Genomic DNA, 72089 nt, shown 5'->3' on the forward strand with positions numbered 1-72089 from the left:
TTTGTAAAAAAAAGGGTGTATTAGACTTTTCACCCGGAAATTTCTTTAAAAAGGGGGTGTTTTTCTTTTTCTCTCTCATCTCTTTGGACTCCTGAGAAATTATTCCGAAATTTAGGGGGGGGGGGTCATATTGAGCATTTTTCCTGATTTAGGGGGGTCTCCAAGGCAGGAAAAGCCCGCGAAAAGCCCGCGAAAAGCCCGCGAAAGGGGGGTTCGGAAATGTTGGCAGTCCTCAGATAGGGGGTGCTTTCAAAAAGAGGGTACGAGCATATGCGTACCCTAAATAACACTGAGTGGGGGAGGGGGCCGGGGGGTTTCTTTAAACAAAATGAAAGTCTAATCGCTAAACCGGTCATTTTAAAAGCTTCCTGTCCATAATTATAATGCATTTAGTCATTTCCGAGAATTCATAGGTATACCCAGTAACCCGGACTGTTGAGATTGACAGACATGAACAAAAGAAATCGTTTTGGAACACGTTTACTTTTCTTGGTATATGTATCAGCTAATTAGGAATGGACACTAAATTGCTTCGGGTTGATTTTGCGAAGGTATAGTTGTGGCCGTGTTAGCGTTGTATACATCCAGAATGCCGTTATGATATCAGTAAAATTAAATCTGAATATAGGACTAAGCAAAGTTATCGAAAATAAGGGACCTCTCTGTAAACCAGCATTGTTATGCTAACAACGCTGGGTAGGGCCATCCCTCCGTCTTCCTTTTAATTTTTTTTGTATAAGTGTGTCTTTATGATTGTAAATATATATTTGTTGATGTTTTTAAATGACGGAAAATAAATACAATACAATACAATACAATACAATACAATATGCACTAAGAGGGTCCCAAAAATTAACAATTTGCTTTTCTTAGTTCTTACACTCCCCCTCGAACCAGTTTGTCATTAGTAATGTTGCGACGGAAAATTGAAAAATCGTCTCTTCGCCTAATCCCCATCGGCATAATCTATCAATGTCTCATGGTTGAGTTCTTTGTAAGCATGTATGACATCAGAGATCAGTTTCTCTTGTCAGTCACGCTTCTCAGTTATAGTCAGGTCAATATACGGTAAAAACACCCCAACCCCCAAAAAATTGCAACAAAAGGTTTTTCAACGGTTTTTAGTAGTATTCGACCTCAGGAATAACATACTAAAAGTCGACCAAAATCGAATTTTCAGAAAGCCGTTATTTTCAAGATGGCGTCCAAGATGGCCGCCGATACCTAGAAATGACAACAAATCACTTATTATCCATCCTAGAGACATAATTTTGGTGTCTATCCCATGGTTTCGGGGGTCAGATAATCCATTGAGACAAGTAAGAATGGTTTGTGATGGTCTAGGAAACCCCCAAATCCAAGATGGCGTCCAAAATGGCCGCCATAACATAAAAATGGCCATAAGTCACTTATTATCCATCCTAGAGACATAATTGGGGTGTCTATGCTATGGTTTCCGGGGTCATAGAATCCATAAGGATAAGTTAGAACGTTAAGCAGTGGTTCAGGAAACCACAAAATCCAATATGGCGTCCAAAGGGCCACAAAACCACTAAGATTTCTCAATAGAGGGCGCCCTTAATAAAGAGGAAATGAACTTATAATGTTTCTCTCTCACCCTTATGGTGTCACCGACCCCCCAGAAAAGGGGTCAATTCAACTATTGACAGGTCATTTTCAACACTGAGGGAGTGGCCATGGCCGAGGGGGGGGGGGGGGGGTGGGGGGAGGGGAGTGACAAAGACAAAGTTACAACATAATAATAATATCTAGACACACATTCATAATACCTACCATACAATTAAAAATGTTTAAAACCTCGTGTTGTTCATGTCATCTTATAGCGAATACACATGCAGATCTAGCTGCATGTTCCTTCATTTTGATGAGGAATGTACTTTAGTAAGGAAAAATCATCTTCTGCTTCACTATCAGGTGACTCGTTGTATGGATTGTTGTGGCATACATCAAGTTGGCAAGGTCCACAAACACACTGTTACATGGTAGTCCGTAACATGCAGGTATAGCGAGGTGTGCTACAAGCAATACAGAAGTCGCAATGAATCAACTTAGGAAGATTACTATAGGTGCAGCCTCCGTATTTGACATTAGTGGAACCAGATGATTGTCCTCTAATTTCCAGCCCCAGTCTGTGACGTCCATGTCCTCTCACTCTTCATCCATGCCATGACTTGGTAGCCCGAGAAAGGGGGGGGGGTACTCACATATTAAGACATACATGCGTGTGCCGCTCTAATGAATCCCTAAACATGGGTCCCATTTTTATCAAAAATATCCCTAAACATGGGTCCGTGTTTACAAAATTTTCGGGTGTTTGCATTGTGAAAATTGTGAACAGTGGGCTTATCTTCGAGAAAAATGACCCCTGTAAATAGGTAGGGGTTTATAATCTAATCCCCCCCCCCAATCCGGGCTTGGTAGTATGTTTGGAGGGAGTGCATTTGGTGGAGGCTGACGTAGGAGGGAGTTGCATTAGCAATTTTTTTGACGAACAAGTTGTATCGTAATGATGCAACTGAGTCATTAGATTTCAGATTTCAGATTTCAGATTTTATTTCCGTTTCAAAACAAACAAAATATAAACAGACATAATATAATACAGTCAAATATAATATTACATTACATTACAGCGGCCACCAAACATGACAGACATTGCTTTGATACCAAGTTCCTCTAAGTAGTTACTTTGGCTGACTTGGTAGAAGGAAAGTACTAGCACAGGATTCCAAAGTGAGGTTGCATTTCACAAGCTTCAGAATCTGGAAGACTGCTTTCTTTCCTTTAAGAATATCCGGGAAGTTGAATCGCAATTGGTGTAGGCATCCAGAAAAGTAGTTGTGAGCACAGATCCCGTACCCAGGTCCAATTTCAACTGCTAACAGTTCTACACCTTCGGAGCCTTGGCTGTCGATTGTAAGAGTGGAATTATAGTTCCCTGCTATCTGTTCCAAGGATTATGCGAAGTCCAGTTCCTTTCGTCAGGGTACCGATTAATTTCAGCAAAATCATGAAGGTCTGGAAGCAACCTAATTGCAAGTCAATCCCTTTCAGTGGGCTATTCAGCTCAGCAGCCTTCCAATATGCTGTTTTAATAATCTCGTTCAAAAGGAAAGCCAAAACTACGACTCTGGGAGAGATTTTGAAAGTACAAATTGTACCTGCAAACCATAATTGCTGCTTTGCTTTGCTGTTTCAACAGTTCCTGGTAGTTAAAAAAAGGGGGAACTTGAGGTAGCAGAGGTGATGAGCTTTGAGCTCGGTCCGTTCCTACCTGCACTTTTCGAGGCTAGGAATGTCATTCGGAAGGCTAAGAAGCCTCAGCTAGCTCATGTTACAACCGATCATGCAAGTAAAGTGTCGGGTGAAGCCGTGAAAGAAAACAGACCAGTATGTCCTTGATGGTGGTTTCTTGGTGCATCGGATACCGTGGAAGACAGGAGACAGCTTTGGCAGAATAGCACGATCATATCCTGATTTCCCAACCCCCCCCCCCCACTATATGGTCCTGCAAATGTAGTTTTTGACGACTATGGTGGAGGGCCGTCAATTAATGATAATACACACCAGCGAGGTAGGCAGAATGCCCATCCAGTTGTCAGATTCAATGTAGACACAGTATTCTCAGGCAAGAAGGATGAGTTTTTATCAAAAGTCTGCAATAAGCAGGGACTCATGAATCTCATTAGTGAGGAACTGAGGAAGGGTAATTGCACCGTCAGCAATGTATCCGGGAATGCAGATGTCTTATTCTTCAGTCAGGTGGCGCTAGCTGCGCTGCTGTGGCCATCACAAGTTTACGCCATCCTTCTCTGTCAGCTGTTGCTCTCGTTGCCTCTGACAGCTTTTTCCCTGCAGATGCAGATGTACATATTGCTAAAGCTGCAGTGAATTCTTTTCGTCGTCAGTCTACTACTCTGATTTGAGAAGGCACTGACCTAACATTACGCGGATGAAGATAGCAGAGAACTATACTTCCACTCTTATAATGGAGCAATGCAAGGCTCCGAAGGTGTATAACATTAATCAGTTCGTTGAAAGTGGACCTGGGTAAAGATCTATGCTCACAACTACTTTTCGACATGCCTACACTGGTTGCGATTCGACTTCCAGGATATTCGGAATCGGAAAGAGAGCAGTCTTCCAGAAGCTTGTGAAATACAGTCCCACATAAGAATCCAGTGCTAGTACATTCCTTCTTCCAATTAAGTCAGCCACAGGAACTAATTGAGGAACTTGGTATCAAAGCAATGTCTTTCATGTTTGGTTGCTGCTGTAGCTGAAATGACTCAGTTGCAACATTACGATACAACTTGCTTGTCAAGAAAATTGCCAGTGCGACTCCCTCCTACGTCAACCTCCGCCAAATTCCACTCCCTCAGAACATACTACCAAGTCATGGCGTGGATGGAGAGTGAATTATAAGACATGGACGTCACATACTGGGGCTGGAAATTAGAGGACAATAATGTTGAATACGGAGGCTGTACCGAGTAATCTTCTTGATAAGTTGATTCATTGCAACTCCTGTACTCCTTGTGGCACACCTTGCTGTACCCGCATATGTTACGGACTACCATTTAACAGTGTGTGTGTAGACCTTGCCAACTTGATGAATGCCGCAATCTATATAACGAGTCACTTGATAGTGAAGCAGAAGATGATTTTTCCTTACTAAAGTACATTCCTCATCAAAATGAAGGAACATGAAGATCTGCATGTGTATTCGCTATAGTATAAGATGACATGAACAACACGAGGTTTTAAACATTTTTAATTGTATGGTAGGTATTATAAATGTGTGTCTAGATAATAGTATTAAAGGGAAGGTTGAGTTCTGGGAAGAGGTGAAAAATAATTTGTGAGCATTACTCATTCTTATTATGCAAGTGAGGAAGAACATCAGTTAAGACATGTTCCCTGAAAAGCATGGCTCTTCAAATGCCTTCATATTCTAAATATGCATGTAACATCGTAAAAATCGGGGGCCGGTTTTTTACGCCACGTGTTCGTGTAGTCCCATAAACATCTTTCTGTGCAAGTGTTTGTAACTTTACCAAGACTTGGCCAAATTTCTTATCATTTTGATGATTCCAGAACCTTGCAATACACACAAATTCTTATATGCTAGACGATCAACCTTTTCTGGTCGGTTCCACACCGTTTCTTTCACAATGCAATCGCATGACCAGAACTCAACTTCATCTTTAAGTTGTTACTTTGTCTTTGTCACTCCCCCCTCCCTCGGTCACTCTCTCAGTGTTGACAATGACCTGTCAAAAATTGAATTGACCCTTTTGCTGGGGGGGGGGGGGGGGGGGTAGTGGGGTCGATGACACCATAAGGGTGAGAGAAACATTATAAGTTCATTTCTTGTTTATAAAGTGCGCCCTCTATTGAGAAATATTAGTGGTTTTGTGGCCCTTTGGACGCCATATTGGATTTTGTGGTTCCCTGAACCACTGCTTAACGTTCTAACTTATCCTAATGGATTCTATGACCCCGAAAACCATAGCATAGACACCCCAATTATGTCTCTCGGATGGATAATAAGTGACTTAAGGCCATTTTTATGTTATGGCGGCCATTTTGGACGCCATCTTGGATTTGGGGGTTTCCTAGACCATTACAAACTATTCTTACTTGTCTCAATGGATTCTCTGACCCCCAAAACCATGGGATAGACACCAAAATTATGTCTCTAGGATGGATAATAAGTGATTTATGGCCATTTCTAGGTATCGGCGGCCATCTTGGACGCCATCTTGAAAATAACAGCTTCTGAACCTTCGATTTTGGTCGACTTTTAGTATGTTATTCCTGAGGTCGAATACTACTAGAAACCATTGAAAAACATTTTGTTGCAATTTGGGGGGGGGGGGGGGGTCAAACCATATCTTGACCTGACTATTACAGCAAAAATGCTTTGAGAGACTTTTGGTTTTCATGAGGAACAGTTGATAATGCTACATAATTCATACCGTTTTTCACATTGTGTTAACAAAAACATGTGTACGCGATCGATTTATTTTCTGTCTGATTTACTTTATAGAACGTATTGGATTGTTCATTTTTCTATTTTGGGGGGTGTTTGTTTGTTTGTTCATTTGTTAGTTTGTTCGTGTTTTTTTTTCTGCATTGGCGTTAATAAAATATGAATTAGAATGATTTTGATATAATACTGTTTCCTCTCTCATGACCCTTCACTAATGTTATTCCTTTCACTCTTTTTCGAGTCAAACGCGTGGACATAGGCAAATTATACCCATTGCACATGATGCGTCATTTGCTGACGTAGTACTGCGTCGATCAGTCAATGCGTCAATGACTGGCGCAGTCTTTGACGCATCATAACAGAGGAATGTCAGAGAGAAAAAATGTTGAATGCAAAATGAGCAGTAACAATATTGCGTCGACTCATTGACGCATGCATGATTGCCTTCATAGGCCTTTGATCAGCGTAGGTAATAACGCAATGGGAATAACGGCACCATTCGCGACAGGTATGGTATGATAGCCAGTGTCGTAGGTACAGGGGGCACGGGGCACGTCCCCCTTCCCCACCCCATCAAGTGGTTTGGAAAATTTAAAGAAAAAGAATAGCGAGAAAAGAGTTACAGAGAAAATAAGATGAAAACAGGACAAGAACAGAAAACACCAGTGGGGCCCGTTTCACAAAGCCTTTTGTCAATAAACAAATTAATGAAAAAAAAAATCAGTGACAAATCTGCTGATAACCAATCAGAACCAAGGATTTCAGTAGCTTATAACAAAAACTGTCATTTGTCACTGATGACAAGTTTTGTGAAACGCCCCCTGGACCACCTCCTGCACCCCCAATCAACACGATCAATATAGTACGCTTGAAAAAGAATCGTGACGCGCGGTGCCCCCTAATAATGGATGGACTCGCACTATGCCAATGGTGTTAGCTTTTCAATATTCTTTAATTATTCTAGTAATTGGAAGATATTTTAAAAGAAAATACTTGAAGATCCATGATAACGGTTTAAAAAAAAAATCTAATGGTTGTCTGTTTCTTTCACCTTCATGTAGGTGTACGTGTCATCATGGTCATCTCGTCGAATAATAACAATCCAAAGTCTAATCGATTTGTTATTATTCACTCTACAATACACCCCTAAACCCGATTCGTGGACTATGAACTTTATTCTGGGCGTGATCAACCGCGAGTAAAGATTTTAAGTTTTCATAGTAAAAAGAAGTACGTGATGTTCTTTTCTGGAATTGCTGTATGGTTACAATACTTCATATAGGCCACTATTCACACACTGCATCCTGTAATGCTAATACAATGAGCTCCACAAAAAAATAGCACATGATCAATGATAGCCAGGAATAGAATATATTCATCACCAGATTATCCATGACTATTTAGGGTTTGAGTGTCAGTCTAGAAACTCAGCGTTTCTGTCAAAAGCATTCAAAAGGCGTTTGAAATTTTGCATTTACAATCCAATATAATGTTTGTATTAATAACTTAGTTGTGATGATATATTGACTTAGTTGTTACGAGATATTTGCCTGGTAACGTCTTACGACTGCGTAAAAGAGAAGAAACGCTCACCCCATATCATAATGGCCATTCTGATTTATGGAATAATTTAATATGATTACCAGACATTGACATTGCGGTGCCGCTCATGTTTTGTTCTATCCAGAGTTTTACGAGTGAAAAAAAAAACTTCAAAAGTAGGCATGCCATTAAATGTGTTGGTCTCTGTATTCGAATTATGCCATTATGGTCACGGTACTATACCGTAAATGTCCAGAACAGTTCAGCGTTATAGATTAACCATGGTAGTTAGCGTGAACTTTGATCTTCTTGCTGACTGCTGAGGCACTGTGTAGTCTCGTCAACACCAATATACCTGCATATAATCTAGAGAGATCAAGGGGTTTCTTGTTGACTATGAAAACACTGCTCTAATATCACAGAGTTGGGCAAGAATCAATACTTTTTCTACCGGTTCTCAACTTGGCGTAGCATATGGTACAACGAAGCAGCACTTATATTAAAGACGTTGTATAGGATCGAAGCCAGTCGGATCATTGTCTCGTTGAGGTTTATTCCAGGGACTCAAAGAAGTATGGACACCCTTAGTATTCTATCGTGGATATGTATTGTAACAACGATCGGATTCTTTGCCTCGGGCATGTAAGTAAAGTTACTCGTATACTCTTATCATTGAAGAGGTTGATACAAACTTTTTATTAGTCTTAATAGGCCAACTTCGGCAAGGAGCTCATTTACGGTATATAACTATACGACCTTTGTTGAATAATCTTAGATGTAAGCTTTGATATGCCACATTCTCAAAAACTTAAATCAGGACAAAACAATTTTCACATAGGTCTACTTAAAACAAAGGACATAACTTGGTAAAAGTATGATTAATGTATAGTTGTTAATTGTATATGTTCATAATTATATGCAGCAATAAAGCGAGGTGCCCCTTGATAAAAATGCCCGGTTGGCATCGGTATATTCATAATATAATTCATCTTGTTATGACTTTGAAAAAAACGGTGAGCATATAAACATTAACACCATCCTAGTTTAGTCTGCTTCGTCCTGGCAAGATTTTAAATCATGATCGCAAAGGAATTACTCGATCGTACATGACTGTACGGACTAGAATATAATACATGTAGGCTACTTGGCTTTAGTTATCAGGTTATAGCAGGGAGATTCCCCTGGCTATATTATGGTTGGTATGAATACTATTGAAATGTCATGCCTGTAGATCGTATCATGACGGATGTTTTAACGGTTACCTTTTTCGATTGGGAAAACTGGCGTAGCCTGGGTTAATTCTTTAGGTTTAAGGGGGGAGGGGGCGGCACACTAGTATCAATTGAATAATAATTGCGATAATCAAAAATGCCAATCAACAAGACACACAATGGGGAGTGGAAGGGGCGGTGGTATAGGAATTGGATTGGTCCTACCATTATACCACGTTGTCTTTCCCATCACGTTTCATTAAATCACATACCCCCCTTTTTTATTTCTCTCTCTCTGTTTCTCTCCCTCTCGCTCTCTCTCTTTCTCTCTCTCTCTATTATCGCCACTCAATTGGGGCACATGTCCTTCATGCCAACCCCATCCCCGTATCTACATGTACGCCACCAATGGGCAATATAGACATGACCTTAACTGACCTCGATCCAGGGCACTTATGATATATCCGAGCTCCATGCTTTTCCGACGTGACTCATGACGGGAATCCCAACTCCCTGCGTGACTTTCCTATATTCAAAGGTGATCGAACACGGGGTTAAGTCTGTGGGCCTATATAGGGATGGTTCAAAGTTCCTATTTGGTGGAAGTTTCATTGTATTCATAGCAGGTTCATCGGTGATTGTTTACATGATCCAAAACAAACTTTCCATCAGACCTCAGTCACACTGCCACTGCTGGGGGGGGGGGGGGCACCGACATTAGAGGGGAAGTGCCCTCCCCAGTTGTTATCGGCCCTTTTCGGAGATTGAAATAACGAGTTAACAAGGCCATCGATTTGGTGGATGTTACATATGGGGTTCCTATCATCTTGTATTCACAATTTGTTCACCTTCTGTCTCCCGGCCACTTGATATATTTACCCTTACTTTCTTCCTGTCCAATGGAGAAAAAAGAATTGTTACCTGAAATCGTTATTTAGAAACTAGATTTAGATATCATTTTCATTTCTTATACATTGATGATTATTGATTTTTCACGTGACAAGACTTAGAGCTTGTAAAAATCCATCCAATTCAATCCAAAAGATATTTGATATAGCGCCTTTTCCTTGCAGTTACGAAGCGCTTCACACACGCTCCACAAAAATCGCCATTAAAAGTATCTATAATCTCTCTTTCAAATCTTTAGACCAGTCTTCATACCAATCGTTAAATCGGGATCGACTGGTAACGTTCCTTTTCTGCCTTTCCTTCTTGGATTAATGAAGTAAGTACATTGGCTTATATTCATAAAGTGGGCTAATCTAATCCATTCCTGGTTTGACTTGATCCACTGATCTATGGAGCGCCAAGTGTCAAGCTCTTTATTCAAGACAAAAACTGTGATTCCCCGTTGCAAAATGAATAAACAATTTAATCAAGGCAAGGAATGTAACAACAAAAAATACACAGTAACATGATTTTTTTTTTCTTTGAATGCTATACATAATATGGGTAGTTTTGTTTATGAAAAAAGGAGGTTGAGAATTAATGCTCCATAATCAGTGCATTAATTCCACCTACATAGTTAGGTTTGGTATTAAACCTGGAATAAAGGTAGTTTGCTTTTATGAATACCGGCCATTTTGTTCACATACATGTAGTAGGATTTTTCTTTTCTTCAGTGGTGGACCTAAATGGAGCTAGACGAGGAGCGCCGCCGCACCCCTTCTGTTTGAAATTAAAGACGGAAATTCATACATTTTCCATTCTGTTATAGGCATCTACACACTTTAAAATAGCATGGGTTTAAATGGAAATAGAGATGAATAGTAATACAGTCTTACAGAGAGAAATATTCCTTCAATGCGTCGTTTACTTAATATCTAAATACAAATAGATTCGAGTGTTTAAAATAGGGCCAAGTCGGTACACATCTCTTTATTTCAGACTTTGGCAGTTTGAAGCTGAGAGGGAGATAGAAAGGAATTAGGAGGAACGTAGAGAAGAGAGAGAGAGGGAGAGAGAGAAAGAGAAAGAGAGAGAGAATTTGGGAGAATTAGGGAGATGGAGGGAGAGGGAGAGAGAGAGAGAGAGAATGAGTGAGAGAGAGAGAGAGAGAGCGAAAGAGAGGGGGGGGGGGGCGACGGGGGAGAGCCGGTGGGAGTATTTTGTTTGCATTCTACCCATTCGTACAAATAAATTGTGCAATTTGATTTTTCTCTTTCTTTTTATTTTGTTCTCTCTGTCACCTTCTCAACCGAAAATTGTCTTAGATTTTCGCAGCTGTATAGATGGAGTATATTTAAGGTGTTGTGTGCATGATTAGAATTGTTAATTGGAATTCGATAATGAATTAATTGTTTGTTGTTCGTTTTTATATCCGTAATCAAACAAAGACATTTACGTTTACATAAAGGCATTTAGGTTTTTGTTAATACAGCGGATACCCCATTTCAGCTGTAATACCTCAGTCGCACCAACGAGACCGACATTAGACCGACATTAGACCGACACCAGACCGACGCCAGACTGATGCCACACCGACACCAGACCGACACCAGACGGACAACAGACCGACACCAGACCGACACCAGACTGACAACAGACCGACAGCAGACCGACTCCAGAGCGACGCCAGACCGACACCAGACCGACAACAGACCGACACCAGACCGACACCAGACCGACACCAGACCGACACCAGACCGACACCAGACCGACAACAGACCGACACCAGACCGACTCCGGACACCAGACCGACTCCAGACCCACACCAGACCCACACCAGACCCACACCAGACCCACACCAGATCGACTCCAGACTGACACCAAACTGACTCCAGACCGACACCAGACCAACGCCAGACCCACACCAGACCGACACCAGACCGCCACCAGACTGACACCAGACAGACTCCAGACCGACGCTAGACCGACAACAGACCAACACCACACCGACACCAGACCGACACCAGACGGACAACAGACCGACACCAGACCGACACCAGACTGACACCAGACCGACTCCAGACCAACACCAGACCAACACCAGACCGACACCAGTCCAACGCCAGACTGACACCAGACCGACAACAGACCGACAGCAGACCGACTCCAGAGCGATGCCAGACCGACACCAGACCGACAACAGACCGACACCAGACCGACACCAGACCGACACCAGACCGACAACAGACCGACACCAGACCGACTCCGGACACCAGACCGACTCCAGACCCACACCAGACCCACACCAGACCCACACCAGACCCACACCAGATCGACTCCAGACTGACACCAGACTGACTCCAGACCGACACCAGACCAACGCCAGACCCACACCAGACCGACACCAGACCGCCACCAGACTGACACCAGACAGACTCCAGACCGACGCTAGACCGACAACAGACCAACACCAGACCGACACCAGACCGACACCAGACCGACACCAGACCGCCACCAGACTGACACCAGACCGACTCCAGACCGACGCCAGACCGACACCAGACCGACACCAGACAGCCACACCAGACCGAATGCAAACCGAACAGAAAAAATGCATGACCGCTCGTGGCCAAACATCGGTCGGTCTGACGTCTGTTCGTCAGTCGATGTGACTGAGGTATATGAGAACAGCTGCTCTTGATCTGAATATGATTCTGAAATCTTATCAACAATGTCGAAATTTATGTCAAGTTTTGAACTCGTTTCTCTTCCTCTCTTCCTGTGATAAAACTCAATTTTATTACCTTTCTTTCAGTGGTATAGCATGTCTATGGTACGGTGTATTGAAGGATGACTTCACGATGATCGTGGTGAACACTACAGGAGTCGTTTTTCATATCTTTTACGTCACAACATATTTGTTCTGCGCCAAGGATAGGGTAAGTAAACATGGTGAAGGCGGACAGTCATAATTCAGAATGTATTATCAAGTTTCATTTTAACTCTTAGTCTCATATAGGGGCACGTACACTATGCGATCTGATTTTGGAAGAACCTTATATGAACATTCGAACATGGAACATCTTAATGATCGATAAACTGAACATAGTCATGAGTGTGTTTACAAAAATCTTAATTTAGAGGATTTAAAGCATCATTGAAGGAAGAAACGTAGAATAGGCTATAAATCGTAGTTTACCGTCAAATCAGTAGTAAGATGGTTTACGATTTGAAGCCGATTCCGAATTTATTCTGCCTAAAAAGCTAAAAGGCAATTACATTCTGGTTATTAGTATCCTTATCATTATTAAAATTAGCACAACATCACCACAAAGATAATCTTGCTTTCCCTTTAAAAATAATATCATTAGCGGATCAGGGGGCGGGGGGGGGGGGGGGGGGGCAAGTAGCGGTTAAATACACATTGAAAATTAACAAACACGTCATGTGCCCTCTATTTATGACCCCATAGTAACTTCAGACCCCGGCAAGAAAAAATAGAGGATCCGTCATTCTAAATATATACGTTTAACGTGATATGAAATTGCCTCGATGCCATTTGACTTTCACCATTTCAGGATAGTGCAAATCAGAAGACTCTTCTCGGCGGGATCTTCCTAGCCGGTATCTACGTCTACTTCAACCACGTCATCGAAGAAAGATCCGTGGTCGAGAATCAGCTTGGGTTAACCACTTGCCTCATGGTCCTTGCAACCAATATTTCACCGTTAGCTGAACTTGTAAGTACATTTAGATTCTATCAATTAATAAACTGGGGTTGGGGTGGACTACTTGAACGGGATATGAACGTTCCTGAACAGTCTCATAGTTTCATTGTTTCCTTTTTTCTTCTAAAAAGGTAAGGGGTTGGCGCGAGCCCTTCAGCCGTCTGAACCTGGCTCTATTGATGTTGCCCTTAAGATTACAGAGAAGTTGTCAATACCGCTTTAGTTCAGAGCATATAAAACGTGGTCATGTTTGATCTTGCGTGGTTTGTAATAAGATTACACAAAACACACAACTTCGTTAAACGTTAATATTAAGTTAATATTAACCTTATTATTTAATGCTTTGTTTGTATCGATACGCTTCAGATTCTTAAATTGTAGGAGACCGCCACAACAAAGTTGATCTAAAATGGTCTTTCGAATTTGAGCTTTCATGGTTCTCAAATGAAATTTTATGGTTTCGAAATGTGATTCCATAATTATGAACGGAAAAGGTCTTTGGAATTTGACCCTGCATGTTCTTTTAATGATGGGCCTTGATGGGTTCAAAATGAGAATACATCTGAACACAAAACACAATATCGTTTAATCTTATGAAGTTAATATTAATCTCGTTATTAATGATTTGTGTCATCCCACTTCACATTCCTAAATTGCAGGGTAACGCCATTAGAACACGAAACAGTGAATCTTTTTCTGCGTTTATGGCGAGCGCTATGTTTCTGACATCACTAGCTTGGACATTTTATGGCTTGCTTATAGACGACATCTATGTACAGGTAAACCTACCTTTATTACAATCCAGTGAAATAATGTATTCTATCTTCATTTCTTGATATAATATTGATAATAATAATAGTTATAATAATAATAATAACAATAATAATAATAACAATAATAATAATGATAATAACAATAATAATAATAATAATAATAATAATATTAATGATAATAATAAAAATAATAATAATAATAGTTACGTCGATTTAAGAGAGCTGAAATACAAAAAGAGGGCCATAGCTCTAACAAAATTACAGGCTGTGAAGAAGAAACATGAAAGACATAGACTTATAAAAATAGGTAACTCATTCCTACTATACTTTCGATAGCACTAAAAGCAAACAATGTTGGGTGGTGTTATGTTTACTACTTAAGTTAAGTAAATAATAGGCACACAGTGTGAAAATATGAATAAAAGACAAATATAACATAAATCTCAGACTTGATATATTGAATATATTACTTTCAGAATAATAAAATAAAAATTACAACGTCATGTATTATTCGTTGTATGAATTTAAAATGAATCATTTTGTTGAATCTATGCGATTGCAGTATGGTCACACTTGTTTACTCTTAATTACACAACATCTTTCGTAGAAGAGTATTAACTAAATGACTATTTTCTTCTTTCACCAGATACCCAGCGTCCCGGGGATGGTATCCGGTATTACCCAGCTTGCACTGCTCGGCATTTTTCCGTCACGTGGTCTTGAAAAGCGCGCCAAAGCGGATTGATGAGTCGTCTGACAATCGTCTACACAATATCGAAAGAATTCCAACGACAGCTTTGCCAAAAAGAAAACCCATCCACTAATATCATAGTGATATGTGTATATATTTTGCTATGTATCGTCTCGTGTAAAAGGAGATAAACTCAAGTTGATGCTTACAAAATGTTACTAATTATCTGAATCTTATATGATAAATTAATGTTACTAGAAGATTAAAATGATGTGTTATTTATTCAAAGAATGTGACCCACGGTTAATTATAGCGAATGAAGTGTTCGATAACAGAAGTGCGATATTCAAAACCGTAATACCTCCTAAAAATGATTTTTCAAAAGGAAAATATGTCGTCCTTACAATAACAGAAGATCTAGAATTTTTTTCTCGAAATGGCTACCTACTCGTTTAGGGACCGTAGCCCGAAAGAAATGTGGGAATGTTCAATCTTCGAGAAACCGTCATTTTCCTTTCGGGAATCGAGATTTTTTTATGTTGCAACTTTTTGATAATTATCTCAAATGACGGAATTCCAAATAAAAATATGTCAAATTCTCAGTTGACTGTCTATTTTGCTCGCTCGTGAAAAAAAGAGAGAAAAAAAGATGCAAATGTGATAGGCCTATTAGGGCAATTAAGAAATGTCCACTCTCCAGCTGAAATTGTGCCCGTACACCTTTATCCTAAGTAATTAGTAGCCCCTTGTTATTATCATAAGCATACATGTACATACAACTACCCATTATCCAATGATGCCATCGAAATAAAACTTCGTTTTATGAAGAACTCCTCGGTTTTAGCCCTCTTTCTACCTCTGCCTCTCTGTCTCTGTGTCTCCATCTATGTGTGTGTGTCTCCCTCTCTAGCTGCGTCTGTCTATCCCTCTCTCTCATTTTCTCATCTCTCTCTCTCTCTCTCTCTCATTTTTATACATGAAATTACCGTCAGTTAAGCATTATTTTGATACCTTATTTGTGACACTGACAGGTCACGAATTGGCGTGGCGTCCAGGAGACGGAGTCCCCGGAAGCTCGGGGGTTTTGGGCAATAAATTACGATCAGATGAGCATATTTTGATACCATATTTGTGACACTGGCAGGACACAAATTTGTGTGGGGTTCAAAGGGGGGGGGGGGGCCACCAGAAGCTCAGTGGTTTTGGGAATAATTACGGTCAGATGAGCATATTTTTATACCATATTTGTGACACTGGCAGGCATAGGCGCCGGAAGTGGGGGGGCAGGGGGGGCAGTTGCCCCCCCAGTCAAAAAAGTGGGGGGGCAAAACGCATTTTTGCCCCCCCAAAACGCCCCCCCCCCCCTCCAAAAAAAAAAAAAAAAAAAACAGTAAAGGCTTGTATTTTTAATCCAAAAGAACGTAACAATAATAAAAACCTGAATTAAATCACATATACAATTCCATTCGAAGAAACGGAAAGTTCACAGGAATTAAATTTCATAAACATTGCGCATGCCACCTATACGGTATTTATCAATGGAGGTCTCTATAATAGCGATACGCGCATATCGTGGACATATTGTGCGAGAATGGGAAAGCGTGCCCGTTTTTTTGTTATAGGGGTGAGAAGACATGAGCCCCTGAACGCTGGCGTACTGATGGGGGGGGGGGGGGGGGGGGATGGTGTATTTCTTATTCGAAACAATTGATTTACAAATGTTGATGTTGTGACATGATTTTCCGGCATTTTTTCTCCATTTCTTTTGTAAGTCATACCTTTTTATGCGTTTGTTGGAAAATAAGAAATTCCCAAATTACAGTCAGGCGAAATACGCTAATTTAGAAGCCTTTATGTCATGGTCTGCAAAGTGGCTGGGCTCGAGCCCCCCCCCCCCCTCCTTTTTGAAAAAGTATGTTAAAGAAAAAAAGAAAGAAAGACGGAGAAAAAAATAAGTGACCTGCCAATGTCACAAATAAGGTATAAAAAATGCTCATCTGACCGTAATTAAATGCTTAAAACCCCAGAGCTTACGGGGGCTCCGCCCCCGGACGCCACCAAGGGACCTAAGGCGGGCCCCTGGATGCTCATCTGACCGTAATTAAATACCTAAAACCCCCTGGACCCCACCAAGGGCCCTAAGGCGGCCCCCTGGATGCTCATCTGACCTTAATTAAATACCTAAAACCTCTGAGCTTCCGGGGGCTCTGCCCCCTGGACCTCACCAAGGGCCCTAAGGCGTGCCCCTGGATGCTCATCTGACCGTAATTAAATACCTAAAACCCCTGAGCTTCCGGGGGCTCTGCCCCCTGGACCCCACCAAGGGCCCTAAGGCGGCCCCCTGGATGCTCATCTGACCTTAATTAAATACCTAAAACCTCTGAGCTTCCGGGGGCTCTGCCCCCTGGACCCCACCATGGGCCCTAAGGCGGGCCCCTGGATGCTCATCTGACCGTAATTAAATACCTAAAACCCCTGAGCTTCCGGGGCTCTGCCCCCTGGACCCCACCAAGGGCCCTAAGGCGGCCCCCTGGATGCTCATCTGACCTTAATTAAATACCTAAAACCTCTGAGCTTCCGGGGGCTCTGCCCCCTGGACCCCACCATGGGCCCTAAGGCGGGCCCCTGGATGCTCATCTGACCGTAATTAAATACCTAAAACCCCTGAGCTTCCGGGGGCTCTGCCCCCTGGACCCCACCAAGGGCCCTAAGGCGGCCCCCTGGATGCTCATCTGACCTTAATTAAATACCTAAAACCTCTGAGCTTCCGGGGGCTCTGCCCCCTGGACCCCACCAAGGGCCCTAAGGCGGGCCCCTGGATGCTCATCTGACTGTAATTAAATACCTAAAACCCCTGAGATTCCGGGGGCTCTGCCCCCTGAACCACACCAAGGGCCCTAAGACGGCCCCTGGATGCTCATCTGACCGTAGTTAAATATCAAAACCTCTGAATTTCTGGGGGCTCTCCCCCCCCCCCCCTCCCTTGGAACACGTCAATTGCCTTACAGAGGGCCCCTGGATGCTCATCTAACCGTAAATAAATACCTAAAACCCCTGAGCTTCCGGGGGCTCAGCCCCTTGACCCCCTGCCGAGGCTCATTCCCTGGACCCCACGCCAATTTACGCTCTACCTGATCGATAATACTCCACTTTGAAAAACGTTCCGCGGGACCTGCATGTAACGTGTAAGACTGGTGGTGATGCAGATTTTTCGTGTGCCCCCCCCTTCCGAACTTTTTTTCTCATTACGTCACTGCCCCTGGAATGTGAGCCCCCTGGAATGTTTGCCCCCCCAGTCCCAAACTGCTTCCGGCGCGCCTGCTGGCAGGTCACGAATTGGCATGGGATCCAGGGGGCGGAGCCCCCGGAAGCTTAGGGGTTTTGGGCAATACATTACGTTCAGATGAGCATATTTTGATACCTGATTTGTGACACTTGCAGGACACAAATTGGTGTGGGGTCGAAGAGGCGGAGCCCCCCTAAGCTCATGGGTTTTATACATTAAATTACGGTCAGATGAGCATATTTTGATACCTTATTTGCGACACTGACAGGTCACGAATTGGCGAGGGGTCCAGGGGACGGAGCCCTTGGAAGCTCAAAGGTTTCGGACAATAAATAATGGTCAGATAAGCAAATTTTGATACCTTATTTGTGACACTGACGCGTCACGAAATGGCGTGGGGTCCAGGGGGCGGGGCCCCCGGAAGGTCAGGGGTTTTGGGCAATACATTACGGTCAGATGAGCATGTTTTGATACCTTATTTGTGACACTGGAATGACACAAATTGGTGTGGGGTCGAAGGGGCGGAGCCCCCAAAAGCTCAGTGTCGTCCCCCTGATCTACACCTTGTTGGCGGGAAAAATCGTAACTGATCTCCCCTACCAAATTCCTTTTTTCTCTTTTTTCTTTCCCTTTCTCTCCTCTTTTCCTTTACTTTCCCTTCCTTCTCTCTATTTATGTTTGTTGGGGAGGCAAGGGCCTTTCGGCCCCCAGATCCACGCGTTATTGGCGGGATTATTCGCAACTGTTCTCCCTTCTTTTCTTCTTCCTCTTTTTTGTTCCCTTTTAGCTCTCCTCTTTCCTTTTCCTTGCTCCCCCCATTTTTTTTGGGGGGGGGGGGGGCGGAGGAGGCAAGGGCCTTTTGGCCCCCGGGGCTTCAATTTGTTGGCGGGAAAATTGCAACTGATATCCCCCTTCTTTTATTTTCTTCTTCTTCTTTTTTTCTTACCTTTATCTCCTTATTTTCTTCTTCCTTTTTTCCTTACCTTTATCTCCTTTTTTCCTTTTTTCTATCCATTTCCTTCCTTCTCTCTTATCTTTTGATGGGGGGGGGGGGATGGTAACAGCTGGGAGGAAAGGCCCTTTCGGCCCCCCGATCTCCTTCTTTTTTCCCTTTTCTTTTCTTCTTCCTCCTCTTTCTTTTCTTTCCCTTTCTCTCCTCCTTCCCTTCTTTTCCTTCTCTCTCTCTATTTTTTTTTGTGGGGGGGGGGGGGGCAAGGTCTAAAGTAGATGTAATTATCGACATGCATATGACGATATGGCCATGTAGTTCCAAACAGAGTCTGGGCTTTTCCGCAGCATTACTGAAAACCATAGACTTATTTTTCTTAACATTCAAAATGTAGGCCAAACTCTACACTGTTGACTCTTACAACATCAAGTAATTGTTGCAGACGTTCTTCATTTTCTGCACACAATACTGTGTCATCAGCATAGCACAAATTATTAATCTATACCTCCAACACTGACACCTTTCATATCTGTAATTTCCCTGAATATCGACTCCGGGCACAGGTTGAACAAAGTTGAGGACATTACACAACCCTACCATACTGTTCTTTTTCTTTCTGTAAAGCCCATAATTCAATTGTTGATTCAATTGTTCAGCTTTAGTAGCTCAAAGTGAATGTAGAACATACCTGATATGCAAATGTGATGCTCTTAATAATTACACTTTTGGTATCATAAACAAATTGATGTTGAAAAAACATTCTAAAAATACCCGGGAGTATACGTTTACCGATTTTCTCTAAAGTCTTTACAGCGTTGACGTCAGGCGCGGATCCAGGTTTTCTTAGGGGGGGGGGGGGGCAAATTTGAAATCAATTTGAAATTTAGTTTGCTGAAATTTGAAAATCGTGCCGCCACTGCCGCTGTTAGCTGGTAAACTAGGAGCGAAAACGGCCTTCATATCTTTGGTATATCTTTAGTCTCGTACCTAACCACCCCCACAAAAATAAAAACGGTTTCCCAGAAGTAGTAGGGACATAAACATCAATACAAATACTGCAGACGTACTATTTACACTTTCTAGAGATGTCATTTCATTTGCATTTCGGGAAATTACTACCATATACCCGATTAATCATTAAGCCCATTGAAATATCCATGACCAATTGTTCCACTGAGATCTTTATCAATTGACTGATTGAATAAACGATGAACAATAATCTTTAATGTGTTTGTGGAATTTCTAATAAAATGAAAAGCTGGTAAAAATAATGGGGACCACCTTGCGACGGTATATTGCTTGTGTTTGCGAGAAAATTAGTTCTCAGAAAGGTTTAAATATTTCTCGTTGTTCAAACAAGACGTGTATTACATGTTTAAAAGCCCAATCTCACAGAAGTGATAGCGAAATCTTCAAACATTTCGACTCTTTATGAAAACACGGAAATTTGGATCGAGCCAAATATATGAAAATATAATTTGTGGGTAATTTTGGCATTTCTCCCCAGTGCATTCGCAAATAACGGTTAAAACAAAAGATAAATGCGTACGATTTTAAAATAGTAAAATGTGATTCTTTGGATGAAAACTTTGGCTGATAACTTTTCGATAAGTTTGAAATCATTCTTTTTTCATATACCTTTTCAGCCACTTGTGTTACCACGAAATCATTAATTGGAAACGTTGAACTGGAGCTTTGCTCGAAAAGCGAACCATATCTTTGGCAAAATTTATGGAGGGATGGCGAACACGTGTGCATCGAAGCGAAACGAGCCGCATAGTCATTACAATTATTGCCGTATTTCACTTCAATCAAAATCTAATATGTGGCAAAACTTCTAATGATATGGTCGAAAGCATACGCCTTTTACAGCAGTAGCGGGTAAAGAGGGGGCTTGGGGTCTCGAGCCCCCCTCACCATTTTCAATCCCCAACCAATTTTCCTTGATTATAAATTAATTGAAGCGATGATCAAGTAGAAAATAAATACAAGAACCCTCTAAGCCCGCATCCCCCTAAGCCCCTTAACTTATTCTTCTGGAACCACGTCTGCATTACAGTTACCACTCTACTAATGCTATTTGTATCTCTCCAAGGAAATTATACTCCTCGATTTTTAGATTTTATATGATTTTTGTCAATTAAGATATTTGATGTCGTTCAGGTTGATTTCCTTATGGAGATACAGCGTACACACATTGTATAGGCCTACATAATGAGTATGGAAGTATACAAAAATATTGTCAAAGACTAAAGACAAGTCAAATTCTGAGAATGCCAGGATTGATTGTTTCGAAAGGAGAAAGAGAATGGTAAAGAGAGACGGAAGGGAAAAGAGATATAAAGAGAGAAAGAGAGGGGGCGAAATAGAGAGAGAGAGAGAGAGAGAGAGAGAGAGAGAGACAGAGAGACAGAGAGAGAGAGAGAGAGAGACAGAGATAGACAGAGGCAGAGAGAGCGAGAAAGAGAGAGAGACAGACAGAGAGACAGACAGAGGCAGAGAGAGAGCGAAAGAGAGAGAGAGAGAGAGAGAGAGATGGAAAGAGGAAGATTTCTCGATACAAAAACTTGACAGATACAATGAACTATTTTAATATTGCCCAAACTTAGGGTGAGTATTTTTCAATCAACCTTGGGGAATAATAACGGCCATTTCATGAAAAAGTTTGATAATATTTCGCCCGTTTTGCAACAGTCATTATTAGTTTGACAAAAATTGGACCAGTGTTGCGAGTTTGGGGACAACAATTCCCAAAGTTAGTCGCATTATAACCTTCGTGTTATTCTTTTCTCTTACCAAAATATATTTTCGAAATGTACGACGCTCTAGCATTCGTGACAAGACTAGAACAGGTATCCAATTACTACTCCCGGTTCATGGAGGGTCAAATATATATCAATTTTTCTACAAAGCACATGATTTCCGTGACGGGGCTTGAACCTTTGACCTTCGCTCCTGGGCCCTGTTTCATGAAACTTGTTTTCAATAACAAGTTACAAGCTACTGAAATCATGGCATCTTATTGGTTGAAAGCAAATTTGTCATAGAAATTTAGCAGTTGTTATAGAAACGGGCCCCTGTATTGGGTTTAAACCGCTTGCTCATGCCACGAAGACAACTGTCAATTTAGGAAGGCACTACAAGAGGCAAAAATACATTACAGGACGGAAGTTGGTGGACAGATTAAATAAAAATAAGACTAAAACTTATCTGACCTCCAGTTGAATTAAATCTGAATTCACAAGCTATCTATCGATTGATTTAACGTCATACAAAATATTTCCAGGAAAAAAAACTACAAAAAAGTACACCTGTTATATCACTGAAATGAATTTACGACTGTCATTTCTTAGGTAGAATGTCATTAAGGGGAAGGGTGTAGGAGGTTTTGTAATTTGGGTCCAGGCAATTATGGGATAGTGATATCATGACGGGGGAGGGAGGGGGGTGGAACGCTCTTCCTAGGGGGAAGCGAGTTGGTCGAGTGGTATGGTCAGCTCTCTGTCTTCGCCTACGGATCCAGTATCGAAACGGGGTCGCGTCTTTCGGATGGTGACGTCCAAAGTCGGTCCCCATACGCAGTAATCAGATTGGGACCTAAACTTTCACTGGAAACTAAACAATCAATTCACAACCCTGCCAAGAAACACGTGTGTAAAAAAAACAACAACAATGAAACAAACTGTGTGGGTGCCATTGAAAAAGGCCATTGAGTGGACCATTGAGTTCTCGAGTCGTAATCATATTCTCTGATACGTGCCTTCCACCTCCGCCGTCCATTGCTATTATTTCCTTGTTTTCCTCGTTTTCTATCCGACTGGGGGCAAGAGCCCCTCACGCCCCCTCCCAAGCTACACCACTGAACCAAACAGGAAGTTAAGGGTCCTTGGCCCTCTGTCCTGAATCAATGTTACTAATAACTCTCGCAAATGACAACCCTATTCAAGAAAGAAAGAGAGAAAGAAAGAAAAGAAAAAAAAAAAAAAAAAAAAAAAAATCATAGGAAAAGAATCAGATCAAAAGCAGATTGATAAACATGTTAATGCAGGGCTGTTCTTTTCCGAAATTCCAATTTTTTTGAAGATACCGTTTATCAACGTACTTCCGGAAATATTTTGAATTCATATCTAAATGAGTTTTTCCATTAATACATGAGACAGTGAAAGTAGTTTAATGCACATCATAGTTTTAAGTATCTAACGTGTGTAAGAGAAGCTTTTTTTTTTTTTTTAATTCAAAGCTTAAATTGAACTTTCTTACTTTATTATTTATTGACATTTTTCTTGGGGATCTCAGTATCTGAGAGTTCAATGATAATGGGGGTAAAATACATTCCACATGTATACTACTACTTTTACTACTACTATTACTACTGCTACTACTACTACTACTACTACTACTACTACTACTACTACTACTACTACTACTATTACTACTACTACTACTATTACTACGACTACTACTACTACTACTACTAATACTACTACTACTAGTACTACTACTCCTACTACTACTACTATTACTACTACTGCTACTACTACTACTACTACTACTACTACTTCTACTACTACTGCTTCTACTACTACTACTACTAATAATAATAATACAAATATAAATCACAATGATGATAATAATGAATCTATTTTTATTGAAACCGAAGTTCTAAAAATATTAACAACACTATAGTGGCAGTGTCTCTCGTTCTTGCATAAGTTTATTTTATTACCTACCGCTCGTTTGTATTTCACTCATGACCCTAAGTGAATGAGCGGAATTTTAATAATTGCTTGTAGTTGCATAATGACGAGAATGCAAACATATCCCTATCTGATATTCATCCACTTTTCACACATATCAATCAAATCATTTCAATGTGTCATTCCAAGGTACTAAAAGACGGAAGGGTTCACTAATGACAACGAATAAATTATTCTATTCACGAAAAACTGCAATCTTTTGCTAATGACAAATTGGTGTTGTGTAATAGTTAATTGGAAAAAAAATCATGAGGTGTAGCGAAGCGAGACGAGGTAGAGAATCATTTGTGAAATTCCATTTTAAAACGACACTTATTATTGATATATTATTCCCCAATAAATTAATTACAATTTCTGTGTTGATGAATTCTACATTTGCTGTTTAAACGGCCCCTATATGATAGAAATGCCATCACGATAATTGAAATGTCCCCCAGATTACTAAATTACCAAAATATGAAGCTTTAAATTATACATATAACTAGCAAGATATATATATATATATATATATATATATATATATATATATATATATATATATATATATATATATAGGAACTTATCAAACGTGATTTGGCATAAACGAAGAAAAGAAATGAAATGAAAAAAAGGATCATAAGATTAACCTAAGATAAACGTTTTTCCAAGGCCTATAGTTTTACAATTCGAGGGTGACTTTTTTAAACTTTCTTTTACAAATTACTTTTTTTGTTGATGGTTTTCTTCAAGGAAGGATGAGATCAAGCCGTTTAATATTCGACGGTTTTGATTTGATTTGTTTTGTTGTGTTAACACCTGGTGATAAGAAAACCTTCTTTAGATAAAAATAGACATTTGGTAATAACTGTGACCAATCATGACCCCAGTATATTTTTTTGTAAAAACGCTATTAAAAATTATTGACGGAAACAACTCTTACCCTAGAATCAGTCTCAATTAAATATTTATGATTTAATCGATGAAATGCATTCAGTGCACGACCGTACATAATTAAACTGCTGGTTATGATTGGATTATCTCGATAACGGATATATGCCTACCAGATGCGATGCTATAAATTTGTGAATTCCCTACCTGATGATCTCATCTTCTTGACGTATTCCGCATCGCGTGGTCGTACACTTCCATCTCCACTGTTGAATATTTCAGAACAGTTGTGCCAATAAAAATGTTATCATTTTGTTGCCGATGGTAGTATTTTGAAGAGGAACTAGGCTCTCATGCAACTTTTTCTTTTGCTTGAAGTCCACTGAAGGAACCACAAACGACAATAGATCCAGTTCATTTTGCTTCAGAATATAATCATTTCATCATGGATCTGCTAAACGCTCCGTTCACCATTTCAAAAATGAAATCTTTCTGCATGTTACTTGCCTTCGTCGTCATCATCGCCTTCGTCGGGACGACCTCTGCAACGTTTGAAACCGATGCCTTATTGGACGAACCACGCCTCTTGGAAAGCATACTATACAAGAGAGTGAATGATGGTATTTATTTTATCTGTTAGCTATTCATTTTAATTCTTTAACCAGAGTAACCAGAATATTTTCAAGTCTAACATTCATTTATTATAACAAAATAATGATTTAAATACACATACATATTAATAACTGTACTGGTCTTCCACAGGGCTCGGCACAATTGATATTTACGTGTAGAGGTGATGTGGTCTAGTGGATAAGTCGTCGGACTATGGATCACAGGGTCTGTGGTTCAAGTCCCGCCATGGCACTAAGACTTTAATCTACATTTGCCACTCTCCACCAAGGTGTTAAATGGGTACCGATAGGAAGAAATTCTCTGAATGCTGTGAGCGCCGAAATCGGTAGCCTAGCAGAGCCGGGGTAATATTGAAGCGCCTTTTAAATCACCTAGCTTGGTGGATATGTGCGCTATATAAATATTCAATATCATTATTATTATTATACTCTTATAAAATACTCCATGTATTCTTTAATACAAATTAAGCAAGATATGAGAGAGAGAGAGAGAGAGAGAGAGAGAGAGAAGAGAGAGAGAGGGGGAGAGGGAGAGAGAGAGAATAAGGCGATAGACAGTGTAAGGAGGGAAAGACAGTTGCTCGGTGGAGGAAACAAAATTTAAATTTATAATGCCTGCATGTGAACGCTATTTTGTATCAATCTGTACAGTTCGAGTACTGGATAACTTCCGTTTGGATCTGATTTCTGACCTCCTTTTTCTCATCATAGTAACAAGAAAGATAACAAATCATCATGAACATCGGCCACTTTCCAGACGTACTAATTATTATATATATTATGAGTTTCGTGATGTTACATTACGATTTATCTCGAGCTCGGAGACGGGGGTTGCATTATTTTAGTGCTTACAAGGAAAATTACTATCGACACATTTTCATCGCGAGGAGTCGGAACACACCGAACTTTTGGCAGCTCGGGATTTTCTAGACTTATGCTTAAGAAACGACACGAATACTTGGGGATGGCAGGCGCGGATCCAGGATTTCTTAGGGGGGGGGGGCCAAATTTGAAATTTTGCTAGCCAAATATTGGTACGTAATGGTGACCAACAGTGACGTAATGCGGGGGGGGGGTCGGTGCAGGGAGGGGCGATTTTCCCCCTCCCTCCTCCGCGAAACGCGGAAGCTTTGACGTTTCATTAAATTATTAGAGAAAAAAGACGATTCGTTGTACCGTTTTCGAAAATAATTCTCGTCTGAATTTAGTTTTCCCCCTCCCGCGCGAAGCGCGGAAAATTTTACGATTTATTAAATTATTAGAGAAAGAAGACGATTCGTTGTCGAGTTCTCGACTCTTTATCCTCGTCTGAATTTAGGTTCCCCCCTCCCGTGCGAAGCGCGGAAGCTTTTATGATTCATTAAATCATTAGAGAAAGAAGACGATTCGTTGTACCGTTTTCGACTCTTAATCCTTGTCTAAATTCAGTCTCCCCCTCCCCCTCCCGCGCAAAGCGCGGAAGCTTTTAAGTTTCACAAGATTATGAGAGAAAGAAGACGATTGGCTGTACAGTTCTCGACTCTTAATCCTCGTCTGGATTCAGGTTCCCCCTCTCGCGCGAAGCGCGGAAGCTTTTAATTTTCATTAAATCATTAGAGAAAGAAGACGATTCGTTGTACCGTTCTTGAAAATAATCCTCATCGGAATTTAGTTTTCCCCCTCCCGCGCGAAGCGCGGAAAATTTTACGATTTATTAAATTATTAGAGAAAGGAGACGATTCGTTGTCGAGTTCTCGACTCTTAATCCTCGTCTGAATTTAGGTTCCCCCCTCCCGTGCGAAGCGCGGAAGCTTTTAAATTTCCTTAAATCATTAGAGAAAGAAGACGATTCGTTGTACCGTTTTCGAAAATAATCCTCGTCTGAATTTAGATGCTCCCCCAACCCCCTCCTCCCGCGCGAAGCGCGGACGCTTTTACGTTTCATTAAAGATTCGTATTACCGTTCTCGCCTCTGAATCCTCGTCTGAATTCAGGTTCCCCCCCCCCCCTCCCGCGCGAAGCGCGGAAGCTTTGACGTTTCATAAGATTATGAGAGAAAGAAGACGATTCGTTGTACCGTCCTCGACTCTTAATCCTTGTCTGAATTCAGTCCCCCCCCCCCCTCCCCTCCTGCGCGAAGCTTTGACGTTTCATTATATTATTAGAGAAAGAAGACGATGCGTTGTATCGTTCTCTATACTCTTAATCCTTGTCTCAATCAGGGGCCGTCTTAGGGCCCCTGGGGGGGGGGGGGGGGGGGGGGGTCGAGGCGGTGGAGCCGGTGTCATAGGCGATTTGTTCCGTGCAGGCGATCGGTTCCTCCGGAACTGATCGCCTGGATATGTACCCGCCGATTTGTTCCGGATTCGTAGATTCGTTCCGCTAGTCACAGGCGATCGGTTCCGGCCAGGCGATTCATTCCGTGGAACCAATCGGCGGGATATTTAGCCGCCGATCCGTTCCGAATCTCATCGGAGAGCGTGCGTGCTCACGTATTATTGAATACACGCCATGGTACACCCCTAAAGCAAAATGAACTATTCTGGTCGGCCTTCACGCGCAACCAATCAAACTTCTCCAAATTAGCTACACCAACGATTGCCAATTTGAGAACTTTGTATAGAAATGCAGATTCCCGTTGTTCAAATATGTTGATAATTGCGGCCAATGATTGACCACAAACAGTAACTATAGACAGCACCGTCGCGAAGCGACGGGGACTGGGTCGGGTCTAGCAAAAAGGGCAGTTGTTGCCATAGGCCTAGTTTGCCTGTAAAAGCAGATGTCGGGGTGTTTTCTAATCAGGCCTTCTAATTTGGTTTGAATGCTGCTTTATATGATATCGTGTTACGTCAACCACCTATTACCGGGCTTCATCACAGAATCTAATTATGCATGTGGGCTGCATGAATGATGTACATGTAGTTTAAATGAAAGAGATGCGGGGTGGGGTGGGGGGGGGGGGCCGGGGTCAACACAAAAAGAAATGAGTGGTCGAGCTGATAATTAAGAAGGACCAATAAAAAAATTTAAAAAAAAAAAAGAAGAGAAAGAAAATTCCTCAAGTAAAAGACGTGTCCGGCAGAATAAAAAATAAATAAATAAAAGAAAAACCCGACATATTTTGTTTAATTTTCAACCCTTGGTACTAGCCGACAAAAGTTAGTGTTAAACAGAGCCATAGCATAGTGTGTCTATACCCCCCCCCCCCCCCCATTCCGCTACATACAGTGGCAGATCTGTTGCGCCCCCTTGTTTGGAAACCACTAATTTCTCGTACATTTTCACGTACATGTAGGCCTAATATCAGAAAACTATCGCCTGCCCCCCCCCCCCCCGTGCCGAGTATGCACGTGCGTGCATGCATATGATATACATGTACTCTATGCGCATATACTAGTCAGTAGGTTATTTATTTATTTATTTTTCGTACCGCGCGCGTGTAATTCCGTACGAGGTTATAAACCTTATTATTAAGTAATATTTCAAAAAAAATAATATTGGTTTTCATTCCAACAATAAATACAAAAGTATCAAGATAAAGCTAAAATTTATTTTTACCATGTTTATTCGACACAAGTAATAAAAATATACGCGATTATATAAGCAGAAACGTTCGGCCAATGTCGGATAAGAACGGCGGCTTTCGAACGTATCTGCGAACGAGTCGATCCAGTAGATTCGTTCCGAGGAACAAATCGGCGCGCCGATTTGTTCTGCGGAACCCGGAACAAATCGCCTACCACACCGGCCCCGGAAGCTCAGGGGTTTTAGGCGTTCAATTAAGGTCAGATGAGCATTTTTTTGTATACCTTATTATTTTGTGAGACTGGCACGTCACTATTTGGCGTGGGGTCCAGGGGGCGGAGCCCCAAAAAATCAGGGGTTTTAGGCATTAAATTACCGTCAGATGAGCATCTAAGGGCCCGCCGTAGGGCCCTAGGTGAAATCCAGGGGGCAGAGTCCCCGGAAGCTTAGGGGTTTTAGGCATTAATCACGGTCAGATGAGCATATTTTGATGCCTCATTATTTTTAAACACTGGCAGTTAACTATTCTTTCTTTCTTGCTCTCATTCTATTTTATTTCTCTTTAATATACTTTTTCAAAAAAGTAGGGGGGCTCGGGGCTCCCGATCCCCGCCGTACCTCGGGCCCTGACATGTAGGAATCTACTAAAAAGTGAGGAAAAATCTCGGAAATTATGTCATTTCAGCATTATTTGTAATCCACCGTTGTGGAATTAGAAATAAACCACGTTTGAATTTGATTTCCCCCAAGCCCCCCCCCCCTCCCCCTATCAGTACGCCAGTATCTCCTCTTTTCCTTTTTTCTTTCCCTTTCCTTCCTTCTCTCTTATTTTTTTGATTGGGGGGGGGGGGTCAACAGCCCCTTTTCTTTTCTTCTTCCTCTTCTTTTTTTCCCTTCTTTTCCTTTCTTCTCTCTTTTTTTTTTTTTTTTTTTTTTTTTGCGGGGGGGGGGGGGGCCAAGGCCCGCTCGGCCCCCCCCCTGGATCCGCGCCTGGGGGATGGAGCGGGGTATTCCAAATTCGGTAGCATATAAGCTATAACACATCAGTGGTTGAGGGATTATGCATTTTGCTAAAGAAGGGTCATTTCTTTTGCGTTATTATCTGCATCAGTTCAATTACGCCTGTGAAGGCATCCGTTCATTATTTCAGTAATTAAAAGCTCTGTGTGCACTTTTCATTTTGCACGCAGTTTGTATACTAGCTCACGTGGAGCGTCAAAAGACTGCTAAAGTCGTGGACGCATTCCTGTATCATTCCCATATAAAGCCACGCGTGTGTGTATTGGGGTTTTATAGACGTGTATAATAATAATAATAATAATAATAATAATAATGTTGGCTTCATATATAGCGCACATGTCCGTCACGTTGTGACGCTCCTGGCGCTTCCCCGATTGTTACCCGGTCTATAGCAAGGCAGCCACTGCGGCGCTCTAGCATTTCAAGGAATTAATTCCTGCCAGGTACCCATTTACATCACATGGGTTAAGTGTGGTAAATGTAGATCAATGTATTGCCGCGGCGGGACTCGAACCACGGACCTTACTTTCGTCAGTTCGTCGACGTATCCACTCGTCCAATCGACCATGACACCTCTATCAATCAGATATGATCATTTACGTCTGGGGACAGACCTTTAAAAAAACGTCACCATCCGAAAGACGTGACTCAATTTCGAACCTGCGTCCTCGGCTGAATCAGTTGGTAACTTCCATTGTTAGTTAGGTTACAGGCGCACGCCACAACGCCTGTATGCTTGGCTTTGAATAGTCGAAGTCCTCTTTTATTTCATCGCGATTTAGTACAACGCAATGATGCAACTATGTCTCCGACATTTTCTTTACAAATAGTCCTGTAGAAGTTTTTTTAGACCCGGAAAAATTGTTAAGTACAAGGTTTGTTTGGTTGATTTGTGTTCTAGATGGGTATTGAAGTAAATTCAGCTTTCTATGACAAGGAATTCATTTATGACACCAGTAATGCAATTTTCTTAAATAGCATAATTAGCATAATGAGCTAATAAGCATGTGTACAATGTATGGACTTCATTCATTGTCATTGTTTATCTATAAAGCCTAAAAATGATGCAATGCAATGCAATCACTTTTGAAAGACTTATCACTAATTCATGAGAAGATATTCCATGCACATGTAGTATAATTAGCCTAATTAGCGTAATAATCTAATTAGCATATAATATGTGCAATATGTAATAATGTTGCTAATCTTAATCCAGGAAGCCTGAAAAGATGGATAATACGACTTTTCAAGGGTTTTCTATGACAAGGAATTCATTTATGACACCAGTTTTTGATTACAAGTAATGCATTTGTCTTAAATAGTATAATTAGGATAATGAGCTAATAAGCATGTGTACAATGTATGGAATTCATTATCATTGTTTATCTATAAAGCCTAAAAATGGTGCAATGCAACATTTTATATCACTTTTGAAGACTAATCATTAATTCATGAGAAGATATTCCATGTAGATATAGTATAATTAGCATAATAATATAATTAGCGGTAGCATATATGTGCAATATGTAATAATGTTGCTAATCTTAATCCAGGAGGCCTGAACACATGGATAATATGACTTTTTCAGGATTCTGCCACAAGCTTGAGCAACAACAGGCTTGTACTCTCAATGGTTCTGGCTTTGGTAAACATAGACATATCATAGTTTGCACTGTTGTATTCAACATCCCTGGCCTGTGTACGTACATGTCTCATATCCACCACCTCATCAATTCCATCACTATCATCTGCTTTAACCATCTTCAGTGTGTTTCCGACAGTCTCTCTAAATACAATCACTGACGCCCAACCATCAATGCATATGATGACCCCGTTATTTCCTAGACATTTCATGAGGTTCGACAACATTGTCTTGCGACCAAGATAACCACCACATTGGACATATCATTTGTTAAGCTAAATAGAGTCCCAAATAATTGACATTCTACAAATATGCTAATTAGGCTTTTTAGTACAATAACTACATATTAAACCAATTGCATTACTTAAAAATAAAAATGGGTCTCACAAATGAATCCCTCGTCGTGGAAAACCCTGGAAAAGTTTTATTATCCATGTTTTCAGTCTTCCTGAATTAAGATTAGCAACATTATTACACATTGCACATAAAGTGTATATGATAACTAGGCTATAACTATGTTCTCATGAATTAATGTGTAGTCTTTCAAAAGGTGATTTACAATGTTGCATTGCACCATTTTTAGGCTTTATAGATAAACAATGACAATGAATTCCATATATCGTACATATGCTAATTAGCTCATTTTGCTATTTAAGACAATAGCATTTCCTAAAAATAAATAATGGTGTCATAAATGAATCCCTCGTCATGGAAATCCTTGAAAACTCACATTATCCATGTTTTCAGACTTCCTAAATTAAGATTAGCAACATTATTACATACTGCACATATATGCTAATTTAATTATTATGCTAATTAGGCTAATTATACTACATCTACATGGAATATCTTCTCGTTAATTAATGTGTAGTCTTTCAAAAGATGATTTACAATGTTGCATTGCACCATTTTTAGGCTTTATAGATAAACAATGACAATGAAGTCCATAGATGTTACATACCGGTGTGCTAAATATGTTATTTAAGACAATTGCATTACTTGGAATAAAAAACTGGTGTCATAAATGAATTCCTCGTCATAGAAAACCCTTGTAAAGTCGTATTATCCATGTTTTTTAGGCCACATTATTACACATGATTACATATTGCACATATGCTAATTAGATGATTATGCTAATATGGCTATTAAAAAAGTTGCCCAAGGTTGCCAAGCTGGCAACCAAGCTGAATGTACTTCAATACCTATCTAGAACACAAATCAACAACAAAAAAAAAACTTGTACTTATCAACTTTTCCAGGTCATGTACATGGTATATGGTACCGTTTACTGGACTATAGCGTAATACAGACTTAGACTTATTGGTTTGAATCCCAGTAATTATTTTGTCCTATTTAATGCCTTTATAAATAGTTAGGCAAAGCAATAATTCATCAAAGTATAATTGTTAGTGACCTCTTATTCAAGTATAGAATAAGCCGCAAATGAACAGTTTAAACAATTACATTACAATTCATCATCATCAATAGTGATCTGTCAGTTCATGACAGGTTCAGTGACCCATTCAAAATTCCATATCAAGTGTCTCTCCAAGCCCCTCTCCAAGTTCCTCGGTCTTGAGCCAACCGTTTCATCGTCCCATACCCCGTCGCTCCACATTGTGTGATTACATCGTCTAAAAAGCCAATTAGGTACTACATAATCCGAATAAGTTTTGTATGCAATATACTATAGAATATTAGTACCTTTCAGATGATTTCTTGCAAGTCTTAGCGACTGTATTCAAGGTTTTAGAAAAAAATGCAGATTAATTATGATGGCATGTTAATAAAATTAGCATCCAACCCATATTAAATCTCAGAGCATGTATAATATCTTCCGTCAGGGGCATAGCACGGGGCCCATGGGGTGGGGTGGGGGCATCGGTCTTACTCGTTTGAGGAAGTACAAATTATCAGCGCCATCGATTTAGGGGAGGGTGTGTGAAGAGTTATGGTGTTTTCTTCTCACGTTGCCTCGGCCCCTCCTTTGTGACCTTTTCATTTTCCGGCATTCGGTTTTTTTTTTTTTTTTTTTTTTTTTGTTTGTTTGTTTGTTTTTGTTTTTGTTTTTTTTTTTTTTTTGGGGGGGGAGGGCTTCGTCACTGTTTTTTGTGTGTATTTCTAACCTAGATATGCCTACATATAGTGTTATTATCTTTGTACATATTTGTTTGTTTGTTTGTTTTCACCTGACTGCTAAGAAAGCATGTGCATGCTTTTAAGTAAATAACCAGATATATAACTTATATTTACACTTACGTGCATTTTTTCCCTTTTCTTTGTGTACCCTTTACAGATTGCCACGGGTGTGGACGGTCCTGCAAACCTATCTGCTATTGTAAGTCTACTCCAGAAAGCATTGAAAGAAAAAGTTCACCCCGAAATATTTTAAGAAATTAAATACAGAGGAATGTACAGAAAATGTGATAAGGTATAAAGTATCCATTCTTAAATTCTAGATCATCACACACAAATCGGCAACTCCTTCTACTACTTAATTATGTAATATTTCATTCTCGAAATCGGAAGATCCCTAGTGATTTATTGCCTATACAAATTGATGTAAATATTATAAAAAGGAAAGAATGTGTTCAGTTTCTTGGTATTATAATTGATGAATCACTTAATTGGAAACCTCATATTGATTGCATTTCATTGAAATTATCTCGAAGTATTGGAGTTTTTTCAAAGCTAAAGCATGTTTTACCATCAAATATTTTGCTAATGTTGTATAATAGTATGATTTTTCCACATGTAAATAATTGTAATATTATTTGGGGAAATACTTATGCATCATATATAGATAAGATTTATTTGTTACAGAAACGAGCCGTGCGTATTATTACTAAATCTGATTATTTAGCCCCATCACGGCCACTTTTTGTTAAAACACACGTAGTCCCAATTTTTGAATTGATTCAATTTAATACTCGCATATTTATGTTTAAATTTCAAAATCGCCTATTGCCAGAAATTCCTAATATAAACTTTGTTATTAATAGTGATATTCACTCGTATTCTACTTGTCAGAAAATCATTTACATTTATTTAAAGTTCGTACGACAAATGCACAAAATTCTTTCTATTTAAATGGCATTAAGGAATGGAATAATTTGAGTAATGATATTAAGGAAAGTACAACCCTATCTCGATTTAAAGTACGATGTACACAGTTATTATTTAATGATTTATGTAAACAAGTTTGAGCAGAGGAGGATATTTTGAATGTATGTGAGTATGTATATGTGTGAGCGTGCATGTGTGTTTGTATCATGTTATTTTAAAGTTTTAAACTGTATAATTTATGTGTAGTTTGTTTTTTCTTTTTAAGGCCCCACCACAAGCAATTTGCTTCTAAGGGTGTCCTTTACCGTATTATGTTTACTATGTTACTCATTTGTATGTACATGTTTCATTTTAGGGTTAAATAAACTTTACTTTACTTACTTACTACTACTACTACTTCTACTACAACAACTACTACTACTACTACTACTACTACTACTACTACTACTACTACTACTACTACTACTTCTACACTTCTACTACTACTATTACTACTACTACTACTACTACTACTACTACTACTACTACTACTACTACTACTACTACTACTTCTACTACTACTACTACTACTACTATTACAACTACTACTACTACTACTTCTATTACAACAACTTATATTACTACTACAATGTCTTGTTTTCCCAGGGTAGCCTCATCACTGTTGATAATGTTCTCCCTAAGGGTTCTGCAAATGTTCCTTTAAATGTTCCTTTTCTTTCCATGCAGCTCTGCCGGTGAGGAAACGTGCAAGAAGTCAAAACGTGGATACTTTGGAGAGCCTTTACCAGCCCAAGGTAATGAATATTTGCAAGCAAATAAGACGCTAATTCATAATCAATAGGCAATAGGAATTAGAATGAAATAGTTTTGATATGTTGTCGACTGGATTAAATATTTGGTAAATAGTGTTCACGTTTGATTGCATGCAAAATAGAAAAGAAGGCGCTAGATATAAATACAACACGAGAGATAGAGTGGGAACCGTGGCGGATGCAGGGGGAGGGGGCCCGGGCCCCCTTCCCTGGTGCTCAAGGGGGGGGGGGGATTTTCAAATTTTCAGGGGCAAAAAAAAAATTGCTCATACCCCCCCCCCCAGCATTATTCACCGACTGGCTGTTTCACCGCTAAATTGGGCCCCCTCTTTGGAACCCCTCCCCTGCTGCCGGCTGGACCCGCCCCTGAATGGGGGCGCGGGGTGCAACGAGATAGATAGAGAGAAAGAGAGAGAGAGAGAGAGAGAAGGAGAGAGAGAGAGAGGTAAAAGGAGGGACTAGATAAATGCAAAGTCTTTCTAATATTCATTCACATTCAAGCTGCTAATCGCCTTATCAATGTTGTCCCATATGGAGAAGAAGAAATAGTGGCAAGCAAATAAAAAATTAAACTAATTATTGCATTTGCTATTTCTAGGACCTCATATGAACTTTATAAACGATTCTCTAAGAAATAGAACATTCCAGGTAAAAATAGAAAATACACTGTCGCACATAAACAACACAGAAAACGGTCTATCGCAAGGTAGTACCATAAGTCCAATCCTGTTCAACCTTATGCTCTGTCAAATTCCCACAACCCCCTCAGTCTCCATATCTTTATACGCAGATGATTGCGCCATTTGGACTTCAGGACCTAACATTAATTTTATAGTAAATAGAATTCAAAATTGCTTAAACAACCTACAAATTTGGTTCGAGCAAAGGGGCTTTAATCTCTCCGAAAATAAAAGTACCCCGGTGCTCTTCAGCAATAGCAACAGAACAAACCTCCCCGTAATAAAACTTAAAGAAAAAGAACTGCAATTCCAAGCAAATCATAAATTTCTTGGCGTCACGTTTGATAAAAAATTAACATGGAATACCCATATACAAGATATCAGAAACAGATGTAGAAAAAAAATTAATATCCTGAAAAGCGTCGCTCATACAAGTTGGGGAAGTAACACAAAAACATTACTGATGCTATATCGATCTTTAATAAGATCAATGCTAGACTACGGGTGCGAGGCATATGACTCGGCAAGCGAAAGCTCCAAAAAAGTTTTAAACACTATGCAATACATGTCCCTACGTATATGTGCAGGTGCTTTACACGGCACATCCCTCGCCGCCCTACAGGTGGAAATGGACGAGCCCCCTCTTGAGTTAAGAAGGAAAATGCTGACAGAAAAGTATCACGTCCATCTTTCCCGTGTGACAAACCACCCATTAAAACCAAACATCCAACCATGTTGGCAATTTGAAAAGTTAAAGAATAAAAAAGTGAGACAACCTTTTGGTTTGAGAATAAAAAATGAAAAAATAATAGACTCAATTACAGAAAAAGTCATACCACTTCCTATCCCCCCCTGGCACAACTACACTCCCCAAATATCCATTGAACTAACTGAATCAATAAGAAAAAATGATAACCCGAGTGAAATGAGACTAAGAAGCATAGAACTCATAAAATCAAAATGGAATAACAGCCTTCATATATATACGGATGGCTCAAAATCCCCATCAGGCACAGCAGCTGCGTCCTTTTTTGTCCCACATTTTTCAATAAGACAATCTAAACGTCTTACAGACCATACCTCAAGCTACCGAGCAGAGTTAGCAGCAATAACAATTGCCCTATTATGGGTTGAACAACTAAACCTGCACGCAGGGGTTGTGATATTCACAGACTCCCTCAGCGCACTCCTCTCAATGCAATCAATGAAAGGAGATAAGTCAGATAACTTCATAAACGACATCAAGTATATATACACAAGACTGGCATACAAAGGCATTCAAGTCCATCTAGAATGGATCCCCTCTCACTGTGGAATACAGGGAAACGAAATAGCGGACCTTCTCGCAAAACAAGCCCTAACTGAAGAAATACAAATAAATAACAAGCTATGTTTGTCTGAAATGAAAGCAGTATTGAAAATAGAACTATACAAGAGTTGGGAAGAAACATGGCAAAATTACAATAAAACAAACGTAAGACCTTTCAAACCAACAATTCAACATAACTTTGAGAGCACCCTTTTTAGAGACTGCGAAGTCATAATTCGTAGGCTCAGACTTTGCAACATAGGACTAAACGCAGACCCCTCAAAAGTATGGGTATCCCAAACAACCCAACCTGGCCAAGCCAACAAAAATTGTAAATACTGTAACACCCCTGAAACAATAACACACTATCTGATGGAATGTCCAACATATACAATAGAAAGAGCAATGCTGATAATGGAAAGTGATATAACGAGCCCAAACGAAATTATGAAACTCCTAAAATCAACAGAAAGTGCGACCCAGAGAGCACTGATCCGCTTCGTTCGTAGAACGAGGCGTTTTGAGTGTTCCTAATTTTTTTTTTTTTTTTTTTTTTTTTTTTTTTTTTTTTTTTGCACATATCGCACGACAACCAAATGCCCTAAGATATTGATACCTACTTTGATAGAAAAATAAGGTTTTACAAAATGGAAAAATACTAGAAGAGAAAAGGTAAGAAAGAGTAAAGACGGATTGAGGACGGTAAACCCCAAACAAGAGACTCTGGAGATCTACCCCAGAATCCTCTCACCGGCACCAGAGTTGCCTAGGCCAATGATGGCCGAGAAGATTGCGCAATGTACCGCGCCGATCTGGCAGGAAGGTGCCAATTGCGGTGAGGGGTTTTCATGGACCAGTAGATCTGAGATTATATTATCCAAAAAAAAAAAAGAGATGAGTATGAATTTACAAATAGTACCAAAATATAGAAGAAAAAAAGAAAGAAATAAAGTGAAAGGCGTAAATATTCTAAAAAAAGAATGAAACGCCGATAATACCAAACAACAACAACAACAACAACATATTATTCTTAATATCGAGGAGGGCCTCAAGCCGTCAGTCCTTTTGGTTGCTTACTAACAAGCATCTGTGCTTTCTTAGCAGTGAGGTAAAACATAATAACCACATAAATAACAAAATATGCATTTACATTTAGAATACTGATGCTATTATTTCAACCCTATATGTCTTACTGTTGATAGCAAGCTTCAAGCACATGCCGTCTCGACAAACTCTACAATCTGATGTCAGGAGAGGAAAAGGAAAGAATTATTGAGGTGAGTATAATGAACAACGGAGGTAAGCCCCTTGACGGGGGAGGAGGGCGGGGGGGGGGGGGGGTCTCTCCCCTCGAATTACTCTTCCTCTCCCGACCACGATTCCAGTTGTCATTACCTGAAAAGGTTTAGTTGAGTGCCCATCTTGAAGAAGGATCCACATCGAGTTTGGGGGGAGGGGGGGGGGGGGGGGAATCGCCTCCAACTGAAAAAGCCCTATCTGTTACCCCATCCAAATATTGTGGGCTTTTCTCTTAACATTATTTGATCATTACGGCCCTCTTTCACACAATCCTCTATTCGGAGGGGAGAGGGGAGGGGGTGGTGGTGGTGGTGGTGGTGGTGGGGGGGGGGGGGGGGGGGGGATCATGGTGATCATGGATTGGACAAAATTTTCCGTGATTTTTTACAAGTTCATCATTCGATAAGCATCTACCCCAAATCAACAAAATGAAACTTTGCGTCGAAATACTTGAGTTTACATTCTGCACATACCTCTCTGAACATTCAGACAAAGAAGGATCGTTGCATGAAAACACTATTAATATTTTCTAATGATCATTAATTAATCAGCAACAATTACTGTGGCTATTTTTCTTAGTATTTCTAACTATTACTTCAGTATGAGTAAGTTTTCTGTGTCCTAAACTGTAGCATCCTGTTCCTTTTTTCCTTTTAAACAGACGTTTGCCGAACTTCTGTGAGGGATCAACTAACCTCACCCACTATACAACTTTAGCCTTCTGCTTCAAAACCACCTTGATATATCTGAAATCTCATACATTTATAATTTTGTTCTTGTAGTGCATTCTATTTGCCAAGTTTCGTACGCCGCGAAGTTTGGATAGGCATTATACCATAACAAAAACGCGTATTAAATCCTTTGGGTATGAATTTAATAGGCCTGATTTATGAAGGATGGAAAAACCGCTTATATCAATTAAAGGGCACCAAATGTGACACTCCTGATTTTTGTATCAATTTGAAGGTCAAAGACTTTTGTTACGAAATCAATCAATCAGCTTGCTTTCGAGGATCGCATCGATGGGGAGGATAAGTTTCCTTACAGAATTGATTTTGTTACGGATCACGGGAGTTTAACTTGGTGCCTTACATTCTGTGGAGGGGGAGGGTTGGCCTGAAGAAGGATGTAATAATATTATGTGTCATGTTACATTTTCGGTCTTTATTCTATCATCGGGAATTTAAAAAGTAACCTAAACGTGCAGTACGATAATATATCTTGTTATTTTGTACTTAAGCTATTACTCTACACATTCAGTAGCCAGAACATGTAGTCAGTAACATGTAGCTAATAGACAGTGGTGAATAGGTTACATGTAATTGCTCAAAGGAATCTTTATATATCATTAAAGGAAAATGTCTACCCTGATATTGCAGTTTGTTTTAATAAATGCAGGAAAACAGGTCAATCAGGTAATGAAATTTTGAGTAAATAATCGAAAGATGAATTCAAAAAAGCATTTTTTGTTAACGTTGCAATCGTTCAAACACAAATTGGCAACTTTATATTTAATCGAGCGACCATAAATTTAAAAAAACTGATAAAAATATAAATTTAAAAAAAAAAAAAAATTAAAAAAAATTAAAAAAATAAAAAAATAAATAAATAAATAAAAAAAAAAAAAAAAAAAAAAAAAAAATCACATTTTCTTTAAAGCAGATTAGTGATTATACCCTTGCTTTATAATCATTACACACATTTTTTTAAAGCAACCCCTTCATGAAAAAATATTACTTCATGAACAATCAAGAATTTGCCAATTTGGATATCTCGACGGATTTTCCTAAAAACTCATTGTTCTGTTTTTATCATTTTTCTGCTTTTACTACAAATTCACACAAGGGCGGACTTCTCATTTAAGTATTTTCTGAGCATAAAAAAATCTAATATCGTATCTATGTTATACCATAAATACAGTTCTTGAAAAGTTGATAAACCCGTTTTTTCCAGAAGAAACATTTTATGTATTAATAAATAATGTACCTTACTATGTTGCTGAAACGTAGTTGCCATGTATTTTTCTAATTTGTATAAATGCTGTATCCAATTTATTACGGAATTTTCAGTTTTTTCTTGAGTGGATAGCGACAATAAATGTATCTACATTCGTACCTCTCAAGAGATGTTAATCGAAGGTTACTTCTTCTTCTGCCCGAAGGCGGCAATGTTCTTTCATGCGTGTTTGTAGGAAATATAACTCGTTTGTATTTCTTTGAATTTCCGGCACTTATCTTACAATGCCGTTGATTGAATGCTTTCTATTACATTGATAACATTGAGAACGGTTTGTTGCGAATCTTGATACAATATTAAATGATAGTACGAATTCAACTTTATGAACATAAAAACCTCGATGACCAGCCCTTGACAAAGAATCTCCTCTCTGAAATATGTACGTATAGATTTCCAAACAAAAGAAGAAAATAATATCATTTCAATTCAATTCAAATTGAATAACTAATTCAATCAGTAGAATTATTATATAAACACATTTTCAATGAAGCGCTATAATATATAGAGAGAGATTTCTTGACAATATTTTAACTGAAGAATAAGTCGTAGGTAATCGAAAGATTATTGCAAATTTCTCAATCGCAAGTATGTTGAGAAATGACAACATTCTGGGAAGACGAGATAAAGAGAATATCAATTTCGATTTTTCTTGGGTGTTCATACGCTGCTCAATGAAAATGTTCACTTTTTTTCGAGGTGACAATATTAAAAGAAAATATGAATAAACCAAGCGTCATTTCAAAGATAAACATTCAAACTGAGAAAATGAATGTTATCCTCGAAGTTTGATGTAATCTAAGAAAATAAATGATGATGAAATCACCATTTCGTGTTCAGTCTGTCATTTGTTTTGAATATAGATGTGCATGCCATTTGTTTAAATGTTAATAATGTGGATATAGTTGTTATTACTACAAGGGCATGATGGTTGTAGAATTTGGTTAAACCAATTTAGATAGGAAATGGACACAATGGGTGGTATTCTCGAAAGCGGACTAACTTTAGTCCATGGTTTAATCCACCGACTAAGTATAGAATGCCAAGTGTCCATATGAATCTGTTTTTGAATAATTTAATATGTTACTAAATTAAAATAAAATGTGATAACATAATTAATAAACAACAATATAACTATGATATAATTATGTTATCATGGTAATTTAGAGACATATCAAATTATTCAACAATCTATTCATATGGACACCTGGCATTCCATTCTTAGTTGGTGGGTTAAACTATGGTTACTAACTAAAGTTAGTCCGCTTTCGAGAATACCACCCATAGTCTATTATTAATCGTTCACTATTTTTGTGATTTATATTCCTTCCCTTTTAGATACAGGTATTTGTGACTCCTATTGATTATCCATAACAGTGATTTATAAAGTACAGGATGGAGCCCCCCCCCCCCAATTAAAACCCCTAGCTTTTTCCCAAAGTGTATAATTCCGCAACATACATTTTCCGTACCGGAAATAAAATAGGGCTCATAATTCCCGAAATGAAATATTAAAGGATCCCTATTCCGATGGGGTCGTAATTCCGAAAATGACACAGAGTGCTATTTTTTTGTTTGATTTATGAACTCTTTGCATTTTCTGGATTATGAACTCTTTGCATTTTCTGAATTATGAACCCTTTCTCATTTTCCAAATTATGAACCCTATTTCATTTTTGAATTCATGAATTATATTCCATTTTAGGAATAACAAACACTATTTCATTTTTGGTATTTTAAATCCCTAAAAAAAACGGAACTATGAACCTTTGGTACGACGAACGTTCGGAAAAAAGAGCCTAAGAAATTATGAATGTGTGGAAAAACAATGTAGATATTGGAATTTGGCCTCAATATGTTACCTAGTTACATGCATATCAAAAGATAAAGTTTCATTGGAAATTATATTAAAAGATAATAAGTCGCAAATTGAAAAATAACATGAAAACTGAATTATACATGTATATATTAGGTCTTTGGCCGAACAAATGAGGTGAGCGGTGTATTTTTTCCCGTATCATACCACTTTGGTATGATGATTGATAAAGCGATTAAATGATAATGAAGGTGGAATTGAGAATAACTTTAATACACATCACAATAAATCTTTGAAAAGCAATTAGAAAAATCTTCCTCGTGTCATAATTGTCTTTCTCTTTCTCTCTCTGTCTCTCTGACCCTGTCTCTCTCTCTGTCTCACTCTCTCTGTCTCTCTCTCTCTCTCTCACGTCATTCTCTCTTATTACGTTATCCACCTGTCCACCTCCCCTCCCCCTCAATCCATCGCTTCTTTTCTCTCCCCTAACTCCCCCACTCTCTTTCTCTCTCTGTCATAATGTCTGCCTGTTCTCCCTCTCAATCTCTCTCGATCTCCCTCTTTCTCTCTATCTCTCACCCATTCTCTCAATCTCCCCCACCCCTTTCTCATCCCTCTCTCTCTCTCAAACTTGTCTCCCTACCCCTCTTTTTTCGCATCTCTTTCCCCCTCTCTCTCTCTCTCATTATGTATTTGTCTCCTTTCCCCCTTTTCTTTCTCTCTCTCTCTTTCTCTCTCTCTCTACCTCTCTCTCTCTCTTCACTCTCTATATTATTATCATTTTCACCTTCCCCCTCTCTCCATCCATTTGTATCCATTTAAATGGGCCTAAGTAATTAGTAATTTTAAAGAAGGTTTTATTATCATGTAAAATAAAATCAAGGTCGGAGAATATCAAACAATAATTATGAACTCATCCTTCCTTGGAGAAAATCACGACAGAAATTGTAATTTGGAAAAGAACAGTAAAGAGAATCATCCTTGAATTGTGAAAATAAAGGCCTTAGAAAACGTTATAGTTTTATGTCAATCATATATTTTTCCTTTTATGTTGTTGTTGTTGTTTGTTTGTTTGCTTTTTTTTATGCCAAGTTTGAACATAATATCATGCCCGATGTCCTGGTATTTTTCTTTAAAATCACATTCAATAAGTCCCTTTTTAACTTTCTGGCCTTGAGTATTGCTTAAGGTTTCTCATTTGGGTAATTAAGTATTTAAGGCGACATTTCAGTTATTTTGATGGAATTGCTATCAGTCTGCAATGGGTCATTTTAACAGCAAATTTAAAATTCATCACTACCAAAATTGCAAAAGTTTATAGGGGAATAATGTTTTAATAAACAGTGTCAATTCCAAATGGACACCTCCTCCTATTTGGTAAAAAAAAAAACACTGTCCATCTGTATCTGTAAACATTACTTATAATTCTGATTATATTCAATATGATGCTAAAACGATTTATCCTTACATGCGTAATTCTAACACAACCAATACAACAAATAATTTATCTTTTTTTCAATTGATTCTCGCCCTTGCCTCGACTCATTACACCTAATGATTTTTTTCGAATGAAAGATTATACGTCACTATTTAGTCATTAGCAAAAGATTGCAGTTTTTCGTGAATAGAATAATTTATTCGTTATGCGTAGTGGATCTTTCTGTCTTCCACTACGATGGAATGACACACTTACAATCCAACCATTTGATTGATTTGTGGGAAAATTAGGATGAACATAAGATCGGGATAAAGTAGAGATATTTTCTTCGGCATTTTGCAACTTCAAGCTCAATTAAAATTCTGCTTGTTCAATTAGGATCGTGAGTGAAATACGAACGAGAGGTTATAAGATAGCATTATGCAAGAACAAAAGACACTGCCAATAGTTTTGTTAATATTCTCAGAACTTGGGATTCAAGGAAGCAGAATAATAACAAAAACGAAAAAAAAACATACACACAAAAAATAGATAAGTGGGCGTTTGACTTAAAGACTGTCCATTAGCCATCCTCAGAACTTGGATGATTCATGATTTTACTACTAAGCAAAAGATTAAACAAAGTCAGGAAACTCTGTTGTACTGAAGACCCAACGTGTCACGTCATAAAAGTGTCTGACGGCGACGACAATCGAGGAAAATGGTAGAAAATACCCACTTGAAACCCTCTTGGAATTATCAAATCTTGACTTATTAGACGTTATGTTGAAGATCAAAGAAATTGATGTTTTTACTTCTTCGACAAAGCTGCAGACATACAGTAAGATTCATAATAAAAAAAAGACAGGTGAAGGTTGTTCAGGTGAAACTCAATACAAATGTGCTTTTGACTACCGCACCCCTTCTCGTTTTTTTTTTTTTTTTTTTTACAATTGCCATCATTCATTGACATTTTTTGTGTTAAATTAATTTCAATTATCAATTTAGCAATTTCACTCTCAATGGTGTCAGTGTAGCTGCTACAATGCGCCTTCATCGGGCATGATGGATAAAAGAAAAAACAACAATAAGGGGGAGAAGCTATGAGAAAAACTATGATTTTCACTAGATGGCGCTCATGTCAAATTGCTTCGACCAAAACCAACTTTTTTGATCATGTTACAATATCTGTTAAAATGTTGGCAGACTGCTCTCCCTCTAAGGTTCATTCACTAATTCATATGACATGGTAAGGAGGAAATTATTAAATTAAAAGAAGAGGAAATTATTAAATTAAAAGAAAATTTCGAATAGAGATAGAAGATAAAAGAGTTTTATGGGATTTTTTGAAAATGAAAATTAGGAATGTTAGTAGAAAATATTCAAAAGAAAAGGCGAAACAACGAAAACAAAGAATTGAAAATTTGGAAGAAGATATTTTGAAGCTGGAAAATGAATTGCTGAATGGAATAGACCAGGAAAAAGTTGATGACTTAGAACGAAACAAAAAAGACTTACAGGATTGTTATAATTATATAAATGAAGGTATTAAAATTCGTTCTAGAGCATCACACTATGAATGCGGAAAAAGAGACACTGGGTATTTTACCCAATTAATGAAGTCTAATAAAAAGAAAACATTGATAAATAAACTTTATATTGATAAAGATATAAGCTTTGATCAAAAAAATATTATGCAAGAAATATATACATTTTATAGTAAGCTTTATGCTCAATCGGAAGAGGAAATTGATTTTGTGGATGATTTTTTTCAGGACTTGCCAAAATTAAATTCAGATTCGTGTGCATTATGAAGGTAAAATAACAAAAGGAGAATGTATTGCAGCCATGAAAGAAATGGCATCTAATAAATACCCGGGGAATGATGGATTAAGTGTTGAATTTTATATGCTGTTTTGGCTATTGATAGGAAATTTAGTTGTAGATTCTGTAAATTCAGCTTTTGGAAAGAAGGAACTTTCCTCATCACAAAAGCAGGCGGTCATTAGTTTGATTCAGAAAGAAGGAAAAGATCCCTTATTTATAAAAAATTATAGACCGATATCTTTATTGAATGTAGACTACAAAATTTTGACTAAAGTGCTTTCTATAAGGATAAAAAAGTTTTAAATAATTTAATTTCTGTCGACCAGGTGGGATATCTAAAGGATCGAAACATAGGTGAAGCAATTAGAATGATAGATGATATAATTCATCATACATCAGTCAATGAAATACCTGGATATATGATGATAATTGATTTTGAAGTAGGCTTTCGATTCAGTTTCACATACTTTTTTGCAGAAGGTTTTCGATTCAGTTTCACATACTTTTTTGCAGAAGGTTTTGTTTACATTTGGTTTTGGACCATCATTTTGTAGATGGCTGGAGACTATATATATAATAATGCTCAAAGTTGTGTCTTTAATGGGGGCTCATCTACTGGGTACTTTGATATTAAGAGAGGTGTTAGACAGGGGGACCCCCTGTCCCCAAATTTGTTTATACTTTGTATTGAAATTTTAGCTCGTTCAATATAATAAAGACCCTGAAATTCAAGGATTTACTTTTAATAACGTACATGTAAAACAAATTCTTTATGCAGATGATATGACTCTCTTTATTCGGGACTCAAACTCATTTAAAAAGGTGGGGAAACTGTTTGACAATTTTACTAGAAATTCTGGATTAAAATTAATAAAGAAAAAACTTTTATATTATTGTTAGGCCCTTCTCAAAATGAAAATATTGCTCTTCCATTTGGTAAAGTAGTACAAATGGTCAAGATTTTGGGTATATATTTTTCTTTAGATGTTGAAATTCAGGAAAGGACAAATTATAAGGAAATTTTGAGTAAAATAAAAAAGTTGTTGTCTTGGTGGAAACAAAGAGATTTAACTTTAATGGGGAAAATTCAATTGATAAAAACGTTTATTTTGTAAAAATTGATTTATGTTTCGGCGCTGACACCAGTACCAAATTGGATATTTAAAGATTTGGATAAACTGGTTTTTTACTTTTTGTGGAAAGGAAAAGATAAGATAAAGTAATAAGAGAAATGTAATGTTCTTGGAATATTGTAGGGGTGGACTAAGATTAATGGACTTTCATTTATTTATTTTAGTGCAGAGGATTATGTGGGTAAAGAGACTTTTGACGGGGGATGCAAACATGGGATGGAAACAATATTTTATTTATTTAACTAAAGATGCTGGAGGAATTTTGATATTTTTATAATAATGCAACCGTAGGTATATCTGAATTAGTATAACCAGCATTTTATAGAGACATGCTGGATGTTTCGATGGCTACGAGAATATTTTTGTTAAAGGAAAGTGTTTCTAGGAGGAATGAGATTATCTATAATAATAGATTTGTTTTTATCGATGGTCATGTTCCTTTCGATGAGGGATTATTTAACAAAAATGTTTATAAGGCGCCTTGGATTAATTCTCATGTGCGAGAAGCTGCAGCCTTTTAACCTGAGAGCGCGTGCATGAAAACTGTATTGAGTTAACCCGGATGCGCGATTTGCCCACGAAAAGCCGCATTGTGAGTGTCCGAAGACCGTGACGTCTTTTTCAAGCCAGAAAAACCGCGATTAATTTTCAACCCAAATGAAATATTCGTCATACTTGTTTAGCTCCCTCTGCGGCTAAACTAAGTTATTGAATCTTTTTTTTAAATTTATTTATGTTAAGTTATTTTATCTGAGCTTGAGTTCGTGTCTAATTAGCACTGTACTCTGTATGTTTGGAATGGATCATTATGCACAATCAAAACACCGTTTAAAAGGGTTGTTTACAAATAATGAGACCTGTTAAAAAAATTCAACAAGCTGTTGTATTGTAATGAACTGTTAGCATTTTAAACAACATTTTATCTGTGTATATATAACCGAATGAATATTTAAAAAGTAGATTTTTTCGGGGAGGTAACTTGGAGGTGTCAATCTAGACACACGGGTTGTGGGAGCCCCATTCAAATTTAATTCTCCAGCAATTCATGGAAATAAAGACTAGTGTTTGTTTTTTTCTCGCCGGTATAGACAATTGCGTGCTGGCCATAAAGCCAATGTGTTGATTTATGAATTCCTGTTTGGAGACTATGCTATTCCATTGTCATTTAACTCATAGAGGCAAAACACATTTTACGGAAGGTTTTAAATATTTTTTTTTCTTTGAACTTGGTATAAAGCCCTCTCCAAAGAAAATATTTTCTCTTGCTCCTGTTCATCTCTTTTCCTCCCTCCCTTCTCTTTCTCTCTCTTTTCTCCCTCTCTTTTGTTTCTTCACTGGCCACCCATTAGGGTGCAGTCTGCCTCCCTATCCGCATTCTGCCCTGTGCCCCCCCCCCCCGTATACTAGTGTTTCTCCGGCTTATTATTATCATTATAATCATCATCATATTATTATTATCATCATTATTTAGATGGGGAGGGTGATGAATAATGAAAGGAAAGCAATGAATTATAAAAATTCGTTTATAATCGTTTAGAAATTTGGGTTGATTTTAATCTTCCATTCAATAAATCTCATTAAAATGTGAAAACTGCACTCATTATTTTTTCTTCCTCCCTCCCCCAAATATACTAATGTGTATCCGTTTTTTTTGTTTTGTTAGGTGGGGGTAATGGAAGGAAGGTAAAAATCATTGATTGACATACGTTTAGAAATTTGCGTTAATTTTGCTCACATCACAAACGAAATCTTATTAAGATAAATCAATACTCTTGCACAAGATTCAAGATTACGATTCAAGATACTTTATTTCTCCAATCGTGAAAAATATAAACTAACATTATCAATTGCTCCTGATTGTTGTACTTTCATATTACTCATTATCAGCGCCCAAAATACACGGGGGCGATGGGCAATTCGCCCCCGTGAGCTCCATAATCGCCCCCGTCAGGTTGTCCACGGGGGCGATTGCAAAATTATAAGTCGCCCCCGTGGAATTATAAAATAAAGATTTTCTTTTCTTATATAACTTTAACACAAAATGAGTTTCAGTTTTCAAACCTTAAACCAATGAAATGGAACTTACATGGCGCTTTCTCTCCCATCTCTATGTATTACCGATACAAACAACGGAAGCTCGCAGTGCAGCTAATGCGGCCGTCATTAGTGGCTATACTGCGCCGGTAGTACCGATGTGCACGCTGACGCCCAATATCTGCTGGAGCTGGAGACGATCGCGCAAGGACTGAAACATGGAGAAGTTTTTCGTTGTGAAAAGAATCCTCTGAAATATGATTGTTCTAAAAGAACAACAAATAATGTAACTTGACCAATAAATAAATATTGAGAAGAAGATCAGCAAAGATGTTGCAGGGACGTTTCGTTGTACCGTTCATTAAATCAGTAGAGAAAGAAGACGAAAATATGAAAATAATATTTTGCCTTGATTAAGAAAAATTGAAAATTGTATCAGTATTAAACAAGGAGAAGGAAAGGGCAGGAAATTAAGCAAAACAAACATTGAAGAATCCAATTCAGTGTTCTTTCGTGATGCATACGAATGAAAGTACATACAAAGGTGAAATAATAAATTGAAGAGCGATGATAAATCAATTCTTTGACGTTGATTGATTGAATAAAAAATAATGAAACTATATGGTCTCAGGGTCATATATCTTCGAATATTAGAAAGTTTCATCCACCATCGTGTTGTTGAACACTATTTGCAATTTAACTTTAATGCGGTGACTTGTCGGTTACGAGCAGAAGGTCATTTCAGGCTTCTATATTCTATAATACTATCAACAGATATCTGGATATAGACACTTCAAGCTACGAGTCAGAAAGTATAACATCATCTCACAGAATTCTACTCGAACACCGCATCGAAATTATTTTCACCCTTTTTTTCTTCTTCCTCATTTTTGGTCCCTTTTAGCTCTTGTTGGCGGGAAAATTGCAACTGAAATCCCCCTTCTTTTCTTTACTTCTTCCTTAATTTTCCTTTCCTTTATCTCCTCTTCAGTGACTGGTCCCTCAGAAACTAGTGCTAAGCCAGTCACAGAGAATTCATGATTTCAACTGATGTCTGTTAGTGCATTGTACATTTGATTTTTCTTCACATTTCATTTAAAATCTTTTCATATTTGATAAATATGGTGCTATGGCATATGGGCTATGGTTGGAGCGTTGGTGTAATATGTAGATTTATCATATTCATGTTCTGAATATTTTCAGCGAATTGAATAATATTGAAAGGGATGCAATTCATGGTTGTACTCGATAATTCTCACGTAACATATTCTCTCTCTCTCTCTCTCTCTCTCTCTCTCCCTGTCTTGCATAAAGAAAATATGAAAATAATGTTTTGTCTTGATTAAGAAAAATTGAAAATTGTATCAGTGTTAAATAGGGTAAAGGAAAGGGGAGGAAATTAATCAAAAGAAACATTGAAGAATCCAATTCAGTGTTCTTTCGTGATGCATACGAATGAAAGTACATACAAAGGTGAAATAATAAATTGAAGAGCGATGATAAATCAATTCTTTGACGTTGATTGATTGAATAAAAAATAATGAAACAATATGGTCTCAGGGTCATATATCTTCGAATATTAGAAAGTTTCATCCACCATCGTGTTGTTGAACACTATTTGCAATTTAATTTTAATGCGGTGACTTGTCGGTTACGAGCAGAAGGTCATGCAAGTACCTACCTCATAATCCGCCCTTCTATTTTTCGAGTTTATAACCATGACAACGAACTCTACCTTTGGCCACGTTCATTGTTCCTCTTACGTAACATATAGGCCTCAGACATAACTCTTTTCGTATAATCTGAAACACATCATGAATAAATTCAGGTATGAATATAGATGTGAATATGAAAGTAGAATAGGAGCAGCATCACAATCGAAATACGAGCAGAAAGAAAAAGGAAAAGAGAGCTCAAGCTTGAAGGACTGATAAAAGAGAGAAATATCGGGAGAGTTGGTAAGGGTCCAAATGGAAAGGGGAGAGATAGAGAAGGAGAGATGGCATAATTTCCAATCAGATTATAATGCATGACAGAAAAATACAACAAAATCAGCAGCAGAGCTAAACGACGGATGTTTTGACCCACAAAGGTGATAAGGTGGAAAACTTTCCAACCCAATCCCTACAAGTTTATTTACTTGGTGGGTAGAGAAAAAGTAAACGAATAATCATAATCGCTATTATTTCGCTTAAAGCTGAGAATTTCGTGATACTTGTGCATTATAGATGTGCATGGAATTTGGAATAAAAGAATTTCTGTATCTGGCTCTACGGGTAATTGGTACACGCAGGCGGATTCCTGAGCGGTTAAAAGTAAAACAAGAAAATAGTGGATGTGATGGGTCTTTCATAATAGAAGTTATTTTAGTCAATAAGCGATCTTCAAACAAAACTGATAGGGGTGGTAATTCAATGCCGATAATATGTTGAGCAATTTTCCTAGGACGTTCGAGTTTAGTTTTGTCTGCTTGTGTGAGATTTTCATAAAAACAAATGAGATTGAATAGAAGAACACTTTGAATGATAGACTGATAGAAAAGATGCAAGATCGTCCTGTCAATGTTAAATTTTTTGAGCTTCCTTAGAAAAAACATCCGTTGATTAGCTCTACTGTGTACAGCGTTGGTGTTCTTATTAAATCGTAGCTTATCAGTCAAGATACTTATATTCATGTACGTGTTCGATTGCCTGTTCATGAATATACAAAGGGATATGATTAACGTCACCACGTCGAAAGTCTATAATAATCTCTTTGGTTTTTTGAACATTCAAATATAGGTTGTGTCGATCGCACCATTCAACAAACTGACTAACTTGACCAAAATACTCATTCTCACTATTTCCTCCCTTAATGAAACCTGTGATGGCAGTGTCATCAGCATACTTTATAAATGAACAACATTGACTGCAGGTAAATATTAAACGACCACCTATTAATTCACTAAAATGGAAATGGAACTAAGTTTATGTTGCAAACGTATAGTGTGGAGGGTATATTTTATTCTAGTTCTGCACTTAGCACACAAATATTGATATCTTTCCTTTCTTTGTTTACAAAGAGAATTCGTCCTTATTTACAGGAGGTCCTGTGTGAAGAAGAACGATGTCTAATGGACATTCAAATCACTACATGATCATACATGTAGGGTAAACACTGGAACCCTCATCACTTTTTTGTTGTAAGTGGTCCTTTTACTTCTTAAGAAATGCAGATGAAGAAGAACACAAAATAAAATTAATGAACGTCTGTTTATAGGATGTATTATGGTTGATGTGTATCCATTATTATCACTTTTAAATTGAAGTACCTACATTGTCTTCTCTCATGTAGGATGATGCTTCTCTACAGCAGATGATGAAGGCATGCTGGTTTACAAACTCAGGAGAGGAACAAATAACAGATATTGACAGGATCATATCTAGAGATGCGAGCCTACTATACTCTTCATACGAGCAAGTGTGCAAATATACATGCAGGTACACATATCATGTAGAAAGTTATAGATCTGTCAAATATATTTTTCATTGTCCATTGATTTGTAAAAGAATACTTGACTGAATATCACAATTTTGATTTAGATTAAAAATAAAATGTCAATAAACATGAAATATAAGTCTACATAACGTATGTTTCATTAGCATTATTTCCGGTACATTCTCTGTTCCAAGTTGTTTGGTCTTTTTATGTCCCATACTTAACCGAGTATTATTCAGTTTACCACGAGTTTACATTACAAGTACATTGTACATGTACCGGTATTACTTATTTCATACTTGTCTGATCCAAGCTCCACCAGGCCTATTGTCTTAATTGGATCATCAGAAATAATCTAACATGTGGTCATTAACTAGTCTTGTAAGAAAAATAGTTTAGGTTTGCCCACTAGAATCCCACGTGAATATTAGTCCTTCCTCTTTTTGTCAGAGCAGGTATCAGGGTGTATGTTATTAGTTGTTGTTTATTTTCTTATACACTGTATCTTATTTCATTTTTCCATTCAACAGACTTGGGTTATCATCACAGCCCTTTCTTCTGAAAACTAGCCTACAACTTCATCGATAAATGCAGAAGACATCTACATGGGACTACGTCTTAAAGATGCCACCCTCATATAATGAAATAGGACAGTAGAGATGGGTTTAAACTTGAATATTTACATACTATTTATTTATTATTTGTATCATATGTTTGTAGAATACCACATTTAAAAAAAGCAAATGAGTTTATCATCTTGTCAACTTTCAAATAATTAAAGATAACTAATCATCAATGAATAAACATTAACATTTTAACAATGTCAACTACCATCTTATAGGATGAAACTGAGGGCTGGGCAGAAAGAAATTTCCTTGAAATTTAAGTGATAAAGATATATCAGTCTATATCAAAGATTGAATTAATCAATGATATTTTAATTATAATTATACATGTTGAAATTCATTTACCTTAGTCTATGGACTTCTGTATATAAAGTTTTGTACATTATCACATTAAAAAATATCATATTTGTTATATGTTTATAATAGAAGGATTTAGAAAATGAAAACGTTTTGAATTATAGAATTACTGTTGCTAGAAGTAATGGCAGTATTGATGTGTAAGGGAAGGGGGTGGTTTTCCCAGTGAAATTAACGGTATACCAATGTAAAATTAATAAAAAAAGAGAAAACTATTCTTAAAAAATAAAATTAGAAATGACATGGGCCTCCTAACTAACTAACCCTGGTACTACTTCTGTTTTTTTTTTTTTTTTTTTTTTTTTTTTTGGGGGGGGGGGCATGGGCGTAGATCTGAAATTGATACCTATTGTTCAGGGGGATGATCTATTCATTCATCCCCCTGAACAATAGGTATTACGTAAGGATTGACGCCCATTTCCAGTGTTAAATTCCATTGTCTTTAAACAAAAATTATGTCAAGATGTTGAAAAACAATGTTTCACTTTCCGTTTTCAAGTTAGAAAATTTGAATAAAATGAATAACATATTTTCCGATCTCTCTGGTCTCTACATTAAAAATGTTCAAAGCTCCTGCAAAGGCTGCAAAAAGGAAAAGTGAAGATAATCCAAGTGAAATGTGGACAGTAATGGAGTGAATATGGAATGGTTGATCGTAGTTGATAACGAGTAAATATAAATGAGTGGTAATAACAACTACGACTGAAAGTGAGACAGAAAGGAACTGCAACAGGTTGTTCAGTCAAGACAACAAACCGTTAGTTGCAGAAGATAATTTACGAAAGACAGAGAAAGAGGGAGAAAGGGAATCATTAAGGTACGATGAGAGTGGGTGGAGAAAAACCATTCACTTTGCCACATAAATTGTTTGTCTAAAATAAGGAAACTTTATAAATTAACATATTTAAAAACTAGCCAGATAATGTGTTGGTATATGGCTTATAGCATGTTTGATTTAATAAAAAAAAAACAGACCCAGTTATTGATAGACTAAAAAGGGAATAAGATCGATACATTAAGAATATCAGTATTTCTTATGTTATGGCCACTCCCCCACATTAAAAAACATCAACAACACAACAACGAGAGGAACTATTAAGGTCCACTTCCAGATGCATCCTGGGTACACCAGCTGTTATACTGGTGATCGATAATACAAGTTCGAGCGCGTATTTCACCTAACGGTGATCGCATCAGAATAATCCACGCTGATTCGCTGAATCACTTGCGTTGCTAGCGCGCAGCGTGAGGAATAAATTACCCATAATTCCGTACAGTAGATTATTTGACCTCTCTAATTACGCTGATACGCGCATTGTCTTTTACCATGTAGTTAACATCATTCCAGTACACTTTTCGCGGGGAGCATCCTACAGAATTCATAATTCATATGGCTCATGAATTATGCAAGGGGGGCTTATTTTGGCTTCTAATGGATCTGGACAAAATGGCGGAGCTTGGGGGGGGGGGGGCCTGGCTGCATGCTATGAGCAGCTTTGAATTGTGTCACGGGCATGCTTAATATTAGTATCTTTGCAGCTCAGTCATGAATATTCATGTTGCGTTGACCTCTGAACCAATCAGGAGGCAGGATTTTACGCTCATAGGTAAGCCTGTTTGGGGGAAAAAATTCGCGGCCGGCTATGCAGTATGCAATCCCTGATTTTAAAGGCAGTATCCGCTAGTGAACAAGGTCATGTAAAATTAGCCTAGGTGAAAAATAGAGTATTAAATAAAAAATTTCAATTACATTATTCCAGCCAGATGTTCTGTGATAGCTTTCCAAATTTAAATTGAAAGAGATAATCGAAAAAGTATTTCATGAATAAGTCGATTTGAAAACACCATACGGCCTGCTTTTACAGTTGATCTTGCCATTGCCCGACCTTCACAATGAACAGAGTGAGTCAGAAAAAATGTCCCACTTTTTAAAAGTTGTATTGTTTGAAGTACGAAAATTTGATCATGGGTTTCATGATATGTCTTGATAGAGTTATCCTCCCAGTACATTTAGGTACCATTTTCATTTGAATCTCTGCATGCATGACTGAACATCAAACAATCTTCACAAGACTGCCACATCTTACTTGTGCCAAGTTGCTGGGTGAGGAATAAAATAGTGTTTTGAACAAAGACAGCCAGACAGACAAAACAAACACACACACACACACACACACGCACACACGATAGCCAACGATTGATAATGTACCTTCGTACAAGATAAATGTTGATAATGATAAAGATTAAGATGATGACAATGATGATGATGTGATGGTGGTAGTGTGAAAGATTGTCTGGGAAATGCCACTTAAACATTCAGCGATCTTGATAAAAATCAATGCTTAATCAGAAAAGGGGAAATTATGAAACAATAATTGTTACCGTGTGTGTTGTGTGTGTGCGTGTGTACGTATGTACGTGTCTGCGTGGGTGCGTTTGTGTTTGCGTGTGTGCGTGTGTGCGTGTGATAGTGTGTGTTTGTGTGTATTTTGTAGAAAGGTGTGAATTGATACTTGATTTCTACATCTTCATAGCTTGCATGCTTAGTTTTTTTCATTTGTTGATGAAGAATGTCAATCAAATGTACTGTATTTCGAGGCACATGTAAAATTATGGATCTTCAGTGACTGGTCCCTCAGAAACTAGTGCTAAGCCAGTCACAGAGAATTCATGATTTCAACTGATGCCTGTCAGTGCTTGATTTTTCTTCAAATTTCATTTAAAAATCTTTTCATATTTGATAAATATGGTGTATTGGCATATGGGCTATGGTTGGAGCGTTGGATGCGTTTAACAGCGTTGGTGTATTATGTGGAATTATCATATTCAAATTCTGAATATTTTTAGCTAATTGAGTTATTGAAAAGGATGCCATTCATAGTTGTACTCGATAATTCTCACTTAACATATTCTCTCTCTCTCTCTCTCTTGCATAAAGAAAATATGAAAATAATATTTTGCCTTGATTAAGAAAATTGAAAATTTTATCAGTATTAAACAGGGATATGGAAAGGGAAGGAAATTAATCAAAACAAACATTGAAGAATCCAATTCAGTGTTCTTTCGTGATGCATAAGAATGAAAGTACATACAAAGGTGAAAGCGATGATAAATCAATTCTTTGACGTTGATTGATTGAATAAAAAATAATGAAACAATATGGTCTCAGGGTCATATATCTTCGGATATTAGATAATTTCATCCACCATCGTGTTGTTGAACACTTTTTGCAATTTAATTTTAATGCGGTGACTTGTCGGTTACGAGGAGAAGGTCATTTCAGGCTTCGATATTCTATAAAACTAGAAGCTATCTAGACAGTAATTCAACAGATATCTGGGTAGAAACACTTCGTTACATCAAGCTACGAGAAAGTATATCATCATCTCACAGAATTCTACTCGAACACCGCATCGAAATCAGGTAGGACCAACATCCCTTACGTTATGGTCTTGCATGTTTGTAGTTAGGTAAAATTTACCAGAAATTGGTTAAACATTACCTAGTGTTGGTTCTTTGTCTTACCCAACAAACATGTAGGGTCCTTTTTTGTTTACCTCCTATGTGTAAAATATTATCCAACTATTTTAAAGATACTATGTCCCTTTTGCAGCCAACATAAAATTCTGTAGATTTTTGCAGGAATTATGAATATGCCATTTAGTGTATTGTATTGTATTTATTAAAATTCATTGATGTACATCAATATTCTGTTTATAAACATATAAATCACTTTACAATATAATGTAACAAATCAATATTCTGTTAGGAAACATATGTCATATAAGTCAATTTACAATGTAATGTAACAAATCAATATTCTATAAACATATATACCGTATAAATCAATTTACAATGCAGTGTTTATAGCAAAACAGTAGGAAAATTATATTCAGTAGAAACACTCTTTTTTCCTTTAGTAATAACATGACATAATGCATATAGTAATATAATGTATCAATTTACATCCGAAGATTTAAATATATAAAACATAAATAGCACTTTTCAGACCGTTTTCAAGCCCTTTTGTTTTGAGGGAAGTTCTTAATTAGTATTGTCTTTCAAATACCGTTGGAATTTGCCCTTTTTATTTTTTGGCCTGCAAATGGGACATAGTACTGTAAAGGGGAAGTCCATCATGATATTTTTAATAGTTTTAATAAAAGCAGAAAAGTGAGACAAACAAATTAGTACAATTTGAGCAATATCTTATAAAAATAGATAGCAAAATTATACATTTTTGAAGTTGTCAACAGTGAAACACACTTTTGCAACAATGTTTTCGTTGATTCTTGCATATAGTAGCCGTTATCAAAAGCAGTCATGAAGTTGCTCATCTTAGCACTGGTGGTGATGATGGTGGTGTGTGTCCTTGCTGATTCAAGCGGAAACTCATCATCTAACTCTGAACCTGAAAGCGGTAAGATAATTGTCAAGCACAGAGTTGAGCCATTTAAAGTGTTTTTAGTTGTTTCAGTAATAAAGGTCTAAGCCAGCTTGCAAATAGCTACAAGGGGCAGGGCTGAGATGATTGATATGATTCGATTGCAACCTGACTTGAGCTTGATATCATGGACCATAATGCTTATCTGGTACGCACTATTTATCAGTTGTAGAGGCATGATTTTTTTTTTTTTTTAATGAAAACAAATGTAAACGATAGACGACCCTTACTCTAAACCTAGCTCTAAACCTATCTGGTACTGTGTACTAAACATAACAAAGAAAATTAGCTGCCTTATCTAAATTACGTTCGTAGCTATTTAAAAAAACGTGCCTCTACAACAGTACTGATCAAAATAAGGCCTACCTGATATCAATAGCCCTTTCTAAGGCGATATCTATTATGAAGCTAGTATGCCTATACGTTTAGACCATAGCATATTGAGAGAGAGAGAGAGAGAAATAGAGAGAGAGACACACACACACGTACGCGATCAAATGTCAATTCATGGAGCTCCAAATAGTTTCTATCCATAATTATAAAGACTGTAAACTATGTGTGTGGAGCTATTTGGAGCTCCTTTGATCGCGTAAGTATGCGCTTGTTACAACTTACTATCTCTCTCAGAACGCTATGGTTAAGGCCTCCCCCCCCCTGTATGTGTTATACGTTATAGCTGGCAAGGATTGCGTTTACAAACTAACTGTTAAATACCCCCAGTGGGTTACCAACAAAATACTTTTAAACTTCACCTGCACATAATCACCACGATGACGACAAAACACAATCTAAAAGTCTTTAGCCTCTAATTAGAAGCAATTATTTATGGATATTATATTTTAAGCCACCACACAGGCGACAACATTCCTTGAGAAACTGCATTATATATTTTCTTGTTAACTCTTCCTAATTGATTCAATTTTCAATGTGTATTTACAATTATTAATTGAAGAAAAATCCCCATCTGCTTCAAATCGTAGTGATCAATTGCAATAATGGAAACCAACTCTCGTACAGGAAAGATAAAGATTTCACCACTCAAAGTCTCAAACGTTTCAAAACCTGTATAAGAAAGAATTCTTTCCAAGGTTGTTTTTAAAATTGAAACCCAGACTTGAATGACCAGCATAATTATATATTATTACAATTGGATACAAATAATCAGCGTATTTAACCTATCGATGTTAGAGTTTTGTACTGAAATATGTATGTTCTAATCTTTGAATGTTTATCCTGAACCTTGTAGTCTATAGTGTAACGTTTAAACAAAATTTATAAAAACTACCAAACCAGCCGAAGATGTCATTTGAGTAACACATTATTAAAGAAATAAAGTTGTTTATTATTTAGGAAATATTAAATCTATCAGAATTTTGCTCAAAGATACATGTCCCGTTACTCGACGATACACATTCGACCAACAGGGTATTAATTATTGCCTTTATATCATCATGTTATTATATTTAGTTGAATCGGGAGACAGGCACACCGAACTGGAACTGCAGCCTGGTTGTACTAATGGTTGCATGGAGGATGATGGGGAAAAAGTAAGATTTACCATGAATTTCTGATAATGTATTCCTCTCCGTGTGCATTACTGTTATCTCAACATTATTATTTGTTACCATTTCTTTATCTATTTGGTAGTGATAGACGCGCCCCATCCATCCCACCGGGTAGAGACAATGTAGAAAAATCCAGAAAAGGCCAGAAAAAAGAGAAAATGAGAAGGGGAAAGGACAAAAAAGAAAAGGCCTGAACCATCTTCCTGACCATACCCATATCACTAGACTTGTAAAGTTACGGAAAGCTACCACACAAAACAAAAAACGATAGGCATAAAGATTGAAAACATCTAGCGAGAAATAAAACAAAGAAACAGTTATTTTCATTTTCCTAATCATCGGTGGCCCTCAACGTCATGTCATGAATATTATCGTCCCTCCTGAGGCTGAGCCTCATTTAAGAATCTTAAGCTCACCAGTTGGGAGCTCTCCTAGGCAGTGGCGGATCCAGGGTGGGCCTGGGGGGCCCGCCCCCCCCCCCCTCATTGAGAAAAAAATCATGTCAAACACGTGATTATTACCTTTTTTGGGGTTGGGCCCCATCTGGCGCTCAAGGGGGGGGGGGGGGGGGGGGGGGTGGGGGGGGGGGGGAGGGGTGCAAATTTACAAATTTTCGAGGACCAAAAAAAAAATAGTGCTCACTACCCCCACCCTACTGAGCGACTTTTCGGCCGGCGCGATTTTCAAATTTTCGGGAGCAAAAAAAAAAAAAAAAATGTGCTCGGGAGCAACAAAAAAAAAAAAAAAAAAAAAAAAAAAAAATTGCTCACTTGCTCAAGAAATCCTGGATCCGCGCCTGCTCCTAGGATTATATTTCCTATGTTCATGCACGCTGTATCATTATAATGGCTATATTTCAAGTGCAGGCCTTTACGTTTTCATGTAACAGTTAATATTCTGATGATTAACTACGTCGTTTTCATGTGTGTTATTTTTACAAGGCATCGACGGAGTAATTGGTAACGTCTAGTGGAACTTGTGAAACAACACATCGTCATCGTACAATCAACGTCACTCTCATTTCATCCATGACAACGGAAGCTCATCGAAACTGTGACAGCCGCCAACCTCCCTACCCCCGCCCTCCCCCTCCCTCCCCTCCACCCGCCATACTCTTGGGTAACGTCTAGTGGAACTTGTGAAACAACACATCGTCATCGTACGATCAACGTCACTCTCATTTCATCCATGACAACGGAAGCTCATCAATACTGTGACAGCCGCCAACCTCCCTACCCCCCCTTCCCCCCGAAAAATATATGTTAAAGGTAAAGACCAGTTTTGGAAACTCCCCCCCCTCTCACAAAATGAAATGGAACCTCTTATTACCCATCATGTAAAAGATGTGTTTTGACATATAATAATAAATAATAGATAATAGTGAACATTTATAATGCGCCATGTCTGTCAAAAATGACACTTCTGGCTCAGTTGTGTGGAAATTGTATAATTGTGGGCATACGACCATCAAGTAATTCAAGAAAGAAAGTAAAATACACATAAGTTAAAATTTAACATACTCCAGGACATAATTTGCGATAATTGAATAATTCAATACAAGGCATATTACAGTAATAGAAGTTATATAAGGATAGTACAATGTAAGACATAATTAAACAAATTTTGCCGGGAAAACTGCCTACTAATAGATATATTTGGTAAATTATCATATCGAACCGGACTGGATAGATATCGCGAATGCACTTCAACATTGAACATTTGGGTATATATTTCTGCTTTTTTGCGAATTTAGGTTGAAGTTTTGCCATCTAAACCTCTGAAGTCAATATTTAAACAATATTAAATGGATATTTTGCACCCAAAACCCTTGAACCGCAATTTGTCCATTACCGGTCTATATCTCTAAGAGGTGGGCTGTATTTCAAACAGAAATCGCCAAATTATTAATTAGTCAATTAATACTGTTATTAATGAATGTTATTAATCTATAGTAATTTATAAGCGATATACAACCCTCTCTATGTACTAATTATTATTGCAGTTAGTGATATCAATTTTGATTACATAATTGCGGTGATAAATAAAGTGTGTTTACACAAGTAATATAATTATGTGTTTTGTACTCTTCATTTATGTTCTGTGCTACATACACTGTTATAGTAAAAATGTAAAGTCTACAGTCGCCCCCCCCCCCACTCCAAACGACAAAATTGGGGAGCAAAACTTATTTTCAGCCCCCCCCCTTCAAAAAAAAGCCCTACCTCCTCCGAAAAAAAATCAGCTGTCAGATATATTTGGTAAATTATCATATCAATCCGGACTGGATAGATATCGCGAATGCACTTCAACATTGAACATTTGGGCATATATTTCTGCTTTTTTTGCGAATTTAGGTTGAAGTTCTGCCATCTAAACCTCTGAAGTCAATATTTAAACAATATTAAATGGATATTTTGCACCCAAAACCCTTGAACCGCAATTTGTCCATTACCGGTCTACATCTCTAAGAGGTGGGCTGTATTTCAAACAGAAATCGCTAAATTATTAATTAGTCAATTAATACTGTTATTAATGAATGTTATTAATCTATAGTAATTTATAACCGATATACAACCCTCTCTATGTACTAATTATTATTGCAGTTAGTGATATCAATTTTGATTACATAATTGCGGTGATAAATAAAGTGTGTTTACACAAGTAATATAATTATGTGTTTTGTACTCTTCATTTATGTTCTGTGCTACATACACTGTTATAGTAAAAATGTAAAGTCTACAGTCGCCCCCCCCCCTCCAAACGACAAAATTGGGGTGCAAAACTTATTTTCAGCCCCCCCCCCTTCCACAAAAAGCCCCACCCCCTCCGAAAAAAATCAGCTGTAAAGGAGTAAAATTATTTTATTCTTCAACCAAAAAGAAAACATATATTGAATCATGAATTGAATCAAAACAAAAATTAATATTCCATTTAAATAAAAGGAAACAGTTATTAAATTTCCTAAACATGCCGCATGCCCCTATAATTATCAACGGTGGATTTGGTGAAAGCGATACGCGTATATTGTGGAAATATTGTGAGAGGATGAGCAATCGTTTGTGTTTTTAATATATGGGTGAGAAGATATGAGCCCCCCCCCCTCCCCCCCAAAAAAAAAATAAATTCAAACGTGTTTTTTTTTTCTAATTCGATGCCTTAAGTGATCTACGAATGTTGCTAAAATGACATGACTTTCCAGGATTTTTTCTCAATTTTTTTTGGATAAATTATATGTGATTGTTGGAAACTACAAATCCCAAATTTACAGACGGGCAAAAATATGCTCATTAGAAGCCTTTATGTCAGGGCCTTAAGGTGGGTCCCTGGATGCTGATCTGACTGTAATAAAAACAAACTATAAAGTTGCATCATATTGTTGATAAGGAAGGTAATATAAAATCTAATGAGGAATTTCAAAGAAAAGGTTTAAATAGTTTAGAAATTAGTAAAATACAACGTATTTTTCTTGGCATCCCGTCTTAATGGAAACAATTTTTAAATAAAAATACTCACTCAAATATAGATAGGGAATTAGATATGGATATCATTATGTTTGAAAAGGTATATATGTTAGATCAAATAACCTCAAAAATTATATACGCTTTTTTATTAAATAAGAGAGTAGAAAAATCATAGGCAGAACGACATTTAGAACAGACTTATAATATTCATGGAAAAGATATACAATTAATATTTTTCAGACTTAGAAAGTGCACATTCAATAGTAAGCTTAGAGAATTTCAATTTAAAATGCTTTATAATATTATATATACTAAATTACATTTATATACATTTAAAATGGTTGATAGTAATTTATGTTCTTTTTGTGGTAAATATGATGAAACTTACGAGCATTTATTTTGTCTTTGTCAGAAAGTAAAACCAATTTGGGAAGAGTGTGGGAATTTATTTAATTTAGTAGAGATTACAAATATAAATTGGAAAGGTATCCATGTAGGGATAGTTGAGTGTAACATAGGGAAGGAACAGTTATTAAATCATATCATAATTTTGATAAAATATATGATATCTATAGATAGTAAAAATAGACAAAAACCTCCAACTTATTTGGAGATTAAGGAAAGATTATTACAAAAAAGAAAGGAGGAGAAGAAATTAGCAGGGGACCGAGGTACACTCACATATCATTTTAGAAAGTGGGACAATTTATAATAGCTTCGTGCAGAATAAATAAAATAAGGAAGGCGAATAGAAGCAATGAAATGGACATGGCTAATATAATGGTCGAGATTCCCACAAAATGTAGGCATGTTTTAAGTGGGTGTTTGTGTGGGTGTCTGTGCACGTGTGTGTATGTTTGTATGTAAGTATTTTTTTTCTTCACTTAAATGTCTTTTTATGTTCATGCCTTCTTCATGCATGCATGTAACATGCAGATTATGTATTAATTTTGTTATTGTTTGTGAAAAGCAATGGAGAAAATAAAATATCATTGAGAGGGAAAAAAAAAAAAAAATCCCTAGTTATCAAGCCTTGTTATCAATTTATGTTCATGCCTTCTTCATGCATGCATGTTTCATGCTTTATTTGATGTAAATAGTAAAAGTTCATTTGTATTATTTAGATGTGAATGTAAAATCATATTCTATATAATAATATTAACATGCAGATTATTTTATGTACCGGTATTTGATTTGATTTGATTTGATTTGATTTGATTGTTTGTGAAAAGCAATGGAGAAAATAAAATATCATTGAAAAAAAAAAAAGAGATCGGGACATTTTCTCCTTTTAAAATGATTTTAATGATTTAAGAGTAATACGCCTCACATCTTGGTATATTATACCACACAGATAGTGAGTATGCGTACGACCGCTGTTGGGTGATGCTACTTTTGTATTCTTCATCAAATCGCAACTTGGTCTTCATTCACACGTGACAAAACAACACCAATACCGGGGTTATCCACGTCATGTGTGAACGGGTCTTTATTTTCATTCAAGGTACATTCACTACAACCCATTTGGAGATGATTCATTCACAAAGGTAGCGTACAATTATCTTCTTACTTACTATATATAATATAATTGAGTATAGTGCATGGAAAAAAGCATTTTAGTGGGAGCAAAACTAAGACACTAAGATGGTATTTACTATTAGTATATAAATATATACAGAAACATATGTAAATGTAATGTTATAAATCGTCAGCTGCTATATGAACAAGACTAATTAAGAGTAGTATAATAATTCTTATGATGATAACAAAAGATGACGTATTGATACATTCTCTATTTTTACAATTCGATAAAGTACTCTCCTAAAATGATACATATATTATGCTTGATATTACATATTTGAACCATGCATAATTTTAGATACAAGTTAAGACATTCATGATCGTTAACACACACACACACATCACACCACGCACATATTATATTCGTCGTACGTGGTATTGTAGATTTTCTATACTTAATATAAACCACTGAATACAATAAAAGTATCGATTTCTTGATTTGAATAATACATGAAACTTATTATGTAACGTATACCATCATCTCTCATACTTAAACATGAGTCTGTCCATCTATTCTAATAGTAACATGATCATAATGAACCAAGCCAAAGCAGCAGTATATCCTACGAATTATGTTCATATGAAAAGAGATAGTATAGCATTTCAGGCCAATAACATTATTCAATATTGAAGAGCTGACACAAATTACTTAATTCATCTTTGAATTCCTATTATTCCACTTATTGTAGCTTAAAACGTCTAAGAAACTAACCCTTTTTGTTGCAAGTATATTAAAAAGAGAGAGAGTTCATATTTCAGTTATTTTATATCGTCGCCCATGTATCAACATTTTTGTTTTCGCTTCGTTTTCTTCTTTTTCCTTTGATTGTTAGTAATAATTTTTTTTTTTACAAATTAAGAATGACATTTTATGCTTTTGCAGATGAAAATAGTTCCAAATCAAAGGAAATGACGAACGCAGACCCATCATTTGACTGCCAATGTAAAGTTAATTTGAGTTGTATATTTCGTTATATGATAACATTCTCAGATCAATTGCATCAGTGCGGTAGGGATACTCCAGGAATAGATCGTTTGTGGATAATCCCCCCCCCTGTTCCCCCAAAGATATATAAATTGAAGCCACTCTTCGAAAAATTACTCAACTAATAGACTATAGGCTTATTAACAAGAATTATTTCAAGTATCTGCGTTATTACTCATTTTATACCTCTTTGATGGGATACCTAAACATAAGAAAGGCCGGATTATTGTGGTGCTCTCTGTGACGTAGTGGCGCGGGCAACTTTCCAATCTGTTCCAACACAAATATCACTGTTTAAAATGTCAATGCTTCAAAAATGCATGAATCAAAAGTGTTTTTTTTTTCTCCATGGAGGACTTATAATAATATTCTATCATACTATTTTCTGGGAAGTGCCCAAAGTAAGAAGGCACTTGGGAGAAAAACAGAAATTAATGAAATTAAAGAAATAGTCCTCGAAAGTATCAAGGCGCACGTCCGGGGTGTAACCATATATATGCTCCACCTTATTCCTTTTTAAGGTCTAACATAATTATGCTGTGTTAATTCGGTGGTGGCAGAGGATCGGATTGTCCACCCTGTAAGGCGTAATATGAGGGAGGGCTTGGTAGGGGGTCGGTTTCAGTTGCTGGAGGATAGGGATTCGGTGGTTGTTGCGGCATCGGTGGCTCAGTGGGCACGGATATCATGCCATTTGAAGTTGGAGCCGCAGGGGTGTTATAAGCGGCAGGATGAGAACTAATGGTGCTGAGAGGGACCTGATCCGATGACGTAGGTATGACGACCGGCTTACGCTGTCTGCAGGTGTACCATACACCTACGAAAGCAAACACTGTCAGCAAGGACAAAGACACACCAACAAAAGACATGATGCCCACGACACGTGAAGAGGTAGTGGGTGGAGCTGCAGCACAAAAAATGGATTATAAAGAAAAGAACATAGAAATATGAATTTCCTCATTTCAGTATAGATGGAATTCTCACTTTTATATACACAGAAATTCAAAAGTTCATCCTCCCCAATTAGATTTATATTTGTGTAGGAATTGCAACACAAAAAGGGTGTTATATATGTGGTCGAAAAATAGTTTTAGGTTTGTTTAAATGCTAATATTTTCTTGCCTGAATAGAGTGCTGCTCAGTTACTGAGAGTTCTTCTCGTTATGATGTTTTACACCATGGCTAAGAGCAAATCTGGAAAGGGTATTTTATTTCAGATTCTCAAGTTAGTGCTCTAGCTATTGCATTACGAGAGACTGAAAAAAAAAACAGTCAGGAGATAGCCATATCCTGGGTAGAAAGCAATTAATCAGAACCCGTTACACCAAGGAAATGGTTAACAAGCAGCCTGACATGGTGTTGGTTCACGATGGTGCACCTGGTCATACTTCTCTAGTGACTAAGCAGTAGAGTGCCGAATGTCGACCACCTTCCAGGATTCTTGAATAAGGAGGAATGGATACCCACCTCTCTAGACTTGACCCTGATCAAACACTGTTGGGGAATCCTGAAAAGGCAGGTTCTAATGCGTAGTCTACCTTAACCATCATAGAACAGCTCATCTCCAAAGCAACAAAGTAGTGTTACAAAATAGATTTATCTGGTAGAGATATCTATGCCTGAAATATTTGAGGCTGTTGTCAAGAAAAATGGAGAATAAACTTGCTTTTGAAATAATTGGATCTGCACCCGCAACTCCTACCATTAAAAATGAGAGCCATCAGATAATGGCGATTAAAAAACAAAACATGTATGGACTTACATTTCCAGCAATTGTATGTAGTTCACGCTCTTGACAGACTAACCACATTGCACTGCGGTATCTTCGGAATGGTCACAGTTGTTTGTGCCCCATCCTTGATACTATTATATGCCAACTCGCCTCCTCGATGCCTGCTTTATATTGTTTGCGACTTACCACTGTTGCCATAGCAGTGAACTCCTGCATCTTCGCCGTGAGAACAGTCTTCATTGCCCCATCCGTCGTGACTACAGTACTCCAATCTACTTTCATATCCCAAACAGCTGACTTCATCAAGGAATATCGGGCCAGATCCTCCTCCGTATGTACCACCACTCTGAGCTACACCAACATCACCTGAGTATCCAAGCTGTCGACAAACTACCCTCGCGTCAGAGTCATCCCAACTGTCATCACATACTGTTCCCCATTGACCTTCATGGAAGATCTCAACCCTGCCTTCATATAAACTGTATCCATCAACCAGGCGGACGTCTCCTTCCAAATCATTGTCTGCAGGATCAAAACATAAACAAAAAATAATCATCATAAGTGGTAAGATTATGACCGATATTATTAAAAGCGTACCTAATTTGCATAGTCCATGTAGGTGTAAAGCACATGTATTTTTTGTATAGAAAAAGTATGTTATTATTGTTAATGTCATCATCATCATCATCAACATTATTAAAGCCACATCGGTGACATTCACTGTTCTCCCAGGCCGCCCTTTTCAATTTTATTTTCATCGACGTCAACCTCAAATAGAACCGTCAAGAAATCTGTCCGACCCGTGTTCTGCATCTGACGGATTTCACCATCGTTATCACCAGCAATTAAAAGGAAAGTAAAACGTTTTTATTTGTATGGCTCCTTTTTGTATTTACAATATTCTGTGATTTGGAAGATAAATCTACAAAAGATATGTTTAGGGCCTATCTCGCAAAATATCTTCATCGTTATAATACTATCTGACGTTTATAAAGACTGAAAAACGAGATTAATTCAACGGACAATAAACGAACATACGAAACTAAGGATTAAATGTCGGTCATTGTATTAGCCGGAGGAATTTGGTGACACTATACAAAATCCGTGAAGAAAACTTGTCTGCCATTTAAGGGTATTTACCCCCCAAAAGTCTATGCCACTTTACATAAAGTGTGGAGAACTGGCCATAAATATCTTTGTGAACAGTGTGAAATTCCCAAGATTGTTAGAATTTGTGTTACATGTTGCTATTATGTGATTCCAGCTATTATTGTTCTTGTGGGCAGTTGGCCTCGGGGGTTTTCGTGGGATTTAGCCAAGCTCGATATGCAAATGAAGGAAACGTACAGGTAATGCAAGACAAAATATCATTTGTAGTAACCTGTACCTGGGAAAACAAAATCAACCTGAATCATTGTAAGTTGTTACTAAAATTTCTATCATTATTATATTTTGTGAACGTTCAATTTTATCGTATTGTATCGCTGAAATGTGATTGGATTTGTATGTTTTGCATTTCGTGCATTTTTTCCAGAAGAAAATAATTCAATTCAATTCAATTACCCTCAAGTCTCCTCCCGATATAACTGATTGGGTCGACCAATAGTACACCAGGGTTCTCCCTACTCCTATTCGAAGAGTGCTTTGGGTTTTTAACGTGAAAAGATGGTGACATTCCTCTACACGAGGCCTTCTTTTTACTTCGTATCCGATGGTAGGAGTGTTTTCCACTATGTATAGCGTGTATCTATGAAAAAGGGGAGGGGCTCATTAGCGCACAAGACAATCTTTAGTCATCCCCACGGGTTGGGTTTGAAGCCACGATCTTTGGTCATGTTGGTCCGACAGGCAGATGCTTTACCGACTATTATATGCCAACTCGTCTCCGCAATGCCTGCTTTGTATTGTTTGCAACTTACCATTGTCATTGCAGTAAACTCCTGCATCTTCGCTGTGAAAACAGTTTTCATTGCCCCATCCGGCGTGACTACAGAACTCCAACCTTGTTTCATATCCCGAACAGCCGACTTCGTCTAGGTATATCGGGTCAGATCCTTCTCCGTATGTACCACCACTCCTGGCTTCACCAACATCACCTGAGTATCCAAGCTGTCGACAAACTACCCTCGCATCAGAGTCATCCCATCTGTCATCACAGACTGTCCCCCACAGGGAATTGTGGTAGATCTCAACCCGGCCTTGGTTTGGAGTGGACCCATCAACAAGGCGGACATCCCCTTCATTGATGTCTTCAACGCAATTATAAAAGAATAAGAAATAAGCGAAGGTGAATAGTTGTTTGCAATATACATGTTTCAAATTAAATTATTCACACCCTTACCAACTTTTGTAATTGAAGAAGTATGTCAACATTGATTCGTTCCGATTTTTGTTTCTTGAGGAGGTGACTATAAAGCTTATATTTATATTTTTAACAAAGGGCCTAATTCAACCAGCCAATCTTTTATTGAGCAGTTACGAAAAAAAAAAAAAAAAACATCAAATTAAATAATTCAGTTGTTAACAGTACATTTCGACTATTATGCATTTACTGCAATCCCGATGTGAGAACATAGTTTGTGCAAGAAATCAAACCTTTTACTAAATGTCAAATCCCATTCTCACAGATATAAGAATCATAACCAGAATCAATTGTATTAGAAAGAATTAAAAGGGGGTCCTATACTAGTTATAAATGCGTAATATTTTATCAATGAAGATACTGAGTATGAATCAGGGAACAAACTGAAAGTTTCGTCTCCTACATGCTGCCATTTGGACGAAACCGTCTTTCTCTTCAATGATACAATATTTTATTACTTTACTTGCATTATGAGAGAAAAAACGCATCATTAACCCCACATAGTTATAAAAATCACTTCAGATTGAACTGGCCAAAATTCATGTAATATTCTTGCTCAGATGCTTTCCTTTACCTTTAAGAGTTCTTCATATTGAGGAATTGGTTGATAATTTTGTCTTGGCAATAATGCCCAAATTAAAAGAGGTAAACAAATACACGACTGTAACTTTTAGCGCGTTTTGAAAAATGTTTGAGGAAATATCAGGAAATTAAATAAGTGAAAAACAAACAAATAAAGATAAAATGACGTGAATTTTAAAAAGGGTGAACGGAAAAAGCATACCAACTAGTGAACTATCTTATAAGTCATAGCAAAATGTGTATATTGAAGGTCATCTTGCGAGTAATAACCATTAACTACTCTCATCATTAATTTTTTTCTTCATTTTTTTTTTATGGTGAATTATTGGGGAGGGAGGGTGATTGTACAGGCCACCCCCACCTGTAATATTGAGGGGGGGGGGGGGGTATATCCCCCACCCCGGGATTGACACCCAAGATTGTTTGCAACTTAGCCTGCAATGCCTGCTTTGTATTGTTTGCAACTTACCATTGTCATTGCAGTAAACTCCTGCATCTTCGCTGTGAAAACAGTTTTCATTGCCCCATCCGGCGTGACTACAGAACTCCAACCTTGTTTCATATCCCGAACAGCCGACTTCGTCTAGGTATATCGGGTCAGATCCTTCTCCGTATGTACCACCACTCCTGGCTTCACCAACATCACCTGAGTATCCAAGCTGTCGACAAACTACCCTCGCATCAGAGTCATCCCATCTGTCATCACAGACTGTCCCCCACAGGGAATTGTGGTAGATCTCAACCCGGCCTTGGTTTGGAGTGGACCCATCAACAAGGCGGACATCCCCTTCATTGATGACTTCAACGCAATTATAAAAGAATAAGAAATAAGCGAATGTGAATAGTTTTTTGCAATATACATTTTTCCAATTAAATTATTCACACCCTTACCAACTTTTGTAATTGTTGAAGTATGTCAACATTGATTCGTTCCGATTTTCGTTTCTTGAGGAGGCGACATATAAAGCTTATATTTATATTTTTAACAAAGGGCCTAATTCAACCAGCCAACCTTTTATTGAGCAGTTACAAAAAACACAAAAAACATCAAATTTGCAAAGAAAAAAAATAATTCAGTTGTTAACAGTACGTTTCGACTATTATGCATTTACTGCAATCCCGATGTGAGAATATTGTTCGTGCAAGTCATCAGACCTTTTTACTAAATGTCATATCCCATCCTTACGGATATAAGATTAATAACAAGAATCAATCTTTAATTATTGGAAAGAATTAAAAGGAAGTAATTTGCTTTTGTAAATATGTTAATTCAAATACCCTTATTTATACACAAACCTATGAACCGGGACCTACATAATACCAGCTTTGCTTTTTAGTAGATCCCCCACTTTATTGATTGATTAATATAATTGTGTTCTCTGTTATAACTATTGTCATGTACATTATGTTTTCCATATTGTATGTTTAGTTATTACCATTGTTCATTATGTTCAATTATGTTATTTTTGATAAAGTGAAATAAATAAACTTGAAACTTGAAACTTGAAGTTATAACTGCGTAATATTTATCAATGAAACATGCGGTCATTTCGTATCTGACAAAATATAGAAGAAAGAGATGGATGACAAAAACTGCTATCAGCTTGATCTTTTGTGCAATATCATAACATTTGCGTAATTTTATCATAACTCGATGGATGCAGGGGGTGGTTTCCTTAGGGCGGAAGGACACTGTTCGTTGTGCTTGGGCAAGATGGTTGGTCCACAGGGACATTCACTGGTTGTCAGGGCTCTTGTTCAGTGTCTCAACAGAAAGCACAAAGCTGTTCCTAGTCGATATGAGACTCTCTCTTGATCGTTCATGATTGAAAAGAGGGTGGTGTGAGCCTTTTTCCTGCTGCGATTTCTCCATCTTGGATGCAACAGCTCTTCGAATGTTAGAAGGTGTGATATTACTCAGCAATCAAAGGTACTAAACCTTCGTGGGTTTCAGGCAACCAGTGATACCCCGTCAGGTAGCATTCAACGCACAGTCGATCTTGGC

At 37.8% G+C, this 72089-nt stretch overlaps 2 protein-coding genes across 2 annotated transcripts; both read left to right on the top strand.

Annotated features, from left to right (window-relative positions):
- Nucleotides 1–7910: 7910 nt before the first annotated feature.
- On the top strand, nucleotides 7911–15676 carry LOC753750 (sugar transporter SWEET1). Its single transcript, XM_001183272.4, has 6 exons — nucleotides 7911–8197; nucleotides 9914–9991; nucleotides 12470–12593; nucleotides 13233–13394; nucleotides 14042–14161; nucleotides 14802–15676. The coding sequence occupies exons 1-6, from the start codon at nucleotides 8130–8132 to the stop codon at nucleotides 14898–14900; spliced, it is 651 nt and encodes a 216-aa protein (XP_001183272.2). The 5' UTR covers nucleotides 7911–8129; the 3' UTR covers nucleotides 14901–15676.
- Nucleotides 15677–24946: 9270 nt separating this feature from the next.
- On the top strand, nucleotides 24947–40171 carry LOC115920717. The gene is made up of 5 exons (XM_030977232.1): nucleotides 24947–25325; nucleotides 33803–33844; nucleotides 35299–35366; nucleotides 38576–38650; nucleotides 39334–40171. The coding sequence occupies exons 1-5, from the start codon at nucleotides 25151–25153 to the stop codon at nucleotides 39352–39354; spliced, it is 381 nt and encodes a 126-aa protein (XP_030833092.1). The 5' UTR covers nucleotides 24947–25150; the 3' UTR covers nucleotides 39355–40171.
- The last annotated feature ends 31918 nt before the right edge of the window (nucleotides 40172–72089 follow it).

The sequence above is a fragment of the Strongylocentrotus purpuratus genome, unplaced genomic scaffold (genome assembly GCF_000002235.5).
Source record: "Strongylocentrotus purpuratus isolate Spur 01 unplaced genomic scaffold, Spur_5.0 spur5_scaffold_9, whole genome shotgun sequence".
In the NCBI taxonomy this organism is placed as follows: Eukaryota; Metazoa; Echinodermata; class Echinoidea; order Camarodonta; family Strongylocentrotidae; genus Strongylocentrotus; species Strongylocentrotus purpuratus.

What these genes read in the sequence shown, in the direction of transcription:
- LOC753750 (XM_001183272.4), top strand. Translation starts at nt 8,130, where the DNA reads ATGGACACCCTTAGTATTCTATCGTGGATATGTATTGTAACAACGATC. An exon ending in TTCCTTCTTGGATTAATGAA is followed by an intron (nt 9,992 to 12,469) that starts GTAAGTACATTG and finishes CCTTTCTTTCAG; the next exon opens with TGGTATAGCATGTCTATGGT. An exon ending in TAGACGACATCTATGTACAG is followed by an intron (nt 14,162 to 14,801) that starts GTAAACCTACCT and finishes TTCTTTCACCAG; the next exon opens with ATACCCAGCGTCCCGGGGAT.
- LOC115920717 (XM_030977232.1), top strand. Translation starts at nt 25,151, where the DNA reads ATGGATCTGCTAAACGCTCCGTTCACCATTTCAAAAATGAAATCTTTC. An exon ending in CTGCAAACCTATCTGCTATT is followed by an intron (nt 33,845 to 35,298) that starts GTAAGTCTACTC and finishes CTTTCCATGCAG; the next exon opens with CTCTGCCGGTGAGGAAACGT. An exon ending in AGAGCCTTTACCAGCCCAAG is followed by an intron (nt 35,367 to 38,575) that starts GTAATGAATATT and finishes TACTGTTGATAG; the next exon opens with CAAGCTTCAAGCACATGCCG.